The sequence below is a fragment of the Ambystoma mexicanum genome, chromosome 3p (assembly GCF_040938575.1).
Source record: "Ambystoma mexicanum isolate Mex_15411 chromosome 3p, UKY_AmexF1_1, whole genome shotgun sequence".
NCBI classification, from domain to species: Eukaryota; Metazoa; Chordata; class Amphibia; order Caudata; family Ambystomatidae; genus Ambystoma; species Ambystoma mexicanum.
Window position 1 is genome coordinate 556,445,651 of NC_090925.1, and position 72,089 is coordinate 556,517,739.

Sequence of the window (72,089 nt, forward strand, 5' to 3'; positions counted from 1 at the left end):
TTCTTCTGTGCCCTAAACATGCGACCCAGATGTTGGGTTAAATGTTGGACCTGTCGTTCCAGTTGTGAAATTTTTTCTGGTTGGTAGGGAGGTCTGGATTTATACCTTTAGTGCTCCTGGAAAGGGTAGCTGTCCTTTATCCCAGAGTAGCTCGGGTATTGTGAGTTTCCCTGATAACCTTCCATCCTAGGATCGTAGGACTCCCTTCTCACTGATTTGGGAATCTATTGTCCTGAAAGTGGAGAGAGAGGAGGATTGTTCTGGAAATTGGGTTTTGTAGGGTATCTGGGAAAGAAACTTAAGTTGGGGGGAGTATTTCTTCCCTCCTGAGGGAAGTTCTGAGGGATGTTTTGAGGGAGGTTTCCTGGGGCAGAACTTGCCTGATTGCCCCTCCTTGTGACCATTGACTCCATACATACCCCAGGATGGGTCTGTTACTCTTGTATCTTGGACTGATATAGGTGGCAGGGTTAGATAGAGCGTTGGTCTAATACCCTGCCTGGCTACCGCTCGATTGGGTTGGATCTGTGGGTCTCCTCTGCCTCTCCTTCTGCTTGTTAGTGTTAGCTGGAGGAGTATTTTAAGTCCCCCCATTTCCAAGTCCAATAAGGAGTATTTTTCATCTCTGCTAGATTTGCAGCAGCGGACGTGTTTGATGGTTGGGGTTTTTATGGTTGTTTTTGTTTTCAGAGTACTTTTGGACCTCATAAATCTGGGTGGCCTGTTCTATCACCCAATCCAGTGTCCTACACTCATGGAAATCCCTTACTTGTTGGGTCATAATGTATTCGGGAAAAAATGTCAATTTGACAATCTCCATGGAGTTTCTATCATTCTTAATACCAAATGAAGTCATCATTTGATCATAAAGCTCTGGATGCTTCCAAACTGCGTATTTGGTGCTTTTATGGTAGGAAGTTATAAAGCTCTTTATTGCCTTAATCTGCCAAATTGTGCCTTTCACAAGACCTCTCTTCTGTTTGGCAGACTTTCTTTTCCGCTGCACTGAATATTCATCAATGTCCAATATGGGCTGGCCTTCTGGCTCAACTTGACCTTGCCAGGGTGAGTCCAGCTGCCTCATTTTTCACTGTTCTTGAAAACAGGCAGGTATGAAGTCAGCTGCTCCCTGTACATATGAAGTGGAGAGTTGGCCTGAGGTCCTTGGTAGAGAGGTCATCACTCTGCGATCAGAGGTTGCCTTTCCATACCCTGACCAGTCGGGGTACCTCAAAGCCTGTTTGTATTTGGCTATTTCATTTTCCAATCGCTTACATTTGTTTTTCTCAGTCCCTATCTCTTGGTGATATACAGATGCCTGAGATTTCAATTCTGACACCAGTGCTTGCGTGGCTTCTAGCACTTTATTTTGTGCCATTAATCGTTCCCATGGCCCCTTGTTCTCCTCACAATGGGGCTCATTTTCCTTCTCTGTGGCTTGTATTGTCTGTGCATAATCAGACTGCTTCTTATTCAGGAGACTAATCTCCTCCTCTTGTGCAATTTTTGCCTGTACTGCCTGCTCTATGTCAACCTCTGCTTGACTCAGATGTTCCATTAGTTTTGCATTTTCTAGCCTCCTTTCAGTCAGTTCCTGAGAACATAACTCACTTTTTTCCACGTACCTCCTGAAACTGGGCACTTTTCTCTTGACTCAATTTGTTATTCTTTGCCCTCAACTTTTCTCTCTGCTGTTTCAAAGTGTTTAGATCTTGGTGCATCTGATCAAATTGCCCCTGAGAATGAACCTCCCTAATGACTAACTGGCTGTTTTCAGCTTTCAGTTGTTTAACCTGTGCTTGAAATGTAAAAATGTCTGCTAATCAGGCTCTATTGTGAACAACCTGCTCATTTAATTTGTGTTGACTTGCGCTCAGATTTTCAACACATTCTTTATACTCCCCTTGCTGTGCAGAACATTGAGTCTCTCATTCAGCATTTGATTGCTGTTGTGTCACTAACTCATCTATTAGCTGTTGAATAATATTTTCTAATTTTGACTCTGAATTTTGGCTCTGTGGTGCTTTTTCTTCTAATTGTTTCAACTCTTTCTGGGCTTGATTCAAAAGCCCAGCCTGGTTTTGCACAGAAGTCACAAAATCCTGGTATCTTTCTTCTATGATAATCATATGGAAGTGCATATAGAAGTACAAATATGCTGTGAGCTGAGCCATTTTAATGTGGTCATCTTTGCTGGTCTGTGTCATTTAAAGATGTGTTAGTGCCTGATGTAACAGTCCATTATCCTGCCACGTGTTGACATTTGCAGGGTAACCTTCTGCATCATTTTTGATTGCCATTTTTCACCTTCTTGTTCTACCAATTCACCTTTAATAAACAATTTGAATAGGAGGTGCTTCCTGGCCATATTTATTTCTATAGTGCTCATTTTGTAATGTGTTCTGCACCTGATATACTCTCTGTGCAAGGGAAACAATCTTAACCCTGTTCCTGCTTATTGTCCACTCACAATGACAACTCAAAATCAACACTGTTTTGCCTATAAACAGCCCTGTAACCCAGGGTACAGGTCTTTATGGCACCTTCACAATGTAACACAACTTTCCATCCACATCCATCCACTGTAATGCACTACACCCAAATCAATAGTCTGCTGCTACTGTATGCCACAAGTGAAGACTCTCAACCAAAACCCATCCACAAGCCCCCAGCTTTGTTGAAGTTTATTAGGAGGTCACACTCAACTCAGGGAGTTACCTTTGCCCCCAAGCAAGTTGGCACGCACCCAAAGCGTTATTTCAGATGGACTTTGGTGGAGTATCCAACCCATCTGGCACACACCCCAACAAATACCCTGTGTCACCAAAGGATTAGGAAATCAATGAGAAAATGCATTGTTTAGAAATTGTTTAATTTGAAAGGTAAAGTTGGGCAAGGAACTCAAACAGGGAACTCGTTTTTCAACTCTGGCTTAAAGGCAAGGTTGGTAAAAGAAATTCAATGGGAAATCGTTTTTCAGCACACATTCAAATGAGATGTATGGCTTTTAATTCTGATTTTGGAATCACTGGGAATAAATGGGAAGTTGTGTTTTGTACCCTCTACATTCACTGGAAGTTAGCGTTTATGATTACTTATTTTGGGATTATGAACACAGGAGTCCGGGGTTTCAGAAGGACAGTCACCCAAGTATTTATGTTCTATTCTGGCTCTAACACACTGGGCATGAACGTTGTTAGTTTTGACTTCTAAAAACACTCATCCCTTGGTTTTCTATATGGGAATTAATTGATTTAATTTCAATTCAACACACTAAGGATCTACACAGATTCCCTTGACTTCCCCCAATTTAATGGAAATGATTAAGGAAGGCTGTTCCCAACACAATGCAATTTAAATGGATAGGGTGATTTTCTATAGTGGGATTAATTTTAATTGGATTTAATACAATGTGCCATGGGCCTTCCCAGTTTCACCCCCATTACCCACTAATGGAAAGGGATAAGTCAGGTAGCTCCCCACACAATTGATGGCTTTTGGAATGGTCTACTTACATGGGGAGCTTTGGTCAGGGAAAACAGCAGGTCTCCTCTGGGGACAGCGCAGATCGGGTCAAGAATTTTCAGTCAAGGATTTTCTCCCACACCCAGACACCTTCTGCTCCTCTGATGGGGTTTCAGCTAACTTCTAGATTTCCCTGTCACTGTCTCCAATAAAAGGATTAAGGCCCCTCTGCTAGTTGTTCCTCGCAAGAGTCCATCAGCAGTCTACCTCCCGGAATAACATGAAAAAGCCCTGTTCTGATGCAAACATGCCCACTTATAAAGCTGATGACACTACAACATTGTAATAATTCCCACGGTAAGGATTGGCTAGCTCTCTCCCTTCCACTCCCACCAACACTCCTACTGCCTGCTGATAGGACCAGGAGTTGAGAGGTATGGGTTAGAGAGGCTGAGGGAGGAGAAAGATTTGTCATCTCAAAGTGACATGTGGGTTTTACATTTTGATTTTGAAAAATCTCACAATGTGGCAACTACTTGAATTTTTCAGGTAACCACATAAATCTATATATTTTGGTATTCTACACTTTATGGTGAGCTGGAAAATGCTAATTTTATTTCGGCATGCCCTTCCTGGACAGAGCTGCCATTTTTCACCATTTGCTACTGTGCAAGCATAGTTACAACTCTGACACTACATACTTCCAACATTAATTTGACTGTCTATTAATCTATCAATATTTCTAATTCCCCAGATTTATGAAAATGCCGGAATCATAATTTGTATCATAATTTAACCCTTTAAGTGACATGGGTATTTCCCCCCAGTGCCAAGGCCTTTTTTGGTGATTTCGGTATGGGGCCATTCAATGCCTTGTAACTTTTTTGTTACATGAGATATCTTGGCCAAATGTGGCTCCTTTTTTTCCCACATGTAGGCGGTCGTAATGCCACCCAGGAATCCTAGGTTGTTTTAATGCCAATAAAATGATGTACAAAGAAGCCTGTGGTTTTTTTCTTGTAAGAGCTAGGAACACATGGTTTGTTGTGATGAATCCCCAATTTCCTGGCTTTCAAGAACAGGTTGAGTGGAAACAAAAAAAAATTATTTTGATGTGGTTATCAACCATTTTGTGAGAGGTAGGCGATTTTGACCATTTTTGCCAATTGGACATGCATGGACAGAATGGAAGAAAAGGTTAGGAAAGCCGAATTGGAGAACAGAAAGGCATACATTTCTGAAAAGTAGACAAAATTCCAAGTTTAGGAAGCAGTGATTTGCATAGGTCGGGCAACAACTATGTAGGGGAAAATGCCATAGATTGGGGGAAAAGCGGGAAAATGACCGAAAAAAAAGGTACGTGGTGGACATAGTTGACTTGGTACGGCAATGGCTTCTATGAATTTTGAGAAAAGCAATGCTCCACTACATTCCCTCGACTCTTGCAGTTAGGAAAGCACACATTTTTTATAGTGTTTTATAAAACAAGAAATACCACAAGCCAAACACTGAGTCATGGTACACAGGAGTTTTATGCTTATGACCTGAACAGACGTACTTAACATGTGTAAATCAGGAAAACCAATGTGGTGAGGAACAGCAAGCATACATTTTTGAAAGAGCACAGACAGACCTTTTCAAGGGTAGGTGATTTGTACAGTTTACAAAAGTGTATGGTGCCTAAAGCAGCGACTAAATGTAGGGCACATTTGGGAAATGAAAGGGTTGTGTGGCAAAGGACACCAACAGATGGGTCAAAACGTTATGAAAAGTACACAGACACAACAAATGTCATACCTTCCCGCATTCCCACACGTGCACCGATGAAAACGGTACCTCACATGTGTGGGTGCACGTACCTGGGCACCAAGGGGAAAGCCAAAAGACAGCCCTAACCCCAAGTCTTTTCAGAGGGCACCTGTGGGAATCCGCAGAGGTCTGATTTGCGCAAATCGGCCCAGAATGTATTACCCAGACACTCCAGCAAAGTCCGAAATGTGCTAAAATAAATCTATTTTCCGCATATTTCAATCAGCTCACCCATCGAAACACGCTGCCAACAAGACATGGCCTACCGTCCCACGTTCCCACAGGTGTCCCGATGAAAACACTACCTCACATCTGTGGGTGTACCTACTTGGGCTCCAAGGGGAAAGCCTAAAAGACCCTACCACCAAGTCTGTTCTGACAGCTGAATTTCACAATTTTCCAGACGGGCACACCATACAGATATGGGCCTTGGGTGTCCAAGCCACCAAGAAAAACAGAGAACCCCATGCATTTCCGAAAATAGGACAACCGTGGGAATCTGCAGAGGTCTATTTTGCGTGAATTGGCCCAGAATGTTTACCCAAACACCCCGGCAAAGTCCAAAATGTGCCAAAAAAAACACATTTTCCACACATTTCACTCAGCTCACCCATCAAAACATGCCGCCAACAACACATGGCCTACCGTCCCACCTTCCCACAGGTATCCTGATGAAAACGGTACCTCACATGTGTGGGTGCACCTACCAGGGCAGCAAAAGGAAAAGGGTAATCCACTGGTAACCCCAGGCCATTCGGCACAGCACATTCTGTTCATATGGGCAACCTACAAATTTGGGCCTAGGGTGTCGAAGCCAGCAAGGAAAACGGGGAACCCCATGCATTTCCAAAAAGAGGACACCTGTGGCAAAGACCCACATGGGAGAAGGGTGCCCAAGGCCAGGGATATTAACGCTGACTTTGCTGGAGCCCTGGCTGCCCTGCGTTACAGCCTCTCCCCACCAGGGAGTCCCGGCAGTGTGCCAATACCTCCCCGAAGGAAAAAGCTGTAATGCAGCCCAGCCGCAATTCCTGGACGGTTGGAGGTGATGTCCCTGGCCTTGGACATCCATGTACCATGTGGGTGTACCCTCCCCTAAGCACAGCAGCAGCTCCATGGAGCCCCGGCAGGATCCCCATTCCTCCCCGGGGGTGACATGTGTAACATAGCACAGCCAGATGTGGAGCCTGTGCTTGCAGATGGACAACCCATATGGGAGGGATCCGCTCCCAGGGAAACAGCAATGTTCTGCTGGAATGGGGGTCAATTTGTTGTCTGCCCCTGCAAATGTGTCCCAGCACACCAACATATCTGCCCAGATGACCCATTCCCTCCCACACCACCAACAATCCAGCCCCAGTCTCACCCATCCCACTGACAATGGGCCCTAAACATAGAATAATAAAAAACAGTACTTACATAACGTTGCAGCTGCTCGCATAGAAAAAGCTGTACACAAAACAAAAAACATGTGTTACCTACGGTCACAGCAGCAAAAACAAATAAATACTTTGCAAGCATGCCCCCTCATTGCAAGCCATCCCTGGTTTCTACTGAACCTCACCCCCAGTGAATACCTATTTGCCCCTTCCTACGGGCAGATATCTGCCCCCAGGGAGGCCTGCATGAGGTGCCCCCACCACCCATTTGGGGTGAGGGGTAGAGGGCCCCGAAAAATTGTGGGACAGGCCCCCTAGTGGGTGGGGCAGTAAGGTTTGGGCACCCCGGGCCAGATTGGCACACCAATGTGCCCTCTGCACCAAGGCAAGTTTCATAAACAAAGAAAATAATTCAAAATGGCAGGCTGCCCTTTAGCAGGGGCAGAGGGGCACCCTACACCGCCACGTATTTTTCTAATGTCCTGGGGTTGACCCTCTACCCCCATGCCAAATGCAGGAGGGGGGCATCTCAGTCAGCCCTCCCTGGGGGCAGATAAGTGGGGGGTTCTCATGCAGCCCTCCCTGGGATTACATGCCCCTTCCTAAGAGCAGATAACTGCCCCCTGGGAGGGCTGCATGACATGACCCCAAGTCCATTTTGGGTGGGGGGGGGCAACCCCATTCCATAAAAAAAAAATCCCTGATGGTCCAGTGGGGGGGGCACTCCCCCAACACCAGCCATGATATCTGCTTATTATTTCTATTTTGCCCCCATGACTGGGGGCAGATGGTCACCCATCTGCCCCCAGGGGCCTCCATATATGTGGCCCCTTGCTTTAGCACCCCCCCCCCCCCGATACTACAAAGACATCCCTGGTGTCTAGTGGCATTTCTGCCCCCAGTTTGAGCACCCTGCGCCCGATCCAGGAGTAGCAATGCTTACAAAAAGAGTGTTGTTGGAAAGGGGAGAATCTCCCCTTTACAACGACACCCTCCTCCAAAAAATCCCTGGTATCTAAGGGTCCCCACGCCCCTCCCCTTCTCATGCCTCATTTCATTATTTTTTTTTTGCCCCCCTCCCCTGGGGGCAGATGGTCACCCATCCACCCCCAGGGGTTTCCATACATGTGGCCTCATGCTTTGGGGCCACGGGGGCAGGGGGCCGCTTACCTAGTAAGCAGCCCCCCTCCCCCCATACTACAAAGACATCCCTGCTGTCTAGTGGCATTGCTGCCCCCAGTTTGAGCGCCCTGTGCTCGATCCGGGAGCAGCAATGCTTACAAAAAGGGTGTCATTGTAAAGGGGAGAATCACCACTTTCCAACGACACCCTCCCCAAAAAAATCCCTGGTGACCTAGGGGTCCCCAACCCCCTCCCCCTTCCCATAGTATGTTTCTCCTTCGATTTTTTTCATTTTTTTTCCCCCACCCCTGGGGTCAGATGGTCACCCATCCGCCCCCAGGGGTCTCCATACATGTGGCCCCATGCATTGGGGCCACGGGGGAAGGGGGTCTCTTACCTAGTATGCAGCCCCCCTCCCCCGCATCACAAACGGATCCTTGTTGATCCTGTGACATTGCTGCCCAGGGATTGAGCGCCCTGCGCCCGATCCGTGAGCAGCAATGCTACACAAAGGGTTTTGTTGGAAAGGAGAGAATGTCCCCTTTCCAATGATACCTGCCTTGATCTCCGGCTTGAAATACAGCCGGAGATCGAGGCAGAAGGTGAAGGGCACTCACATTCTCTCTTCACCGGTGCAGCCGAATATGGCTGCCGCAGTGAATTTACTTTCAGTTTCACGCCAGCGTGCATTACGCACATCGACGTGACACTGAAGGTAATCCAGCCCACTGGCAGTGAGGAGGGACCTCCCCCGCACATAGCCTGGGGTTTGGATTACAGTTTTGAGCGATCCTTGCTTTGCAGGGATCGCTCAAAACAGAGTGCCAAAAAGAATGAGCTATCTCGTCCTTGGCTTCCTGGAGAGAATGCCAAGGACGAGATACCTCGTCCTTGGCACTGAAGGGGTTAAGTTATGTACATCACAAACATTTCATTTTTACATGGTCCCAACTGGCTTTTTATCCACTTTAAAATGAACCTGGGGTGGGCTAGAGAGGAAACACCATGTTTTATGTATTTAGGAAAAATATGTTCAATGTTCAATCAATGTCACTGCATGCTATGAAAGGTAGTTTAATGTCTTCTCCAAGTGTCCACTTCTCCTTAAGTATGTGACCAGCCACCTGCTCAGGCAAATTTTTTTTCTACCCGATTCTGCTGGGCTTCAAAGTGTCTTTGTTCAAAGCTAATGCAGATTTTATGTGAAACCTGACCTTAAATGTAATTTGTGTTGCTCATGTTATCTGAAAATTCCATATTTTCAAACTACTTCTTTTTATATTTTAGGATTTAAATTGACAGCCAGACCTGTTTGCTTGGAGGGCCCACCCCGAAAGGTCTTGGGATCAAAGTTCCAGCTCCGAGAGAAAAGCAAGTTTCAGTTACAGTTCACAATTATTTACCCACCGTTTACATGCAACTTTAAATACTGCTCCACGGCCTGTTGTTCACAATATAATCTTTCTCTACATAGTGTATAAACAGAAATAAGTTCACTCTTGGTTTTGTTCACAAATATGCTGCAGTTACATAAGAAACCAGTGTTTATTTATGCAAAAATGAAATAGGCCTTTCCTTATAAATGTTGTCATTTTGATTTGCTGAAATTGAGTCTTTATTCCTGAAAACAGTCTTTCATTTGACTTTACTTTCCCAATGTAAGTTATCATTCCTCCTTTGTATCTTCCAGATGCACAGTATTTCAACCGTTTTTATTCTTTCCATGTGCACTGTTACAGTTTTGAATCTCTCAAAGTGGGCATTTGTATGAAGTCAGCATCTAAAGTGCCCCATGTCTTTTGGAATCTCATTTGACACAGTTCACAATATTCCAGTTCGAGGTCTCACTTTCTTCCGCTGACTGCCTTTAGATTGTAACACAATGGAGGGAGACCCATTCTCGCTCATTCACTAGGCCTCATGCTGAAATCACTGTTTTGTTCTGGATTTTATATTTCAATGGAACTCTACACTGAGCCAGCTTCACTCTCTCAATGGGGCCTAGCATGGCCTCTCCATCTCTGTCGCTCTCGGGCTGTCTTTTTCCCCCACACACCGTGGCTCCCTGAAGTGAGAAACGTCAATCCAATATAACAAATTAAAAGCCATTTCAAAGCAGGGAAGGCTGTAATTAGAACATTTTCAGTATTCTTTCTTCAAGGTGAAATTATGGATAGCCATGACCCAGTTAATACATCCTTGCTTTCCTATTTTTATCACTCTGCCAAATCGATCTTTAGGGCAGACTGCCTTAAAAGAGATATAACCAGATTTGGGACCCTGATTTCTTGTCAGGACTTCATGAATTACATCACACAAAGGGCATGAAATGAAATAAGCAGCCTCATTAGAGAAACCCTGAACATGTGCAAGTACAATTTTGCATAGCACTAGGGCAAATACTGCCCTACAGGAAGTGCAGTTGTGCAAAGGGGCAGTGTTTTCTCCTTGCTTCCTCATTCCTGTCTGATGTGTTGAAGCATGGAAGACACATGCCTGGACTCTCTCAGGGATGAAGTATTCAGAATCAGGATAGCAATTAAGGAAATATTTTTTTGTGTAAGTGTGTGTGGGTGGACGTTAGATGTTTATGATGTATATTTTTATGTAGGTATGTGTTCAAACAAGGGTACATTATGTATTTTGTAATCTATATGTGATTGAGCGAGTGTGCATTTCAGTAATCGGTTGAATTGTGTCAGTAAATGAGAGAGTGAATGTTGTGTAAATTTGTGTGCATGTGTGTTTGTGCTGGTCTGGCTGCTGAGAAGCTTATTTTGGTGGGTGTCGGTGAAAGGCGTGGAGGACTCAGGAAGGAGCCCTACTAAGACATATAATTTTCCATCCTTGAAAAATAAAGCATACAAAGTGTTATTATGTGGCTAGAATGGCATTTTGCGGCATCCAGTCTACCCATTTCTTACTGTGCCATGACATTTTTTAATGTACTTTCAACCATTATAAAGCAAGTTTGATAAGTGTTATTATTTGTATTTGTATTTGTTTATTTATAAAGCACCTTACTCCAAAGCGCTGTACATGGAACAACAATACATAAAACATGAACGATATAACAGTGAAGCAATTACAATATGAATCGATCAAGCAATAAAACAGTGTGAAGAGCAATTAACTGAGTGGGATAGGGAGGACGGGGAGAGGGACAGGGTAGGGGGGGAGTGGAAGAAGAGGGAAGGAGGAGGAAGGGGGAGGGTGGAGGAGGGAAGGTAGGAGAAGGGAGGCGGGAAAGTTGGGGATAAGAGTGGGAAAGGGGGGAGGTGGAAGGGGGAGGGATTTCAAGGCAGGGAATGGAGAAGGAGAGATTTAAGGGAAGTGCGGAATGAGGTGAAGGTGGGGGAAGAACGGATATCAAGAGGAAGGGAGTTCCAATGTAGGGGTGCTAAGAGTTGGAAGGAGCGAAAACGGGAGGAGGCACAGGGGGGTGGGGGTGAAGTGAGGAGGAAATGGTCAGCGGAACGAAGGGAAAGGGAGGGGGAGTAGAAGGAGAGAAGGGAGGAGAGATAAGGGGGGGCAAGACCATGGAGAGATTTGAAGACAAGGCATAGGAATTGGAATTTAAGTTGGGAGTGAAAGGGAAGCCAGCCAAGGTAGGAGAGGGAGGTAGAGATAGAGTCATGGGGTGTGAGGAGACAGAGGGTGCGAACAGCAGAGTGGTAGATGGATTTAAGAGGGGCAAGGTGAGAGGTAGGAAGTCCAAAGAGTAAGGAAGAGCAGTAGAAAAGGCGGGAGAAGATAAGGGAGGAGATTAAGAGTTTAGTGGCATGGAAAGTGAGAGAGGGACGGATTTTGCGAATGTTGAAGAGGTGGAAGCGACAGGTGCGAGTAGTGAGGGAGATGTGCTGGGAGAAGGAGAGGGAGGAGTCGAAGAGGACGCCTAAGTTACAAGCTTGAAGAGAGATAGGAAGGTTGGAGGGAGGGAAGTGAATGAAAGGAGGAGGAGAGGGAGGGGGAAGAGAGTTAGAGGGAAAGAATAGCACTTCTGTCTTGTCTGTATTGAGAGAGAGAGAGAAAGAGGGAAGACATCCAGTTCTTAATGGCAGTAAGGCAGGAAGAGAGTTGTAGGTGGAGCTCAGTAGAGAAGGAGGAGAAAGAGAGGAAGAGTTGAGTGTCGTCGGCATAGAAGTGGTGGGAGATGCCAAATGAGGAGATAACAGGAGCAATGAGGGAGGTGTAGAGAGAGAAGAGGAAAGGGCCTAGTACAGAGCCTTGGGGTAGGCCATATTCAAGAGGATAGTTGGGAGAGCACCGGCCACCCCAGGAGACTGTAAAGGAGCGGGAGGAGAGGTAGGAGGAGAACCAGTTGAGAACGGAGCCTTTGAAGCCAAAGGAGGAGAGTGTATGAAGGAGAAGGGGGTGATCAACAGTGTCAAAGGCTGCAGAGAGATCAAGGAGAATGAGGATAGAGGATTGTTTGGCATGGTGAGCAGTAAGAAGGGAGTTAAGAATAGAGGTGAGAGCATTTTCAGTTGAGTGTTTGGGACGAAAGCCTGATTGGAAGGGTGGTAAGAGAGAGGAATTAGTGACAAAGGATGAAAGTTGAGAGTAGGCAAGGCGTTCGAGAAGCTTGGAGAGGAATGGGAGAAGAGAGATAGGTCTGAAATTGGAGGTGAGACGTGGGTCAGCAGAAGGTTTCTTTAGAATGGGGATGATAGTGGCATGTTTAAATGCAGTGGGACAGGTATGTGGTTAGATTGGAAATTTGGTGCAGCCAGTGTAGCCGTTTCTTCCTACAGCAAGTCATTTTTAATAGTCATCTGACAATGATAAAACTAGCATGATGTATGCTATTATATTGTTATATTGGATTTTGGTGCACCCAGTCTAGCCATTTCTTACTGTGGCCTGCCATATTTTACTGGGCAACTATGATAAAGCAAGCATAATGAGTAATGGGTGTTATTGAACAAGTGGGGTTCCCACACTCTTGTTAATTATGTAAAACTTGGAATATCACCCTTAGTCACTGGGGGTAGTCCCGACATGGAGCCCTTGCTCACTCTGCCTTATAGAGGCTCATCATCTCCTCACTGAGGAGGCCTGACTGGGCTGCACAATGTGTCTGGGGTTGCTGATGGTACTCTTGTTCAGAGAAAGATTGCCTACACTTCGGTGCTGGACTGCCTTTGTGGGTGGGACCAGACTGATATGCAAATGGAAATGTTTCCTCTATGAGGGGGCAGGGAACTAAAATGTGGTTCTGAGCAGAAAACATTTCATAGATCAGGTTATTTGAACCTTGTTTGTTCTCAGTAGAGGGAATCCCACACTAATTTTCTAAAACTTGTGGTCTCACCATAATTACTGGGAGTAGTCCAGATCTTTGCTCGCTGTGAAATGAAATGATATTTTATTTATATCGCGCTCGTACATAAGTGTTTCAGAGCGCGACAACACTTGTGCCTTAGAGTGTGCCTTAGAGATGCTTGTCTTCACCTCACTAAGGAGGCTCAGCAAGTAAAAACAAGTGGCTAGGGTTGCTGGTACTCTTGTTCAGAGGAGAATTGCCAATCATTTCAGTGTTAGACTGTCCTTGTGGGTGGGACCAGACCGATATGCAAATTGCTATTTTGTCTCTGTGAACGCTCAGTGAGCCACAACATGGTTTTATACCCTCTTGAGTGGAGGAAATTCCATAGAACACATTATTTGAACCTTGTTCATTCTCAGTACAAGGTCTCCCACACTAGTGTATACAATTATAAGTATTATTACATTGCTAAACTGCCAATTGGGTATAGCCAGTGTTGCAATTTCGTGCTGTTACATGGCTTTTTTTTACTGGGCTTCAAAGATAAAGTAAGCATGATATTTGTTTCTGTATGGCTAGAATCGCATTTTAACGCAGCCAGTCTACCTATTTTCTAGTGTGGCATGGCATTTACTTCTGTCTATGGTAATGTAATCAATGTAAGAATTATTACCTGGATAGATTGACATTTTGGTGCAGTCAGTTTGGTTATGTTTTCTTGTTGTGGCATGGAACTTTTAATGGAAAAGCCAATAGGAGTGTGTCCTTACGTGAGGATGCTGTCATATATTGTCAGAGTCAACATGGACATGTTTGGCATTATGCACAAAGCAAACATGAGTATGTTCTTATATGCGAATACTGGCATATATTGGTGCAGCCATCATGGACATGTATGGGCATAGCTAACTTGAAAGTTGATTTATACTGGTCTATATGGTGTGCAAAGGCATTGTGAAAATGAATTGGGAAATGTTCCCATTCAATATTTTTGGTATAATGCAGTATTAAACCCATTATTGAAAAACGTATCTTGGGGGAGGAACTTGAATGCCCTCTGGTTAGTTTGGGCTCCCTTACTACGCTCGGTCTATGGATATTTGTGGGAAATGCTTACATCCCTCCAATTAAAACTTTCTCCTGCTCCCGCTGGGTGAGGGGCTGGAGGGTGAATGGCTATGCAATATGTGTGCATGGCTAGTGGTCAGGCAAGGGACATTGGAGAATGGAGATTTTCTTACATGTTTTACTGGTATTATAGGAAAAAGCCAACTTGATGAATTTTATTACACAGAGGGGGTTTAGGATGGGGTTTATAGTCCAAAGGGTCAGGCAGAATGGACATTCAAGTCTGGCCTTTTATTTTACTCAAATAAGGGTTATGGCCAGTATGATGCGTTTTTCTTACATGGGAGCACTTGTGAAGTCAGCAAGAAACTGTTTTCTTACTGTGGCATTGATGGTGTTGAGGACAAAGTCAACATGGATGGTTTTCTTATTTGGTTGTGTGGAGTTGGGCAAGCATTGGTGCAGCAAGAACGACATCTTTTTTTTTCCGGAGGCTAGATTTTCCTAGCATTAAGGTCTAGGTCAACGCGAGAATGGTTGTGCATGGGGGTACTAGCATATAATGGCAGAGCCAGCATGAACATGTTTTCTTATGGTATCATTACTGTACTATGTGAAGGATTTCAGGTTTGATTAAAATCAATATTTACAGCGTTCTTTTAGTACAGTGGACAATGTGCCCCTGCAGCAGCATGATCATGATGTGCATTGTGCATGCATGGTGGTCCAGGCCGGCTCATAGTGTTCTGCAGCCCGTGCTTTGTTGCCAAGCTTGTGGGGGCCACCTCAGCATGGCTTGACTGGGGGCCCGCACATTTTACGTTACGCTACTGCCCAAAATGTGAGTATGCTGGCAAGTGTAAAAACAAACACTATTTGAAATACTCCCTGCTTTTACCAGAATCTTGATTAAAAGTAAAATGGTACATACCTTACGCAGGATTCCAGCGGTCTACTGCATGCATGCATACAATACTGCATGATTTACAGGTGAATAAGTACCACACCAAAAGTTGCAGGTAAACGTGCAAAAAACCACCAAGCAATGAGGACATGATTTGTCCTTGAAGTGAAGGGATGTGCTAGTGTATATCAGACCCCCAAATGAGGCTGCAATGTTGGCAATCTCTATTGGCCACCTTCTCACCACCTTTGCTTTCTAAAGCACAAAAGAATCATTACTTACCCTACTCTGCATAATTTTACATGGGTCAGAAGTGGCATGATTTGCTAATTTACAATTTATAGTACCAACCAGAGGAATGGGGATAGTTTTTTTAATACATGAAGCATGGGATGAAATACGAAGCTGAGGCTATTACTACAAAAGGTGACTCGCACATATCGACAAATCATTAATTCAAAGGTTATATGAGCCATATTCGCAAGTCATTTGTGAGAAGACAAGACAGCCCACCTCTAACGTGTTCCCTTCGCACATAGCTCCCCACGGTCCCCAGGCGCAACCCAGGTAGATTAACTATGCCTTTTCTATTTACAGTGCAAGATCACAAGAGTGCATGAAATAGAAAACAAGCACTAGCCATGCCAACAGTTTTGACTTCTGGTTAGGCCTGGGAAAGGTATTTCACAGGCACTGCCTTAATGCTACTAACTGGCCATTAATGGGAGCAGCTAGAAAACGGTGTGAGTACCTGGGCATATAATAGCGGTGCCTGCAAATGGATATTTAATGCATATACACAACCCGAACTGGTGGCTTGGCCATGGTCTGCTTTTTACAGAACTTCAGTGAAGGACATGTGCACTGTTTCTAATTCAAGAAAATTGTTATGACATCAGTAGCACGTTTAAAGCTTCAATTAAGCCATTAACACTTTGAAGACTGCTTTGAAATACCACGGTCAGGCACTTTGAGTGAAATGGTGGCAGTTACTGCTTCATAAGCTACCTCAAAGTGATCCCAGTACAATGTGTTTTGGGTGGAGAGGGGAAGTGGTGGGTGGGAATGACCATAGGACTTAGCATGCTCAAATGCAGGAGGGCTGGGGGGGTAAGTAACCAAACAACACCCACAAGCTTTGTCCTTTGTGTCCCTCCACATTTGCCATCCTCCCCTAGCTGCACTGCAATTAAATAGTTTTAAGCTTATATGTTGTGCTTTCATGCCACCTAATAATCAAAACAAAACAGAAAATGCAATAAATGTGTAATGTGCCCCACTGCACTGCAGGGACCCAACATGCCCAGTGGGGCATTGGGGCTTGTTGTAGGTCCATGCCAGGGAGATTAACCTCCTGCCCTTCCTCAATTGGCCTCAATCGTTACCCTTGGATGAACCTCAACATGTTCCGGGTAAATCTGTGCAAAAGATTAACATTTGCTGGACCAGAAGCCAACTGAAAATGTGGGGGAATTGAGTTATCCCCAAGCTTTTTCAGCCGCACTTCTAGGTCCATGTATTGGGAGAACAAAAGGTGTTCCTTGTTCATTCATACTGCGTTTGTACTTATAAAAGATGTTCATGTGGTACTTGTATTAAAGATGATCAGTTTCCCTGCAGATTGACATTTGATGTCCTCTTTATTGTGCATTTTTAAAGTGCTCATTCAGCCCACAGGCATTAAGGCACTGTTACAGGAATTGTTTGTTTTTTAGTTGCGTAATTGTTTTTTTTTGTCTTAGTTGCGTATTTATTTTATTTTATTTTATTTTTTTAAAGCATTTGAGCAGTAATTTGTCCCTTGATGTTGTATATGTTTTTATTAATAACTGCAAGGACACATGTTATATTATGTTTATGCCAATAGCACTATAGAAATGAAACAAGACAACTAAAACAATAGTGTTTTTTAAACAAAATAAAACAATAAACAGTGATTAAAAAACATACATCTTTGCAAGTGTTGTGCAGAATGGAAAGCCGAAACCCTGCCCATACAGCGTATTCCTGAAATAAATCGTTTCTGTTTATTTGCATTATATTGTATTTTTTGGGTGAAATTATTGCTGAAGGGGGCAGCCGACTTCACTGAGAATTGGGTTTATGTGCCGAGGCGTATGGAATGACAAATGCACATGAGGTCAATTATGTGGTTCAGGGGAAATCCAGGTCACGTTTTTGTGAACAATAGCACCAGAAAGTTAGGGCAGGGAAAGGTTGATGGGGGAGTCTGGAAGAGTTTGGAGTCGAAACGCGGGATTGAGGCCGCAGGTGAAGACAAGGTTTTGAGCGCCATTTTGAATGCCGGAAAAGTGGAAGAGCATCTCAGGCATACAGGAAGATTGTTCCATAGAGGTGTGCCAGAAGAGCAGCCTGGTCTCCTGTATTTTTAATGTGTCTTTGGAATCTTCCATTTCATATTGGTTTTGAAGAAAATGATGTGGGTGGATCGAAGTGTGTGCTTGAGCCACATAACCTAGTTTCTTAGTGTGAGCTGCTTAACAGATAATGCATAGCAGTATTACAAAGTGAATTCGATTAATGCTCAGAGAGAGAGCCAGTGTACATATTCGAGCATAGGCTCATATGTTTAATTTGCACTTTAAGGAGATCAAGAAGTAAAAAGGCTAGGGGAAAGGTTTGGTAAGCCATGGATTTCAAAAAGGAGGGGTCGGAGCAAGTAGGGCACGTGAATGTCTTCGGAGCAAGAGGCATGATTTCCAAATATATCTCTATGGGTCTGCGAGACAGGGACATGAAGTACCTAATAACAGTGTAATAAGAGCAGAAGGGAACTCGATGCCTAGCTTTATGAGGGCGCAGGATTGTAAGACATGTAAACTGGTTGGAAGAACGTTAAAGAAAATGCAATCTTTTCTCCATTAGTGCATTTGCAGAGTACACTTTTTCTCCTCCTCGGATGTCACTGCTTCTTTCAGAAGTCTGAAGCAGATCACAAAATGGGGGTACAGCCCAGGAAAAGCACTTGCACAAAAGATACCATTAAAACAAACGGCAAGAAGGTCTAGTTGGCAGATGGTCAGACATTAAATGTATGGTCAAGAACAATGGGCTGAAGTGAAAGGTCATTCATTTTGGAAAGGGGAAAGAGTGGCACATTTCCACATACATCCGGCCACTTCTACCTGTGCATCTGTGGAATTGCATGGTGGAAATTGCATGGCCTCCAATACTTCCACACACTACAGAATGGTGGTGCTGGAAACTGGAGGGGAGAATTTCAAATGTCCACACTCTTTTGATCATGAGCTCAGAATCGGCCACCCTGTAAGTAAGCACAGCTATCTTTCCAGGACAGATATGTAAACAATCTGATTCCTGTTGTGGGAGTGGAATACAGACAATTACAAAAGTCAATACATAGGTAAACTGTGTATTGTAACTGATGTGCTGTGTGTCAAATGGGGGGTGTAAGGGGTCTCCCAGTCCTTGCTTCCCTGTGTGTGCTATGAACGTTATTAATGATAACCCTTTTTTATCACCCAATACCTTCCAGTGCTGGTTCTGGTCAGAGTTCTTCCTTGTCTTTTATTGGGCCACAAGACCCAGCCAGCATTGCAACAGAAGTTACACAACCATATGAACAGAAAAGCAAACTAGCTACAACTAACACAGACCATAAATCGTCTCCACAACCAGACACCATTCAGCACCCTACAAAGACATTTTACTCAGTTCAGCAAAAGGAAAATGAACGTAAAGACACAGAGCATACTAGCAAACAGCGGGAATTTATCAGAGACTGTTACCACATCCGCACTGAAGCAAGGGGTGGCACTTAGAGTTTTTTTTTTTAAGTGTGGCCTGTGTAGTTTATCCCCTGGAAAAGGAAAGGCCACGACTGGCCCTTAGTTTCAGGTGAGGAATGGAGCTAACGGAAGGGGGAGTAGAGTTGGGAACCCCATAGTATATAAGGGGAGTGATTGAAAGGCAGGCAGAGTGTGGGTTGCAAGCGTGAGATCCGGAGGAGAGGAAGTGGACTGAGTGGTTAGATATTGGTGGAGACAGTGTGGTAAGGTTAGAGCGCAGAGGTGTAAACATAATGTCAGGCCTCCGGAGGACCCATCATGATGAAATACTCTCCCAGCATTCATGCAAATGTAGGGTGGTCCATACATGCTCCTGGCAGTAATGTATGCAAGGCGACTGGCTAGAACAGAAGATTAAAACATTATGTTGGCTGCAAATTGGCTGCAAACTAAGAGTTAATGTTTTTTTTTCTATATTTAATAATTACCCACGTGTAATCCATTAGTCATTTAGACATTTTTCTTTCTATGAGCATTCCTGCCCGGAAAGGACCTGAGCTTCTGACCGATTCCATTAACTTCATACTTTGTCTCCTTTCCCCATGTGCCAGCAGCAAAAGGTCTGACCTCTTCAAGGCAATGTTTACAGATACATTTCATCTGCATATATTGCCATATGCTTAGTCGGAATCGGTCACCCAAATGTCTTTAAAATTCAGCCGAACCTAAACCACCCAAATAGAGTAAACATTCTAGTGATTTTGGTCGCCTGATTTAATTCACCTAGGCTTAGAACCTATGCTGCACACCGCTGCGACTGTCTGTATTGCCTGACCTCGTCTGCACTCTTTTTCGTTCTGTATGTTCGGGGCTCTCAGAGTGTTTTAAGATGGGTAAATGTGGCACCTTAAAATAAATATTGCATTCTCCAGATGTCACCAAGCGCATTCTAATTGTATTGTTCTGTAGACCCACATTAGTCAACAATTAGCATTTGGATTCCACCATAGACCTCTTCTCAGCTAACCAGAAGGTTCTGAATGCAATCTGGAATCTCTGGTATAGATTTAATTCCAAACGTTCTGACTTGAGCATCAACCCAAAATCCTTCACTTTCCTTTTTATCTGCACAACTCCATGTGCTAACAGTCGTATAGACCTTGGAAGGGATCATGACCACTTGACAAAATTACCTTTCTCTAAAACCCTTGAATTTGCCACAAACAATATTTTTGGAGGAGATTCATTATACTATATATTTAGTATAGAAGTCTTAATTCTATTTGCCTTACTAAAAGCCCCAGGCACCGTGCAATTAAATAGAGTGATCCGCTTCTAAGGAAAAGGTAAAGGTTTTTCATGTCTACCTCTTCTAGCTGTTTCGGGCCAGAGGTCTGACATGCAAAGGGAGCCATCTTGTTCTCATTGGCTTTCAGCAAAGGACCTCTATGGGATCTGCGTCAGGGATTTCCAAGTCACTCTCCCCCCATGCCTCATCAAGACACAACATTGTCACCTGTGAAATTTGCACAATATGAGATCAGTGTGCATCTCAAATTAGGCAGATGTTCTCCTTGCTCTGCTGTGGCTCTGTAATACCAACTTCACATTCTGAGGTGGTACCCACATGCTAATGCAACCCAACCGTTCTCTCACCATGAGACCTTTGCCTGTTGCTGAAAACATGGTCAGACACCCACCAGATTTCTTTAATGGGCAGTTGATGGACAGATCAACAGTAGTGCTGGTTACCCGCAGCAGGGCCAGTTATTGCCCTTTAAGTGATATGGTCCATAATATTTCATGTTTGAATACCTAAATCCAGCCTGTGATACAACTTTCAGGATGTACTAGAATTTTAGAATTTACATTTCATTGCTCCACTTAAAACATTAAACGGGAGCAGATGAACTGCATCCAGTAGAAACATGTCAAACTAGCCAGCTCAAAGTTCTATTTACTACTTATTCAAACGTATTTATTAAATGGGGTCATCATAGTTATTGCCTAAGATCACCCTCAAGTGGGAGCCAACAATGTGTGTTTGGATCAGCTTTTTGTTTGTTCTGCAGCCCACTCTCTCACAGGTAGGCAGATGCCATGACAATATATATAACGACGTGCATGTCCCACTCAATCTCACAAGACACAGCAATAGGATGTTGGACTCAGCGCTGTATAGTACACAGGCTTTCCTGGTAGGTGCATCCTGTGGTGTAGAAACATCTACCCTGTTCTAATCATACCAGTGGGGCCCACACAATTTATAATGCCATGAAACTCAAAAGAAGAACATATTGGGCGTCATTACAAGTATGGCGGTAAGGCAACAACAGCACCAGTATCGCTACCGGCACCATTGCCACTGTACCGCCATACTAGAGTTCTGGTCGTTGGTGCCCTTGCAGCCACCAGGTTTCACCTGGTGGCCGTACCAGGACCCTCGAGCAGAACATGATGGTAGCATCGGTACCGTTTTTAACGGTACCGGTGCTACCACCCTCCCCATTCCCATTGAGCCCTATTGGGCTCAAATGGGAATGGGGATGTCCTGGGCCCTGCACCCGCGAAAGGGCAATTACCGGATCTGGCTGGGCCGGAATAGCCTGGTAATTGCCCATTTGCAGGTGCCGGACCCGGATGCGCGTTCGGAGGTAGCCTTGTCGATAAAACTGGCAAGGCTACCTGGCAAGGCTAGCAAGGCTACCTCCAACCTCGTAATGAGGCCCATTGTCTTTGGACATCTTAACGGTGAGAGGCAGAGAGTCCCTTATGGGGATTGTTTATGTTTTGAGGCCTTAGACGAGGTCTTGCTCACTTTTCTCGGATGGCAACTTTGACAAATTCGGTTGTGCCACACTGTTTTTGAAGGTTTTGTTTTAACACAAACAGCTATGTGGTAAGGTGAGGGCAAGGTAGATAATGAGGGTGGGCATGTGAGGGGAGGTGCTGGATGTATCCTGCTGCTGTTTAGTGGTAAACGAAGTCAGAAAAATCAGAAAAGAATATGGGCGAAGTTGGCATTCGGGAAACAAACTCGGCAAACGTTCATAGAACTTTAGAGGACTCCTGAGGGCGAATTTAAGTTAACCAGTCAAGACAAACTAGAGGTGCAGTTTAAGACAATCTCACACCTTTAGATCACCAGTTGTTTGTGGGCAGGCAGGGAGGGCAACACATTTCACCCTTCTGAAATGTACAGTAATGATATTAATACTACCATTACTACTAATACTACTACTAATACTACTACTACTAATAATAATAATAATAATAATAATAATAATAATAATAATAATAATAATAATAATAATAATAATAATGATAATAATAGCACACATTTATTCAGGTGTAAGCTATCTCTTTAAATGTGCACCACATGATGATCACTGCAGACATGGAAGAACCCGACACAAACGTTATAATTGTATATTCTTATTGGTGTGCTGGCAGACTAGACTCGAGCATTCTTCATCTGGCCACTTGAGGTGGTGCAGATGTTATTTCTCATTGCATAGTTTACACACACTGAAGGCAGATGTTCTGAAATGTTCAGTGTCGCCAGCCAGTGCCATGGAAAAGTCTGGGGCCGGGTTTTTACATTGAGAAATTAACTACTGTTTGCATGAGATATGCAAGATCTACAAAGAACAGCCTTGCAGCAAGGACTCCACTGTAAACAAGGCCTTTTCAAAATAAAACATCTCTATCACATGGTTAGCCCAAGACACAGGCCATTTTTTACCTGATATAAAATGAGACAATGGGCCTCATTATGTGGTAGGAGGTAGCCATGGTGTTATTAGCACATTGGCTACCCCGTTACCGCATTCCGGGTCCAGGTTCCCGCAATAGGGATTTACCTGGTCATTCCAACCTTGGAGGACCCAGTAAGTCCCCATTCCGGGAACCATACCCCATTCCCATTCGAGCCCCCATAGGGATTTTGCGGTACCATTATTAGCTGTGAAGTCCCTTAACGGGTCCGTCCTTAACACCTGGTTAACAGCTAGTCAGACCAGGTGTTAAGGATGGGACCCGCTAAGGGACCTCGGAATAGGGTGATAGGGGATTACCGGCACCAGTGCCCTTACCTGTGCCGGTAATCCCTTACCACCTACCGAATAATGAGGCCCATTGTTTCATATCCAGGTCTATCAGTTTGATCGAGACAGATAATGAATAACATGCCTGTTTAATGCCATCCGTAGAGTTTCCCCATACGTGTGTTCATGAATTCTAACAATATTTCATATTCGGAAAGAACCATAAGTACCTTATATGTAGATTATTCCATGCACTATTGCTTGGTATTCATAAAGAACATGTTGCTATGCCTACATTTGTTAGACAACATGTGTTGTGCTATGCCCAATGCATTTAGTAGACATGAATCACTGTATTCAAAGCATATAGCAGGCATGAACAAGTTTAAATAAAAAAAAGTGTACGCTTTTTTCTCCTAGCTTTGATCATTTTTTAATGTCACTTGTCACTTCCCACAGACATTCTGCCAACATTACAATAATCGGTGCACTTTCCTACATTTATTGCACCTATTTTATCTCTAGAAGATAATACTTTGTAAATTGGTTGTAAAGCTAGGTGTATGAAATCTATTTGACAATGTTTTGTTAACCACACTTGAATTGGCGAAACCCAGCCCTTCCATGACAATTCCACTGAAACACTTAATTATTCTAGTTGTAAGTATCATATGCAAACCAAAGGCATTTGTACACTTGTTAAATGGTGTATTTGTATATGTTGGTTTCCTGTTTAGCACCTAAAACTGGCTTCACAGCACTTCAATGCAGTATGAGAAAAGGGAGATAGATAGAGGGGAAGTAAGGAAAAGGGACAGTGAGGTTGGAGAAGTGATCAGGGCTAAGAAAGGAACAAGGGCCTAATGGTGACTTAGACCTTACAGACGAAGTACAATAAGAAAGTGACGGGTTGTACACATCGAGCAGTAGTCTCCCTCTTCTGCTAAAGTGTTTTTGGCAGGGCTTTCCCTTTTCCTGACTCTCCCCTTGATGAATAAAGTCACACGTAGAGCCCAGAGCTAATGTTAAGGCTATGGTTACTTGACTTCCTAAATAGAAGGGCAAAGAGTAAAGGGCAGCCTGGATTATATGCCTTCATGATAGATTCCCTGACAGACTTTGATACAGTAAATAGGAGAAAACTATAGGAGAAAATAAATCAACTAGGCTGCCCACGAGATCTATTGATGGCAACTATAGGCCTACATGAAAACACTTTGGTCCAGGTGAGGCTTGATGGTAGGGGTATGGTAACGGCACCAATACAAACCAACCTGGGAGACAAACAGGGATGCTCATTGGCTCAAGAAGGCTAACAACTGCCCACCCACGATATTGGGAAGAAAGATACACAGCCTCTTATATGCGGACAATCTCATTTTGTGCGACCATACTTTGGCTGGCCTGAAAAGATTCATGGAGACATTGTTAAGCTTTGCCAATGAGCATGACCTAAAATTAAATTATGAAAAAAACAAAGGTCTTGGTCTTCTCCAACACACGGGTCAAGACACCCACTTTACTCATCAACAGGAACATTATAGAGCAAGTTGATAGCTATATATATATGGGTGCTGAATTCCCCACCAAGTATGACTATGACGGATTGGTGGAGGCCAGGAAAGGGAAGGCTGTGATAAAGTTAATCATGCTACACATATGTGAGAAGACATAATCGGGTTTCAGCTTCATGGGATACTGACGCTATATAAGCAATGCTTTTGCACATCCTTACTGTATGGACTTGATGCTATCGATATGAAGGATTTCTCCTGGCTTAATGTTCTAGATGGAATATTTTGGAAGAAAATGCTTGGTCTTGGTCCCGGAGGGCCTGTTGAAATCATTTGATTTGAACTCGGCCTTATGTCTTTGGCATCAATGGCATGGAAAAGAAGAAATCTGCTACTCCTAACGGCCCGTAAGTCACCAATGTGTCCCCTCCTTGCCCTGTTGGTACAGTTGCCAGGTAGTGAGACCTTTGCCTCATTGGCAGCTTTGAGCCTAGCAAGCTTTGATACCATGGGATGGAGACCACATTGGGAAGACAATTAACAGGCCTTGACCGGAAAGTCCAGTATCAAGTTGGCCAACTGGGACCGGTGCGCTAACTATATGCAACTTTCTGAAATTAGCAGTGTCCAGCCTGTTATTAATCTAACAAGGCTAGGGGAAAGGTTTGGTAAGCCATAGATTTAAAAAAGGAGGGATCGGAGCAAGTAGGCCACGTGAATGTCTTCGGAGCAAGAGGCATGATTTCCAAATATATCTCTATGGGTCTGGGAGACAGGGACATAAAGTACCTTATAACAGTGTAAAAAGAGCAGAAGGGAACTCGATGCCTAGCTTTATGAGAGCGCAGGATTGCAAGACATGTAAACTGGTTGGTAGAACGTTAAAGAAAATGCAATCTTTTCTCCATTAGTGCATTTGCAGAGTACACTTGTTCTCCTCCTCGGATGTCACTGCTTCTTTCAGAAGTCTGAAGCAGATGACAAAATGGGGTGCAGCCCAAGAAAAGCACTTGCACAAAAGATACCATTAAAGCAAACGGCAAGAAGGTCTAGTTGGCAGATGGTCAGACATTAAATGTATGGTCAAGAACAATGGGCCACTGCCTGCGTCTGCTGAAGTGAAAGGTCATTCATTTTGGAACAGTGAAAGAGTGGCACATTTCCACATCCATCCGGCCACTTCTACCTGTGCATCTGTGGAATTGCATGGTGGAAATTGCATGGCCTCCAATACTTCCTCCCACTACAGAATGGTGGTGCTGGAAACTGGAGGGGAGAATTTCAAATGTCCACACTCTTTTGATCATGAGCTCAGAATCGGCCACCCTGTAAGTAAGCACAGCTATCTTTCCAGGACAGATATGTAAACAATCTGATTCCTGTTGTGGGAGTGGAATGCCGACAATTACAAAAGTCAATCCATAGGTAAACTGTGTACTGCAACTGATGTGCTGTGTGTCAAATGGAGGGCGCAAGGGGTCTCCCAGTCCTTGCTTGCCTTTGTGTGCTATGAACGTTATTAACGATAACCCTTTTTATCACCCAATACCTTCCAGTGCTGGTTCTGGTCAGAGTTCTTCCTTCTCTTTTATTGGGCCACAAGACCCAGCCAGCATTGCAACACAGGTTACACAACCATTTGAACATAAAAGCAAACTAGCTGCAACTAACACAGACCATAAATCGTCTCCACAACCAGACACCATTCAGCACCCCACAAAGAACTTTAACTCAGTTCAGCAAAAGGAAAATGAACGTAAAGACACAGAGCATACCAGCAAACAGCGGGAATTTATCAGAGACGGTTACCAGATCCACACTGAAGCAAGGGGTGGCACTTAGAGTTTTTTCTTTTTAAGTGTGGCCTGTGTAGTTTATCCCCTGGAAAAGGAAAGGCCACGACTAGTCCTTAGTTTCAGGTGAGGAATGGAGCTAACGGAAGGGGGAGTAGAGTTGGGAACCCCATAGTATATAAGGGGAGTGATTGAACGGCAGGCAGAGTGTGGGTTGCAAGCGTGAGATCCGGAGGAGAGGAAGTGGACTGAGTGGTTAGATATTGGTGGAGACAGTGTGGTAAGGTTAGAGCGCAGAGGTGTAGACATAATGTCAGGCCTCCGGAGGACCCATCATGATGAAATACTCTCCCAGCATTCATGCAAATGTAGGGTGGTCCATACATGCTCCTGGCAGTAATGTATGCAAGGCGACTGGCTAGAACAGAAGATTAAAACATTATGTTAGCTGCAAATTGGCTGCAAACTAAGAGTTAATGTTTTTTTTTCTATATTTAATAATTTCCCACGTGTAATCCATTAGTCATTTAGACATTTTTCTTTCTATGAGCATTCCTGCCCGGAAAGGACCTGAGCTTCTGACCGATTCCATTAACTTCATACTTTGTCTCCTTTCCCCATGTGCCAGCAGCAAAAGGTCTGACCTCTTCAAGGCAATGTTTACAGATACATTTCATCTGCATATATTGCCATGTGCTTAATCGGAATCGGTCACCCAAATGTCTTTAAAATTCAGCCGAACCTAAACTACCCAAATAGAGTAAACATTCTAGTGATTTTGGTCGCCTGATTTAATTCACCTAGGCTTAGAACCTATGCTGCACACCGCTGCGACTGTCTGTATTGCCTGACCTCGTCTGCACTCTTTTTCGTTCTGTATGTTCGGGGCTCTCAGAGTGTTTTAAGATGGGTAAATGTGGCACCTTAAAATAAATATTGCATTCTCCAGATGTCACCAAGCGCATTCTAATTGTATTGTTCTGTAGACCCACATTAGTCAACAACTAGCATTTGGATTCCACCATAGACCTCTTCTCAGCTAACCAGAAGGTTCTGAATGCAATCTGGAATCTCTGGTATAGATTTAATTCCAAACGTTCTGACTTGAGCACCAACCCAAAATCCTTCACTTTCCTTTTTATCTGCACAACTCCATGTGCTAACAGTCGTATAGACCTTGGAAGGGATCATGACCACTTGACAAAATTACCTTTCTCTAAAACCCTTGAATTTGCCACAAACAATATTTTTGGAGGAGATTCATTATACTATATATTTAGTATAGAAGTCTTAATTCTATTTGCCTTACTAAAAGCCCCAGGCACCGTGCAATTAAATAGAGTGATCCGCTTCTAAGGAAAAGGTAAAGGTTTTTCATGTCTACCTCTTCTAGCTGTTTCGGGCCAGAGGTCTGACATGCAAAGGGAGCCATCTTGTTCTCATTGGCTTTCAGCAAAGGACCTGCGTCAGGGATTTCCAAGTCACTCTCCCCCCATGCCTCATCAAGACACATCATTGTCACCTGTGAAATTTGCACAATATGAGATCAGTGTGCATCTCAAATTAGGCAGATGTTCTCCTTGCTCTGCTGTGGCTCTGTAATACCAACTTCACATTCTGAGGTGGTACCCACATGCTAATGCAACCCAACTGTTCTCTCACCATGAGACCTTTGCCTGATGCTGAAAACATGGTCAGACACCCACCAGATTTCTTTAATGGGCAGTTGATGGACAGATCAACAGTAGTGCTGGTTACCCGCAGCAGGGCCAGTTACTGCCCTTTAAGTAATATGGTCCATAATATTTCACGTTTGAATACCTAAATCCAGCCTGTGATACAACTTTCAGGATGTACTAGAATTTTAGAATTTACATTTCATTGCTCCAGTTAAAACATTAAACGAGAGCAGATGAACTGCATCTAGTAGAAACATGTCAAACTAGCCAGCTCAAAGTTCTATTTACTACTTATTCAAACGTATTTATTAAATGGGGTCATCATAGTTATTGCCTAAGATCACCCTCAAGTCGGAGCCAACAATGTGTGTTTGGATCAGCTTTTTGTTTGTTCTGCAGCCCACTCTCTCACAGGTAGGCAGATGCCATGACAATATATATAACGACGTGCATGTCCCACTCAATCTCACAAGACACAGCAATAGGATGTTGGACTCAGCGCTGGATAGTACACCTGGCTTTCCTGGTAGGTGCATCCTGTGGTGTAGAAACATCTACCCTGTTCTAATCATACCAGTGGGGCCCACACAATTTATAATGCCATGAAACTCAAAAGAAGAACACATTGGGCCTCATTACAAGTATGGCGGTAAGGCAACAACAGCACCAGTATCGCTACCGGCACCATTGCCACTGTACCGCCATACTAGAGTTCTGGTCGTTGGTGCCCTTGCAGCCACCAGGTTTCACCTGGTGGCCGTACCAGGACCCTCGAGCAGAACATGATGGTAGCATCGGTACCGTTTTTAACGGTACCGGTGCTACCACCCTCCCCATTCCCATTGAGCCCTATTGGGCTCAAATGGGAATGGGGATGTCCTGGGCCCTGCACCCGCGAAAGGGCAATTACCGGATCTGGCTGGGCCGGAATAGCCTGGTAATTGCCCATTTGCAGGTGCCGGACCCGGATGCGCGTTCGGAGGTAGCCTTGTCGATAAAACTGGCAAGGCTACCTGGCAAGGCTAGCAAGGCTACCTCCAACCTCGTAATGAGGCCCATTGTCTTTGGACATCTTAACGGTGAGAGGCAGAGAGTCCCTTATGGGGATTGTTTATGTTTTGAGGCCTTAGACGAGGTCTTGCTCACTTTTCTCGGATGGCAACTTTGACAAATTCGGTTGTGCCACACTGTTTTTGAAGGTTTTGTTTTAACACAAACAGCTATGTGGTAAGGTGAGGGCAAGGTAGATAATGAGGGTGGGCATGTGAGGGGAGGTGCTGGGTGTATCCTGCTGCTGTTTAGTGGTAAAAGAAATCAGAAAAATCAGAAAAGAATATGGGCGAAGTTGGCATTCGGGAAACAAACTCGGCAAACGTTCATAGAACTTTAGAGGACTCCTGAGGGCGAATTTAAATTAACCAGTCAAGACAAACTAGAGGTGCAGTTTAAGACAATCTCACACCTTTAGATCACCAGTTGTTTGTGGGCAGGCAGGGAGGGCAACACATTTCACCCTTCTGAAATGTACAGTAATGATATTAATACTACCACTACTACTAATACTACTACTTATAATAATAATAATAATAATAATAATAATAATAATAATAATAATAATAATAATAATAAAAATAGCACACATGTATTCAGGTGTAAGCTATCTCTTTAAATGTGCACCTCATGATGATCACTACAGACATGGAAGAACCCCACACAAACGTTATAATTGTACATTCTTATTGGTGTGCTGGCAGACTAGACTCGAGCATTCTTCATCTGGCCACTTGAGGTGGTGCAGATGTTATTTCTCATTGGATAGTTTACACACCCTGAAGGCCGATGTTCTGAAATGTTCAGTGTCGCCAGCCAGTGCCATGTAAAAGTCTGGGGCCGGGTTTGACATTGAGAAATTAACTACTGTTTGCATGAGATATGCAAGAGCTACAAAGAACAGCCTTGCAGCAAGGACTCCACTGTAAACAAGGCCTTTTCAAAATAAAACATCTCTATCACATGGTTAGCCCAAGACACAGGCCATTTTTTACCTGACATAAAATGAGACAATGGGCCTCATTATGTGGTAGGAGGTAGCCATGGTGCTATTAGCACCATGGCTACCCCCTTACCGCATTCCGGGTCCGGGTTCCCGAAATAGGGATTTACCTGGTCATTCCAACCTTGGAGGATCCAGTCAGTCCCCATTCCGGGAACCATACCCCATTCCCATTCGAGCCCCCATAGGGCTCAATGGGAATGGGGATGGAGCTAATAACGGTACCGCAATTTGCGGCATCGTTATTAGCTGTGAAGTCCCTTAACGGGTCCGTCCTTGGTCAGACCAGGTGTTAAGGAAGGGACCCGATAAGGGACCTCGGAATAGGGTGATAGGGGATTACCGGCACCAGTGCCCTTATCTGTGCCAGTAATCCCTTACCACCTACCGCATAATGAGGCCCATTGTTTCATATGCAGGTCTATCAGTTTGATCGACACAGATAATGAATAACATGCCTGTTTAATGCCATCCGCAGAGTTTCCCCATATGTATGTTCATGAATTCAAACAATATTTCATATTCGGAAAGAACCATAAGTACCTTATATGTAGATTATTCCATGCACTATTGCTTGGTATTCATAAAGAACATGTTGCTATGCCTACATTTGTTAGACAACATGTGTTGTGCTATGCCCAATGCATTTAGTAGACATGAATCACTGTATTCAAAGCATATAGCAGGCATGAACAAGTTTGAAAAAAAAAAGTGTACGCTTTTTTCTCCTAGCTTTGCTCATTTTTTAATGTCACTTCCCACACACATTCTGCCAACATTACAATAATTGGTGCACTTTCCTACATTTATTGCACCTATTTTATCTCTAGAAGATAATTCTTTGTAAATTGGTTGGAAAGCTAGGTGTATGAAATCTATTTGACAAAGTTTTTTTAACCAACACTTGAATTGGCGAAACCCAGCACTTCCATGACAATTCCACTGAGACACTTAATTATTCTAGTTGTAAGTATCATATGCAAACCAAAGACATTTGTACACTTGTTAAATGGTGTATTTGTATATGTTGGTTTCCTGTTTAGCACCTAAAACTGGCTTCAGAGCACTTCAATGCAGTATGTGAAAAGGGAGAAGGATAGAGGGGAAGTAAGGAAAAGGGACAGTGAGGTTGGAGAAGTGATCATGCCTAAGAAAGGAACAAGGGCCTAATGGTGACTTAGACATTACAGACGAAGTACAATAAGAAAGTGACGGGTTGTACACATCAAGCAGTAGTCTCCCTCTTCTGCTAAAGTGTTTTTGGCAGGGCTTTCCCTTTTCCTGACTCTCCCCTTGATGAATACAGTCACACGTAGAGCCCAGAGCTAATGTTAAGGCTATGGTTACTTGACTTCCTGAATAGAGGGGCAAAGAGTAAAGGGCAGCCTGGATTATATGTCTTCATGATAGATTTCGTGACAGCCTTTGATACAGTAAATAGGAGAAAACTATAGGAGAAAAATAAATCAACTAGGCTGCCCGCGAGATCTATTGATGGCAACTATAGGCCTACATGAAAACACTTTGGTCCAGGTGAGGCTTGATGGTAGGGGTATGGTAACGGCACCAACACAAACCAACCTGGGAGTCAAACAGGGATGCTCATTGGCTCAAGAAGGCTCACAAATGCCCACCCACGATATTGGGAAGAAAGATACACTGCCTCTTATATGCGGACAATCTCGTTTTGTGCGACCATACTTTTGCTGGCCTGAAAAGATCCATGGAGACATTGTTAAGCTTTGCCAATGAGCATGACCTAAAATTAAATTATGAAAAAAACAAAGGTCTTGTTCTTCTCCAACACACGGGTCAAGACACCCACTTTACTCACCAACAGGAACATCATAGAGCAAGTTGATAGCTATATATATATGGGTGCTGAATTCCCCACCAAGTATGACTATGACAGATTGGTGGAGGCCAGGAAAGGGATGGCTGTGATAAAGTTAATCATGCTACATATATGTGAGAAGGCATAATCGGGTTTCAGCTTCATGGGATACTGACGCTATATAAGCAATGCTTTTGCACATCCTTACTGTATTGGCTTGATGCTATCGCTATGAAGGACTTCTCCTGGCTTAATGTTCCAGATGGAATATTTTGGAAGAAAATGCTGGGTCTTGGTCCCGGAGGGCCTGTTGAAATCATTACTAACCACTGTTGGTTCAGTACTAGGCGTCCCAAAAGAAAAAATAATCTGCCGATCACGTGGTGCTATGGACAAACTTGAGACTGCTTAATATCTTGAAGGCAATCCTTAGGTTGGGAAAAGTTGGGAATAATATCCCAAGCTTAAAAGTAGTTTTGTGATGATTGCTGGTAAATCTCTATCTTGCGCTCTAACATTGCATTATAGCACAATTTACTGTGCCTATGCTTCAGTCTTAAAAGCTAATGTTTCAATGCAAATGTTTGGAACTTGAGATGAACTAGAAATACTTCCTGAAAAATGCTAATGAAATTATACTAATATGATAATATTGTGATATTTGGATGAATAATTGTATCTATTTAATTGTTGATTTAGTTATGTATAACTGAATATGATTGAAATTGAAATGTTGTAGTATTATGATAAAGCTCTTGTGAGCTACAAACAGTACAATAAATACATTGGGCCTCATTCCGACCCTGGCGTTAACCAAGGCGCTGTTATACCTATTTTTCTCTTTAATGATGCAGCCAAAAAGCAATTTGACCGCTTAGTTATTGCAATAGTTCCTGCTTCCTGTCATCGAGTAAAGTAATTGATCTGTTCATATGTATTGATGAAGGGGACGCAAGGGGCACAAGGTGCGAAGGGGGCACAGATGTGACTTTGGTCATTGGGTGGTCCAGGTCCATGTGTTCCTTAGGGATTATGAGAATTGGCACATGGAGTGTAGAGAAACTGTGCACACCTTGCCATGCTGGAGGCAAATGCCTACAGGCATCTGATTCACAGTTCCAAAAAAATCGAGCAGGCCATTCGTCCCTCCAGCCAGATCAGTGATGTGAAGCGTGTGGTTGCAGTTCCCATTTGTGCCAAAACAGGCACCGTGCCATCTCCGTTAAAAAAGAGAGAAACATCAGATGCTGCAGATATCTGTGTCCCACTTTTCCACATCCTTGGTTTATACATGCTACACCTTCTTCTTAGAGGGCCCTCATTCCTTCAGCTATGCAATTCATGACCCCTTGCTTCCATAGATTTTCGGTAAAAATGTCCCCTTCTAAACTCAATTTGGCTCTTTGTGTAAACTGAACATGTTTCTGCTCCTTACAATCTGTAACTGAACATTCTTCATTGATAGGAAAAACAGTTGCTGTAACTGATTGCCCTTTAAACTGCCCTTGGACCCTTCACAATGCTAGGTGCACTAGGCGTAGTGCAGATGCGACCTCTACTTTGTTTGTGATAAACACCCTAGGGATACCAGAAGCATGGGGGATGAGACAGCACCTTTAGCAATATTCTACTGATCTCTCTCTCCCTAATGTCCTCATATCGCTGTACCATATATTATCTATTGCAGAGCCATGTACATTTATTGTGGGATGTATTTCATCATCCCCATTATCCAAGAAATCCACATCAACACTTCTTCTTACTCTTGACAGTACATCTGCAGGTTCTACAAAACGAGATACATTTAGAACTTCTTAATGCACAATTCGAACATGATGACAAAGGAAACACAAAAAACATATAAACACACAATCTAACATGCATCACAACACACATTTTATTATTTCTTCTCTTTCAAAATAAAGATATTCGAGTCCCAAATTTTCGTCCACACCCCCCTTTTCCACTCGAATGAACCGCGGATCCATAGAGCATATTTAACTTTGAACCTGCTCCTCTACCGGTGGAGGGGTACTGGTATCCCTTTCTATGCCATTGATGTGAATCCAGCTTGTGTTACTCTCTACCATCAAAGCCTTCAGAGTCTCTAACTAACTCGGTGCAGCCGATGGAAACACCGCTCATTTCAATGGCGTATGAAGGTCTGCACAAAAACCAGGTCTCTTGGGAGCAGTTGTTGCTTGTGCTGATCGTCAGTTTCCTTGCTGCTTTCTCCTGTAGTCTGTTGGTGAAAAGACACAACCTGTGAAAATATCATTTGAACACTTTTGGTTAAAGTCAAAAGGTACACCCCAAACTCCGCTCCTAGGACTTCCCAAAAGTAAAGTAATTTCTGCGAACAAGGCATTAAAAAAGTGAGTTTTAGTGTCGGATTTTAAGATCTTGCAAATTTCCCACTGTGGAAATACCTCCCTCACCAGAAATCTTGTTGCAGACTTAGCATCAGGTTGCATGCAGGGACAACCTCAAGCCACTCGGAGAAAGGACTCAAAATAACAATGAGGTACAGATAATTGTTGCATCTCGGAGATCATGATAACGTAATCTATATGGAGCTCAATGCATGTCACAGAGAGCCTAGGCAAGACTCCCCTTTGTGACCACATGCTATTTCTGGGATTTAATTATTTGCAAACTACACAGTTTCCTATTAATCTACTTACTTGTTCCTGGAGGTTCAGTATAAACCATTCTTCCTTGTACTCTGCTGCAATTTCTCACTGAGAAGTGTGTTATGGGTAATGTAGTTACTCTAGGGCCACAAGAAGCAGCTCTAGGGGCATTACAACCTTACCCATCAACTCCTGTCTGCACAGCAAAACCGTGGGTGAGAGGACACATCCTCTTTTTTCCAGCATTCCTGTTCTTCTCTAGGGGACTTTCCTAGCATCTCAATGATTTGATGACCCGGGACTGTGGTATATGGGGCTGGCAACTGTACCTGCTGGGACATTGTTGCCTTTTTCTTTGAATCTGTAAATGGTAAGTATGCTGCTTCCTTCGCTGCCTTCTTTGCAGCGTCATTCATGAGGGCTATTGGATTGGTAAGGTTAGTGTGCACAGTGCATTTAACTATGCCTACCTCTGCATACAAGGTTATTGCTTTGATTAGTCTGGATAGCAGCACAGCATGCTGGACATGTGTCCTGTCAGATCTCCTAAACCCTCTTCTCTGCCACCTCGATAGCCCTGAATGCACAGTGGAGGTGACATACGTGGAGTCAGAATAAATAGTGACTGCCTTCCCTTCACTCATTTCTAGAGCTTCTATGAGTGTCACTAGTTCCGCTGCTTGTGTTGAGTATCGTGAAGGCAACCATCTCTTCAGTCTGACCCAGTTTTCCCCATCCACAAAGCATACAACAACTGCACCCGTATCCCTCTCACCAGTGTCCTGATTAATTATTGTAGACCCATCAACAAAAAGTACCTCACCTCTATCTAAGGCATCCTCCTTAACAGTTATCTTCTCTTTCTCTTCTCCCTCATAATTGGCACAATCATGAACAATATCATGAGGTTGCACTGGCTCGGTTACAAATGCTGCAGGATTGACTAGGTGACACTCCATGGGATGTATCGATGCATTTGACAGAATTACCTCATATCCCAAAACTCTTTGGGTCATCAAAGTCGACTTGGATGCTCCACATACAGTGTCACTGGGCAACCCAAGGTAATTTTCGAAGACTTTTGAAATGCAAAAGCCGCTGCTGCTAAAGTTGCGCACAAGGGAACTGTCCCAGCATCACTGGCTAGAGGAGTCCGCTATAGTACGCTAAAGATGTGTGACCTAGCAATGTTTGCGGGGTCAGGACCACTGTCATCACCTGCACATTCTAATGAGAAAACAAATAAAATGGTTTCTTGTAATCTGGGGTAGCCAAGACCAGAGCATTGCTGATCACCATCTTGTTTTCTATCGGACCTTTCACCTTCTGCACTTCCTTAAGCTCATTAAGTAAGGACCTCATTATACTAGAATAGTCAAAGATCCACGATCTACAATAGAAACACAGCCCCAAAAACTGCTGCATTTGATTCACCATGACTGGCTGAGGCGTATTATCAACTGCAGTGGCTCTCTTTGGCATTACCTTCACTCCTGCGTGCGATATCACTTGCTCCAAATAAACTAACTCTGTCTGGCAGTACTGCAATTTTTCTTTGTCCACATTGTACCCGTTCTGCGCAAGGCATTATTGTATCTCCTCGACACTGCTCCTCTGAAGTGCTACAGACTAACACATTGTCTGTCCATGTACTGAATTACGGTACTGGACACATGAAAATTCCCCAAATCCATTTGAACCTCCCTGTTAAAGACACTCAGAGATTCACAGTCCCCTGGGGCAAACTTGTGTGCTCGAATCTCTGACCACCATACAATGAGGTACTGAGAATCGGGGTTTAAGGGTATCAAGACAAATGCATTTTTTAAATCAATCACTGTGAAGTGGGATGACCCATTAAGGATACTACAGAGAGTCAAGCATACTATAGCTCCCTCCATGAAAGCAATAAACATCCACAACTTGCTCAAGAGTCCTCTGCTTCAGAAGATATGCTGTGGTATCTGTACAATGCTACAAAGGAGAAGAAACATTTTGAGTACCTACCTTGATACATAAATCTTCAGTATAAGGAACGCCAGTGTGTCCATCGTTTTGCCTGACAAGGGGAATTTAACTTCGTTAATGCAAGATTTTGTAGCCCCTGTGTCGACCATGAATGAGAATGTTCCAACACCTACCTGCACACCTATCCAGGGTTACTCTTCTGGATCAATGGTAACAGACAGAACCAGACACATCAGAGACCCCTGTGGCTGTCCAACTATGGATACATATTAGGACTGGGGAGCGAAAAAGACTCCCTCTGCAAATGATTGTTCCAGTGTAATGAGTAATCGTTCCTTGGAGGAAAGGATTTTTCTCCCTTATCTTTACTGGTATTTGTACTGGCATGGTCGATGGGATCCCATAGGTCTGTGCAGCCCCAGTTGCTGGGTTCTGTTCAACCCATGCCTGCTGCGAGTGCACAGAGCCTGGGGCATATGGCAGGGGTGGGGTTGCATCTGCTGAGCTCCCATGTTTAAATACTGTGACCTGCCTTGACAATCTCGTCACATGTGTCCCAACCTTCTGCAAGACCAACACTGAATCCCATAGAACCATAATATAATGCAGGGCACCTGAACATTCCCTGATCTATCCAGGTAGACATGTATATATATATATATAATCAAAAAATGAAAAAAACCTCCACAATTATTTCCCATCGCCCTGTTAATCTGGGGACCCATTCCTCCTAGCCCACCAAATGAACTACTTTCGCATGGAAATCCTCCTGTACCCGTCAAAAATGTTATCATTTGCCTTGGATCGGGAGCATGCATGTCCATCCACTCCTGTGTCATACCCGATTCACTATGTTCCTGTTGTCCCAATTGCCCTGCTGCCCCTCCGTAGAGTTAGTAATTAGTGCCCCTTCTAAAAAGATCTTCTGCAATTTTTTCTGAAGAAGCTTAGCGTCTGCCTTTTGATCCTGTTCTATATCCGCGTTTTCTTTGTCCTGCCTCCTTTTACAGAAATGCCCAATGTGTGCTTGAATTTCCGGACACCTCTTGGCCTCCATCCCTACCACCTTATCTAAATCGTGCTGAGCTTCCTTGGGAGTCCCTTCTTCATTATGTGGCAAATGAGCATCCCACGCTTCTCCCATCCCTACCCTCCACATCTGCTGAATTAAATAGATGTGTGCAACAGTGTCATCATAGTTTTTGTTAAGATCAAATTTATATCCGGTGTATCGGGATTCCTAATTTTCAGGGACCTGATACCCGTGCCCTGTAATTTTTAAAATCTGCTCCATCATGGGTATTTGTATTTGTATTCAACTGAACTTCTGGATACCCTGCTCTCCTCCAAAGCTCCTTTGACCAATCCCCCATCAGAAACATGAACATGTTTTTCATATCCCCTCTGGCCAACATGACTCCAATGATATGTTTCTCCAGTGTATAAATCCACTTCCATGCCCCTGAAGTGAGCAAAGTGAATGTCTTTCTCAAGTTATTCCGGTCCATTTGCAACCATGGGACATAATACGCCCTTTCCTGACCCTTCTGAAGTGATGGAACCTGAGTTGCACCCTCTCTTACTGGGGTTTCCCCATCTCTCCCCTGCTAATTGCTATAGCCATGCGAGTACCTTGGCAAGTGCTAAGGCTCCATGGTGTATTCACTGTTGCTGCTCCTGGAGTGTGTATAGGGCAACTACACCCTGCTCTCCCTGCTCGACATTGGATTCCCATTCATCCACGTCTTCTGCTCCTGTTACCACATCCCTTGACACTTCTACAGGCACAGAAGCATACTCAGCATCACCATAGAGTGCCATTTCCCATCTTCCCTGCCCGAACCTTGTACCTGTGGCAGTATCCCTGTTCTCCATGTCTACATTGCTTGCTTTGATAACCAATTTATCTAGCAACACAAGAACTCTCCCATGCCGCCACCTTCTTTCTTCCAAATCCCTTACCCATCAACTCCCTTTTTCCCGCTCTTCATTGCTCTGCTGCTGTAGCAACACTACCTCTTCCACAACTAGCCTTAGTGCTTCTTTCAATTTCTCCTGCTCTTGTATCTCTACCGCTCTTTGCAACCTATCCTAGCTGGAAAGGGCCTAATCTCCTCCTTCTCGCTCATCCTCAATGTTTCATCTACTCTTTTAACTGCTGGCCTCACTCTCTCTCATCCGTACAACCATAATCTGTGTGCTAACCTCGTAAAAAGGGGAGTTATTGCCTTTCGGCTCTCCATTCTCAACCTTCGTAGATGCCTAACCATGGAAGTAGTTACCAATTCAACTTTCCTCGCTATCCCAATATCTAGGAATCTTAGCTGATGGTAGTGTCACCTGGGTCCATCTCGCAACCACTGGAGTGGCCACTTGGGGAAATGGAGGTTTGAACTCATGGTCTGTATGCCCCTCTGTGGGCAATAAAGGATAGCACCCATATGGGGGTGTTGCAGAAAGAATTCCTACACCCTCCTTTCCTGGCCCTTCCCCAATTTGAACACTATGCGGCTTCCCACCATTTTCATACATCCTTCATAACTCTAAGATATTTAACCACTTCTCCAGTTTTGATCCCTTCTGCCTTGTAGTTAAGAAACCTTATGTTCTCCAATATCCCTGTTCATAGGTCCCCTCGATAGGCCAAGAATGGTGCACTTTACCATTAGTTTCCCACAGCCATTCCAATGGTATTTTAAAATGTTCGCCTTATAGCCAGGATGTGACAAAAATGATTCAACAGAGTCTCAATACTCCAACTTAATTTACTAAAACTGATTTCACAAAAAATAGCACAGAAGCCGAAACTGCTGCTCACATTTTATTCCCTTTCCAGTTTCTTACTCATTCCCCGCAATCATTCACCGTACTCCTCTACTCCTCACTCTTATGAACATATAGTCCTTAATCAGTAACCTGTCATGCATGGATGGGATGCAGAGTAACTCTTACACCAAATAATCAGACCGAATCTGAAAGTTGGCAAAAAGTCTCATCCGACTGTTTTAATATCAATTGTCTAAAATAAGGAGTTACAATGGACATCAATGGACATTCGATCGTGCTCTTAGCGCAAATCACATACAATTATACTAAAGTACAAAAAATGTGTCATAAGTGATGTCATACTACGTGGCAAATAAGAAAAGCCTACAGGGGATTGTGGTTGGTGCAAGGGGAACATCTAAGTATACTTTCTGTAAGGGATCGGGTTGTGATAGGACATCTACTATCATGTGGACAACTTAAGCCTTCCTCTAATGCAAGTCATCCTCAACGCTTATTAAGTAGACAGAATACTATTGGCTCTTAAACTTTAAGACCCTTAGTTATACGGCCCTCTTTAACTGGTTGGCAAGCTCGTCCCATGTCTGGAACATTCGGCTCCTTAGCACCATGTAAGCTCATAACCAGGTACCGGAAGGTGGACATGACTTTTGCTTCCCACCCAATTAGGTCCTCATGTCTCATTACCCATGCCTTCTGCCATACAGGCTGTCTTTGAACTTGGCCTTGCAGTAGATTCTCTTCTCTTGGGAATAAAAGGGAGCATAGGCACATGCGTATCACAGTTCTGGTCTACATGCCAAACTCCAATTTCCATCCTTGGCTCAAGTGACAGGAGACCGCAATTCGGCTTATTTTCTAGCATTTAATTGTCTTGAATTAATAAACTTGACACTCATGGTATTACTTCTTTGCACCTTAACGAGAGATAATTCAGCTTCTTACATTCACTGTTCTTCATGGATAGTTAACCAGTCATTGGCTAATTTAGCTTTGATACAGGTCAAATAGCTTCACCCTTCAAGTCCGCGATCTTCAGCTAATTTTTGCTGAGACACACACAGCTCTTGATCCTTCTTTCTCCGTGGGTTTGAACTTACTAAAATTGTGACACTGATGTCCAGACACTATAGAATGGTGGCAGCGCCTTCAGTCTATTCACTACATATAGCTAGCTCCTAAGATTACTTAGTCTACTTGCGTTGCTGCATAGGTACAGTTATTAAACAGCTTGCATTTTCTGCTGTGTTGTTCACATGTACAATCTTCATTTCTGCATAAGGATGTTCACTAGATTCCTTATTTATTTCGTCATCAGTTTCTATCGGGTCCATGCATCCTCTTCTTCAGCCACTCTTCTCAGTGCGTCACACTTATCTCTTGTGACGTCATCAGCTTCTCTTTCTTGTGTCTTCATATTCCTTCGGGGATCTCTTCCAAGAGATTGTCATCTCTACGGGGATACATCAGATGGGGTTTTCTTAGTGGATACCTTTTCTCAAAGATTCTCAGCAGAATAGTCATAGCTACTGGTGTTAAGCACAGTGCAGTTTCAGGCTTCCAACATACAGGCAATAGGGGGTAGGACATCCTGCAGAGGTATTGGGCTGCTCTCTACACTCCCCCCTCTGGTTGTTTCATCTACCACACCTTCACTATTCTCCACATCTTGTGACCTTTTCTTGAAGAAGTGTTTCTTCCGAGTCCAGATCTTCTACACTCTTTTCAGGCTGCTTTGACATGTTCATCTACACTCCAGGTCATATGACTGTATTGTCCATTTGGACTAAATAGATCCATTGTCCCATGTGCTTCTTGTGTTTCTTTAGATATTGTAACTTTGTTCCTTCAGGTGCTAAGATACTGGCCTTTATGTATTCTCTGATTTCTTCATTAGTCAATTCTTTGGGTCCAAATCCTGATTCAACATCAATCATGATTCTTATTCCCACTGCTTTGTTGGTTGTCTTCTTGCACTGTGCAATTATTATCCTGATCACACAGAAACCAAACATCATCATCATCAATATCCACTGTGGGACCCATGAAAAAATTGGCACAAACCATCCATCATCTATGATGTCTTCTGTCTCGTCTTGCATCTTGTTATGCAGGTTCGTTAGCAACGTTATGGCCTCTGTCAAGGTCCCAATCCCGTCATCATGAGAAGGTGTGAATGTGCAACATGATGGCCCGATTTTAGCGTAAACTCCTCCTTCCATCGCTGTAATCATATCTAGGACATATCTGTTGTGGAGGGTCATTAGTCGTATGGCCCTCAACTCCTACTTGTTAGCATTGAATCCCTTTATGGTGGTGTTGATTGTCTGCAGAAGTTCCCATGTGGTAATTTGCAACCATTTGGCATTGGCCATCATCTGGATGCCAGGCATAAAGATAATCGTGAATACTGAAGCAGTCTTGCTGAACAACCTGTACTCATATGGAACAGCATCAAAGGCTTCTATTGATTTCGCTGAGAAATAGTTCTCCCTCTTTGTTCGATTGAGAAACATGAGCGCTCTTCTCCTTCTCAAATGGGCATCCGCTTTTGGAAAGTCACCAATGTTCAGGTCACTCTGTGGAATCACTAATGCTGGAACGTGGACAAGCAGTAAGAAAAATGTTCCTCCCCTATCCTTGGGCAGCTTCATGTAGGCTCTGTACCCACAAGCCCAATAATGATCCATCATGATGGCTGTTCCTTCCTTCATACCTGGTACATCAAAAATTCGGCCACATGGGTGATTTTCTCCAACCTTGTTCGTACCATGATTTCTGAAACATAAGGTCGCATCGTTTAGCAATATTATCTGTAAGGGTCCTCCTTGATCATCAGCCCATGTCAACAATTTTGTAATCTTCCGCCATTGATCTTTGCATTCCTTTTCTGCATTTTCCACAACTGCTTCCCACTGTCCTGTGAATGCTGTTGCTCTGCACACAACCAGTCCATCACCCCATCCTTCGTGAGTAAGCACTAGTCCATTTATGTGTAGTTGTCCTCTTTCCCAACATATCCATATCTCTTTCATTCCCACCTTGGAAATGTAGCATTTTGTTTTCTTCAACCTTGATTCCAGCTTTGCATATTCCAGGCTGCTCATATTTTATTATGTGATTCCTAGTTTCTGGCTTCTCTCTTGTCTTTAAATCATAAACATAATTATCTTCTTTTTGAGATTTCACCTTATTCATCCACACTATGGATGCTGTTCTCTTGTCAGGCAAAGTGCAAGGTGTGTCAGGAAATTGTCTTTTTTCATTGATACCTCTGTGGCTATGAATATTCTGGAGGTCTCTAAAGCATAAGGTATGAGGGAAGCACGTAGCAACCCTCCTTACATGTTCTCTCTCCCTAATTTTTCATGTCCTGATACCACATGTTATTACCCAACTATGCTGTACTATCTAGGTATGTGTTTATCTCGTCCTTATCTTCCTCCACGCTTCTCTTGTGTCTCCCTAACTGAATGGTTGCAATCTATGGAAACAACTCTAGAGTAGCTTTACTATGGGAAGACAACACAAGAGGTTTTGGCTCCTTGGTAATGGGCAAATAAACAGCAGTTCTTGGAGTGGGGAGGATTAAAGGGACATCTGCCTTATTGGGATCAATAAAAATGAAAAGGCAAATCTGGAGAAACAGAAAGACACAAAGCATAATTGTACATATGTATATCTCAAACCAACATATTAATCCCCACCATTTGTGCCATTCTGGTATTGGTTGGGGTTGCTCATTCCCTAGAATTGTACCATCTTCAACATGCATCATATTTTCTTCAATTGTTAAGGAAAAAACACTTTTACTCCGGCAGCTGCAATAAATCTGGCAATTGCAATATTTCCTCTACTATTGCTACAAGAAGTCTTCTGATTACAGGGCCATACTTAGCATCCTGTAAAAAGTGTGAACATCAACGTCTCTTCCGACAAGAGCAGGATAAGCTTGAAGGATAAACACAAAAACAGCAAGGACAAGTCAGTGAGCATCTCTGTTTGTTAAGACCATAGATTCAACCAAATAGAAACTCAGTGAGAAAAGAGTCTGGAAATTGTTTGCTTTTCCAATTGTCAAAATAAAATTCTAGATTAGGCATATTTGTAAAACATCAACAACTTTCTAAAGAAATTTTCAAAAGACTCCTGTGACTCTCGGCATGGACTGCACACCTGCTATAATATCTATAAGGAGTGTCAAAGGTTAGTCACAGTTCAAATGCAAATCTGCATTTATCAGTTAATAGCTTTATCGTCCTTCTTCCTTGTCATTGATCGAGTCTGCACATGCTGACATTCTTCTTCTTGTGTTGCTTCAGGATTGGCAACGGTGGGAAGTACCGTCTCCCCTCTAGATGGTTTAATGTCATTTAAATGATGCCAAGGCCACCTGCCTTGAACTTTTACTGCTGATGGGTAATGTTTTCAACAATAAAGGGGTCATGAAATCATGACTCATGACACTTATGGGTACAATTTCTGATTAATATTGTGTCACCAATGAACAGTTTAGGTGCCGATAATAATTCATTTGATCCGGTTGCTGTATGGTTCTTGTCTGTGTTCTGAGACCAACCCCCTTGTCACTTGAGCTATCTGAAATGAGAGAGATGCTAGACATCATACATGTCAAATATTAATTTAATTAACTTCCTAACATTTTTGCTGTGCTCTGGGCATAACTTCTACTCCTCGATGGAGGTCTAAGAGGCGTTCTCATCCGCCTCCATGTTACTAGTTTGTGGGGGTTGAGGTGATGGTCCGAACCAGGCTGATTCCTTAGGGCATATAAAGATAAGGGCAGGCAGTATAGCCATCCCTATTTCAGTGTCAGTTTTATCTAGGATATCCTTTAAGGAGGCTGTTGATTCTCTCACATATCCCGTTTGCTTGCGGGTGATCAGCAGGAGAAAACGTAGGCTTAATGTTCAATAAAAGCCCTATCTGTTCAAATACTTCATTGACACAATGTGGGCCATTTTTGGATCTCAACACTTCACACACACCCCATCGTGGAATGACTTTGCACACTAGAAATGTCACTGTGCAAGTGGCATCAGGGTGTTTACATGGACCTGCCTCGATCCACTTAGAGAAGGGACACACCACCACTATCGGATACCTGTATCCACTACACCCCTGCAGCATATCAACATAATCAATATGTAAATGCTGAAAATGACCATTCGGTGGAGGAAATACTCCTCTAATCATTCTCAGTGTATGCCCAGTGGTAAACCTTTGACATATTATGCAATTTACTACATAAAATGCAACTTGTTCTAACACATTGGGAATAAACCAGTCTTCTGCAATCGTTGCAGCAAGACTTTCCCTAGTTACATGCCTGGGGTAATGCAGCTATTCAAGCGCAATCTTTAATAATGCTAATGGCATCACTGGATTTTCACTGCTGTCCTGTCGCCATAATGCTTCTGTGGGGGATAAGGAACACCCATTTCACTTCCATATTTCCCGCTCTTCCTGTGGGGCTCTTCCTTGAATCTGCATTAATTGGGTCATCAGTAATTTATTAAACCCTTCTTGCACCACCATAACTGTGACTAATCTCCCTTTGACATTCAGTGTATCAAAACTTGAAATATCTGGAGAATATTCAACCCTCTTGGCTTCTATGTCTGCGGCTTCATTCCTGCAAGAAATAAAGTCTGTTAGCTTAGTGTGAGCAGCATATTTAATGGCCACTATGGCAACTGGGAGATGTAGTGCTTTAATAAGCCTTTCCAATAAAAATGCGTGCTGCACTCAAGTGCTGTCCACACGGAGGTAGTCCCTCCTTTTCCAACGTACTAGCCATGTGTGTACGGATGATGCACATAGGCGCAGTCACTGTACACCGTCACTACCTGCCCTTTGTGATTCTCGAGTGCAACAATGAGCGCTACCAATTCTGCTGCTTGCGCTGAAAAGTGAGATGGTAGTCTTACACTCGCTACAACTTTAAACTCACCATTTGCTATATGCCTCACTACAGCTGTGCCAGAATGCCTTTCTCCACTAGTTTGATCAATTTTCGAAGAACCATCAATAAAGAGAATTTCCTCTCCTGGCAATGCATCACTTTAATACATGGTATATCATCATAAAATTCAACATAATTTGCACAATCATGCACATGGTCACACTCTGTCACTGGCTCCGCTATAAACATAGCAGAATTCACTATTTTACACCTGACAATTTTGATTGTTGGGTTCAAAATTATTACCTCATAGGCAGAGGCTCTATGAGTTGTCAATGTACCTTTGAGTTTCTCTAAAATGACAAACAGAGCATGTTCCACAAAAAGCATCATAGAAAAACCCATTTCAATTGCGAACACGGCGGCTGGCAGTGACTGTTCACAAGGGAAGTGTCATTTCAAAGATGGGTCTAAAATCCTACTGTACTATGCTAGATGCTTGTACCCCAATGTGGTCCTCTGCATAAGCACTGCAGTCATGACTGTCCCATTCGTGATGCAAAAATAAAATTCCTCTGCATAATTGGGAATCCCCAAAACAGGAGCTATACAAATTGCTTTTTTCAACTCCTCAAAACCTTCCTCCATTTCCTCAGTCCATTCTATTGTAACCTTGTCCACTTGTGCCCTTCTTTAAAGCCTGCAAAAGGGGTCTTGTGTATGAACTGTAATCAAACACCCAGGCTCTAACATAATTACATAGTCCCTAAAATTGTTGCATCTGTTTTACTATGTGCGGTTTTGCAGTTTTCATAATTGCCTCAGCCCTTTCAGGTGTCACCTTCTTTCCCTCATGTGAGATGAACTACCCTATGTCTAACACCTCTTCTTGGCAATACAGCAATTTTTCCTTGTCTACCTTGTATCCCTTGTCTGCTAGCATTGTCATTCGCCAAATCGAGTCTTGTCTGCACTCATCTTTTGTAGTGCTACAAATTAAAATGTCATCTACATATTGTATCAATGCACTTTTAAACTCAATCTTGCCCATGTCCATTTGTAGGACTCTGTTAAAGAAAGATGGAGACTCACAGTACCCTTGAGGCGGCCTAGTGTGTTTCAGACGAGTCTGGTGGAAAGTAAATCAAGTCAAGTCTTGTGTGTCCTTGTGCAAACGGATTGAGAAAAACACATTTTTCAAATCAATTACCGTGAAATATCATGCTTCCACCGAGATACTGCATAGTATTGTGGCGGGGTTAGGAACTAAAGGAAACTCTGCCTCTGTAATTTGGTTAATCAGCCTCATGTCCTGTATGAATCTCCCCGACCCTATCTTTGATTTCTTCACAGGATACACTGCAGTGTTGCATGATGATTCTGATGGTACCAGAATACCTTGTTCTATCAGTGGTGAAATGGTTATTGTTAATATTAAAGGATATTTGTACCATGCACTTTCACCACCGGAGTGGTCCCCTGGTGCTCTGGAGGCTTTGAGAAGGTGAGTTAGTGGGAATAGGCAGGAAAAGTGCAAGAGAGCAGTGATGTGCCACTGGCAGCCTCAACCCGTTTAACACTGTTCGCTTGGCTTGGGGTGTTATTTTTGGTCAGAAGCCATCATGTGCTGTTGAGCGAGTCTATGTGTGGTTTCTTTTGTTGTTGCGTTGTAGTGAAGTTTGTGCAGTTTTTTGTGCTATAGGATTGTGGTTGTGTTTGGTTAGAGTTTGAGAGGTGTATACAGAGGGTGACATTGTAAGTGGATTGGTTATTGGCATTGCTGTCTGAGCAGTGTGCTAATTTTCCATGCTCTTTCTCTGTGTGGTGTGTGGACGTCTCTGCATTTCTATCTCTATCTGGCACTAGCTGATATTTACAATCGATTCCATATATGATGCCCACCAATATTCACAGCTGTGTATAAATTCGGCCCCTGCCCACCTTTGAAGCCTTTCTATATGTGAGGCGGGCAAGTGTTCAGGATTCCATCCGAATCTGACTTTGAATGGCATTCCCAATGCCGTACAGACGAGGCAATGGTCAGCGACCGCTACTCTATTTGGATGTGACAATGGTTGACATTCACAATCGTATTCAGCAGTACATGCCAGCTACCACTTACAACCCCAAGGTCCACAACTCTGTACAAATGTGGCAACTGACAACATTCATAATTCCATCTAAGTTCAGCATTGGTAGCGTTCATGGAGTGGGTAAGGTGGTTGGATGGAGTAGGGCGGGGATGCTAATTTCCGTCCTTATGAGGTTGACGCTTGTGTCTTATTCCACCTAGCATCATCTTCCTTGTTATTGTGGTTTCCCTTAGTCAGTTCTGGGTGTTGTCTGTGTTGTCATAAGTTCTGTCATCGTGTTCTTTGTGTTTCCTGTTTGATTGTTTAGTTGTTTCAATTTGATTCTGCAGTGTTGAAGATCCATGTTTTTAGTAGTTTCCTGAATTGTAGGTGGTCTTCAGTGTTTATTATTTCTTTTGGGATGTTGTTCCAGGTTTTTGTGGCCAGGTGGGAGAATCACCAGCTCCCTAGTTTTTTCTTGATGTATGGTTTTAGTTCCATGCGGATTTCATTTCTTGATCTGAGGAGCCTTGTAGGCTTGTAGATTGTTATTTTCTTTTCTAGGAATTCATGGTCTTGAATATACCCTCATCAGCCTCTCGAGACATGGGCTACTGTCTTCCTTGTGGTAACATTTCCCATGGTTTCCGCTTTATTTAACCTTCATTTTTACCCTTTAATACACCTACGTAATAGGGCCCTGTTATCCAAAGGATGCTTGGCACTTTGTTCAAGTCTTCTTCAAAAATGATGGACACTGCTGCATTATTGCCATTCTCTGTGGGACTTCCCTTTTCTCTATCCTTATCCAATATGTCATGCTCATAAAGAAAACCACTTCATCATCTGTTGGGTCATCTCTATTCATGTCATCGTCAGTTACGTCAGTCAGTCTGTACCCTTCTTCAATAGCTATCACTGTGCTCCATGATGTACCCTCGTCATCCGTTCATTCGAGCTTTGCCATTTTCCTTTGTACTATGGTTGCTTCTAGCTCCATAGGGATAGCCTGTCCCCCCTCTTCTTCATCCATAGGTACCTGTGGTCTAAGCAAGAACTTGTCACAGTCTTACTCACTAAGCCAGTTAACCATGTTAATAGAGTGCTCACCCAAGAAAGGAAAACGTATGGCTTCACTGGAACACCTTACAGAGCCACTTGCCCTGTGAACACCAGTATAAATTCGCCCACGTTTAAAAAGTGTATTCCAGGAGTGGAACACACTAGCCCTTTGTCAGTAAATGAAATTGTCATGTTAAGGTTTGTCATTAAATCTCTTTCCAAAATGTTAACTGGTGTCTGCTGTGAACACAACAATAGAACAGACATGTCACACTCGCCTATAGAGACAGGTACTTCATCAGTAAAAGGAACTTGACTTGTAGCTCCAGAGAATTCTTGAGCATTCATGGCAATTACCAACTTTGGATATTTTCCTTCTCGTATACATGAACGAGAAGCTCCAGTGTCTACTGAAAAAGAAAAAGATTTGCCACCTATCTTCCCATCGACCCTTGGTTCCTCTTGGGGGTCTGATGTCCCAGATACATCAAGTCACCATGTGAGCTGTCCTATTGTGGGTATATGCAAACTCCTGTACCTAAACAGATTCCCTCCCACTTCAGTGGAACTTGCTATTCTAGGTATCAATAGTTGTCCTGTGTTTGCATACTGCTGTGTCTGCATGGGGGCGTGTAGCGACTGCCCTTGTGGTGAATTCATTTGTACTTGCTCTAGTTGTGGTATCTGCGCATTTGTCTGGTACACTGTCTGATCTTGGGCAAATCCTTCCCTAGTTTGTGTGCTATATGGTGGAGGATAAGCTGTCCCCCCTCTTGTGAATTTTCCATTCTGTACATTCACTTGGCTCCCACATAAGGGCGCAATGTGCCCTGTCATCCCACAGGTCCAACAGACAGTGGGAGACCATCTGATTAGTCCCCTATTGGGTAAATCCTCCGTGCACATTCTGATTCTCATTTAGCACATTTTGAAACCCACCTTCAGTGCTTTGGAATCCACCCCTTCCTTTATATCCCATACCTCTGCCTCGTGCATGAACCCATTTCCTCCTTGGTCCATCAGGGGCTGATTATTTGCCTGCGATGTGCCCACTGCTTGCTTTATCACCAGCGCGTCTCTGCTTGTCAATAACGCCCCTTCTATGGGATATTCTGATCATTTCTTTGGAACTAATTTAGCTTCCTCAGTTTTCCTAGACTCATCTCTCTTTTTGTTTTTTCCCCTGCAATAGCCGACAGTGATGCACTATTGTCAACTGTATCTGACCCCACAGTTTGGCTTCCATTCCGACCAGTTTCTTCATTTGTCTCTGTACTGGCTCGGTCAGCCCTTGAAATAAAAAGTGGTAAAATAATGCCACTGTTTTTTTCCACAGCTCTTTCGTTTCATGAGTCCAACAGTCTTGAATGTCCTGATTGTAATCAATAGGGTCTTCATCTTCTTTCATTTTACGTGTCATAATTGCACCCATATCTGACGTGTCGGGATACTGCACCCTGAGAGCCCTCCACATGTCTGCCCTACAATTTTTAAATGGCCCTCCATTGTGCGCTGTGTTCTGTGCTGTCACACTTGAATAGCCTGCTTTCCTCCATATGTCATCAGCTCTTTCCCCAGGAATGGCTGCCAAGAGACCCTTAATGTCTCCAATGGCCAACATAGTTTAGGCTGTCATTTTTGTCTATTTCGTAAATCCATTTTCCCTCACCTGATGTCAAACTCGGGAGTTTGGATCTTAAAAAATCCTTGTCCATATGCGGCCATGGAATATACTGCAGTCGTGCTCCCCCTTTTCCAATAAGGAACACTGTGTGAACCCGTGTGAACCCGGTGAACCCATGTGAACCCGCAATCATCTCCATTGTCTGCCTATCCATGGCAGGGACAATGGTCCCTGACCATCTGCTCGCTGATAGCGATCTTAACCTGCTCATATATGGCAGTGATTCTCCCTTCTTACTGTATGCTCATCCTCTGGGATGCTCTGGATATGGCATAAGATCTGGTGTCCTGTCCTTAGGTTGTTCCAGAAACAACCATCTTACTTCATTGTCCGTCTGCAGGCTGCCATCAGGGGCACACGCACCTCTTCCCTCTTCCCCATGGAAGGATTCTCTCTCCTCGTCTGACATGTCTAGTCCCCAACTAGTGTGACTCTCGTCCCCTTCACCCTTATCTAAGTTCAGTCTGCTTAAGGATAAGGCTCTATGTTTGAGGCTGAACAGATTTTCTCCTTTTTTTCATGATTGAAATACTAGGGACTGATTACCCTTCCTTCGGCTTCCCGATTTGCTACTTTACTTTAATTCTTTATAGGCCTCATCAATCCTGTCTCTGATACTTCCTATATCAAATACCTCTTCGTCTAGTGCTACTCTAGATGCCCCTGATGTTGCTCCCCCTTTTCCAATAAGGGAAACTGTGTGAACCTGCAATCGGCTCCCACTGTATGCCTATTCATGGCAGGGACAATAGTCCCTGACTATCTGCTCGCTGGTAGCGATCTTAACCTGCTCACATATGGCAGTGATTCTCCCTTCTTACTAAATAATCGTCCTCTGGGACGCTCTTGATATGGTATGGGATCTGGCGTCCTGTCCTTAGGTTGTTCCAGATACAACCATCTTACTTCCTTGTCCGTCTGCAGACTGCCTTCGGGGGCACATGCACCTCGTCCCCATGGAAGGATTCTCTCTCCTTGTCTGACATTTCTAGTCCCCAACTAGTGTGACTCTCGCCCCCTTCACCCTTATCTTATTTCAGTCTGCTTAAGGATAAGGCTCTATGTTTGAGGCTGAACATATTTTCTCTTTTGTTTCGTAATTGAAATACTAGGGTCTGATCTCCCTTCCTCCGGCTTCACAATTTGCTACTTTACTTTAATTCTTGATATGCCTCATTGATCCTGTCTCTGATACTTCCTATATCAAAGTTCTCTTTGTCATGTGCTACTCCAGATGGCCCTGATGCTGCTTTCTTTAACAGGAGGAACTATTCCATTCTGTCCCATCATATTGCTGGACTCAGTTCCATTAGCTCCTTTTGAATGAGGTTAATATCAAGCTCCCGTTGTCTCCTCTTACATTCTAACTCTTCATCTAATTCCGTTTGTTTTCTTGCATCCCTTCTGATTCTCTCCTCCTCTTTTCTTATCTCTTCTTTCCTCACTCGCACTCTCCTTTCTTCCTCTTCTCTTTGTCTCTGTATCCTTTTGTCCCTTCATTTCTGTGCTTCCTCCTCTTTTCTATTCCATTCTTATCTGTCTCTATCTTCTATTACTCTGTGTCTGTTGTCATACTTCCTTCTCTCCTCGACCCGTTCTTGCTTTTTCTCTTGCTCCTCCTGATACATCTGTTCTCGTCGCTCCTTGTTCTTTATCTTATGCTTGTCTTCCTTCAATCTATTTTCTCATTTCCTACCTTTTCTATCCTGTTCATCCTGATCTTCTCTTTGCCTTACTTCCTCAATTCTTTTGCCATCTAGCTTGAGTAATATCCGTCCTCCCATCTATTCATTCTGCATGAGCGTTATCTCGTCAGCTTTATCTTTCTCTCCTTTCTATCTCTTGAACTCTCATTGTATTTCTGTTGATACATTCGATAGCTCACTTTTAAAAGATCTCCTCTTTTCTCTTAGTCTCCTCTGGACTATCGTCACTGCTATAAGCGGACGTTTCTTATATCGGATTACTATACCCTGCCGCTGCCTTTAGATACTTTAATGGATACAACTGGCATCTTCCATATCAATGCCTTTCACTTCAGGTGAAGCAAGGGGAGCCTAAGGCTCAACACCTTCCTCCTTACACTCCTCAAGTGGCGGATCTTCCCTCTCTTCTTGAGACATCTTCCAAAGCTCTAAAATAGCGAACATTTTCTCCAATTTCTTACCCGTGTATGCAGCATGCAAGTATGTGGTCATGTGTTGCAATACTGCTTGCGGCCATGGCATGAACATATTATCTGCCGTACCTTTCACCATTCCGCACTATACTGCTTGACCTTGGGCATGTGCTTTGGCAATGTTTTACATAACTGCATCAGAGGAGTGATATATCCCATTGTGATGATTCTCAATTTACTGTCATACTTACCAGGCTTTATAAAAGTACATTTACCAAAAACAACAAATATAAGCGTGCTGCAACAATCGCCAATCCAACCTCTTTCTATCTCTGGATTTGTGCCAACCACTTTCCTAGATGAACAATATAACTTCTTGACCTTTATCTCAATTCTTTCACAGCTATTTGTATCACTCTTTGACACATTAATTCAACGCAAATACACAAACAGACAGACTAGTCGATATTTCACATTTTAAACCTTGGTATCACACTTTTTCCTTTGAATCAGTTAGTCTATAACATAGTTTAACTGGTCTTCCTATATGAACCTGTTAATACGTAGCCTAGAGACTCCAACTGGAGTGTAAGATGAGTTATTTTGGAACTCCCTTGAGTCAGGACTCGTTTGGCGCCATCTCCATCTTTTCACAAATATTTCCCCTTACTCCTGTTACTCTCATTACTTTTAAAATGACCACAACCCTGTTCCCTTAGTTTGCCATTCCCAGTAACCTGTCATGCATGGATGGGATACAGAGTAACTCTTACACTAAATAATCAGACCGACTTAGAAAGTTGGCAAAAAGTCTTATCCGACTGTTGTAATATCAATAGGGAGTTACAATGGACATCAACGGATGTTCGATCATGTTCACAGCGCTAATCACATAAAAATACACTTAATTCCAAAAAATCATCCTAAGTGACATACTACGTTGCAAATAAGAAAAACCCTCAGGGGACTGTGGTTGTCTCAAGGGGAACATTTATGTATACTTTATGTAAGTGATCGGGTTGTGATAGGACATCAGGTGGACAGCTTAACCCTGCCTCTAGTGCAAGTCATCCTCAACACTTATTAAATACACAGAATACTATTGTCTCTTAAACTATAAGGCCCTTCATTATACAGCCCTATTTATCTGGTTGGCATGCGTATGCCATGTTTGGAACATTCAGCTCCATAGCAGAATGTAAGCTCATTCCCAGGTGCCGGGAGGTGGAAATGTATTTTGCTTCCCACCCAATTAGGTCCTCATCTCTCATCGCTAATGCCTTCTGCCATGCAGACTGTCTTTGAAATTGTCCTTGCAGTAGATTCTCTTCTCTTGAGAATAAAAGGGAGTATAGGCACATGCTTATCACAATTCTGGTCTGCATGCCCAACTCCTATTTCCATCCTTGGCTCACGTGACAGGAGACCGCAATTCAGCTCATTTTCTAGCATTTAATTGTCTTGAATGAATAAACTTGGCACTCATGGTATTTCTTCTTTGCATCTTAATGAGAGCTAACTTTGCTTCACCCGTTCACTGTTCTTCATGGATAGATAACCAGTTCTTGGCTGCTTCAGCTTTGATACCAGGCCAAACCGCTTCACTCTTCAAGTCTGCGATCTCCAGCTAATTCTTTGCTGTGATGCACAGAGCTCTCAATCCTTCTTTCTCTGTTAGTTTGATCTTACTAAAATTGTGACATCGATGTCCAGACACTATATAATGGTGGCACCATCTGCAGTCTATTCACTACATATAGCTAGTTTCTAAGTCTACTTGCGTTGCTGCATCTGTATAGTTATTACATGGCTTCCATGTTCTGCAGTGCTGTTCACATGGGCAATCTTCATGTTTGCTTACGGATGTGCACTCGATTGCATCCTCTTCTTTAGCCACTCTTCTTAGTGCTTCACGCTCATCTCTTTTGACGTCACCAGCTTCTCTTTCTTTTGTCTTGATATTCCTTAGGGGATCTCTTCCAAGAGATTGTCATCTCGACAGGTTTAAATCAGATAGGGTTTTCTTAGTGGACACCTTTTCTCGAAGGTTCTCCGCAGAATACTTATAACTACTGGTGTTAAGCACTGTGCAGTTTCAGGCTTCCAACATACAGGCATTCAGCTGCTCCACTACCCTTACACAAAAGACAGCATCTTATCAAAAGAACATGCCAGCCAATATCGCCAAGATATTTCCTTCACTCGAGCACAGAAGGGGCACAATGTATTTCACTACAGCATTGCTGCTCTCGCACTCTTCTTCATCACTAGTACCATCTTCTCTACTACAAAACCTTCTTTCCCTTATTACAAGAAGTTTCCTCTTCACTATTTCGACTAACTAAGAAAATGAAGGTGAAGGCTCTACCCGCACAGTCAAGACAAATGAAGAATACTGAGGGTATTCTACAGGAAGATATCTACTGTTGGTCTTAACATAAGATGCCACCCAGGTGGGCCTCAAGCCAAACAGACAAGCAAACTAAAGGGTATCAAGGCACACCTCACAATCGACATGCAGGGAAGGATACCACCTCCCACCTCCAAATTAAACTAGGTAAAAAATACATACAAGGGACTTACATCGTAAAACAGTTTACTCACTCATTCAAAGCATTCACTCTTTCAATCCCTGCAACCTCGACTAACTCCAGGCATGTACTTCAATTGTACCCTTACTAAACCCCTTAAAACAAAGAAACAACCCTCTTTTACCCCTATTTCCCTTCTTGCTTTATCCCCAAAAAGTACACTTACATGAAACTGAAAGGACTCTGATTTGATGCTCAGTCAAGTCATCCTGCACAGCTAGACCACAGCGCCTCGCTTCAGAGTAACCGATGTGCCATTTAAACAATATGGCACTCGCAAACCTCTCTCTTTCATCTAACACGTAAAACTGGTCCCTGCAGAGAGGTGCTGTGCCGATTTGTGTGGCCAGGTTACCCTCAACATCTCGGAAAGACTGGGGTTGCTTCATGGTCAAATTTGTAGGGGCGGGCCGCTAATCACCTGTACCCAGGGTGGGCCCACCACTTAAGGGATGAGTACACGTTTGTACCTAAAGCAGGTTTATTGTACAATCATACAGAGAGGAGTTAGATGGTGCCACAGAGTCAAACTAACCCAAGTCTCATCGGACCACATAAGTTGATACATTATATACATTTTCGCAAAAGTTAAAATGCTCCCATATATTTTATTACAATCAACCCACCACATGTGTTTGGACAAAACCTGCACAGACAAATCAATTGGGATTCATCCGTGGTAGGTCATGACATCATCACAGAGTTAGAATTTGTTGTACACACATAATTTACTACTAATAACAACTGGCCTCAGCCCTTTATCCTTAATTGTTATTGCACATGGTTTGCACAGATAGTTCAGGCAATAAGAGGAAGTCTAAATAAACAAGTTCTCTTTAAACTAACAATAACTGTCTCATCTGCCCCATCTTCCTGGCTCCATTGAAATTCTAATCTAAATGACTGCCATTTCATCACGCACAGCATATATGAGAACACAATTGAAACTCATTGGTTCCAATCACTTTAGCCTCAAGTGTTACTTCTCCCCATATTTATTTTTTGTAAAAACAATTGGCCGGGTCTTTCTGCAAAACTTCAATGTCCTTAAGGAGATTACATATGTCTTCTGCGGAATTACCAAGACATAAACATTGTGCCCTGTTCAACGGCTGGCTATCTGCTGGGTTAATAATTGTTCCTCTCCCAGCTCTCAATCCTACTGAACAAGTTTTTCACAGATGCCTGAAATTCACCGAACAAACTGCTGGCTACAAAGTCTACATGAATTTGTAAAAACATGCTACATGCAGATTTATGAATTCCCTTTGTATGTTCCTCAGTATTCATGCATGTTTAATAAATATTCTGGCTCTCTTAAAATGTGCCTCATAGCGCTCCATGTGTGAATCACATTTATATTTCATTTGGTGTTTTAACATTTTATCTTTCTATACACTGTGAGAAACCTGTCAGTCTCTCCCTAATTAGTGCCTGGGGATCTGTCATCAAGGTGGCCAGGACACGGCCATTGCTATTGGATCCAGTTCCAGGGGGTGGACCAGTGAGGGAGGATCACCTGGATGGGGGGTCCTTTGGGAGTGGGAGTGTGATACTGATGGGTGGGCCACAGTATCCCCCTTATTTTAACCCTTTTTCCCCATCCTTCCCTGTAGGATATTGCAAAAGACTGCCCCCTCTTTTCTGACATGAAAACTTTTGCACAACACGAAAGACAACAGACTAACACCAGAGCCATTTACCTGATATGTCCCAATACAAGGGTCAGACAATCAATCAGAATCACACACACCTGACAGCCATATCCCTTTCCCACAGGGATAAAAGGTAGAGCACAAGAGTACAGGATGAGCAAGGAAGACCGCACAATGTGAGAGCTAACTCTGCACGCAGTTCAAGAGGAGGAAAAAGGGTGACATGGAGAGAAGCAACCTTGCACTTTCCGATCAAGGCCCATCAAGCCTCCGCAGACTGAAGCAGTAGACTGCAAACAGTGGCTAGCGTGTGTTGCAGCCGGTGCCAGTGGTAAGCGAGACCCTCCTCTGCTGAGAACCAAGCCGGGGAGAGACACTTCTTTCAGAGGGACCAACCTTGACTCCAAAGAGAAAGAAGAAAGACAAGCGGTTCATCACAGCTGATGAGTCAAGGGAAGAGTCGATAAGAAACCGAACTGTGTTGAATGAAAAGTAGCCAACAGCTAATTTGAGTTTTGAAAGGTTAAAAGGAACTATTGAGAAAAGAGGTGGAACAGCAACAACAGAGGAGGCCAGCACCATGAGGGTGCTCACGCAGGAAGATCTGGGCGACTACCCAATGGTAGAGACTATCATAACAAGAAGGCCTTGGGAAAAGGCAAGAAGAGAGCAAAGTGGTCATATTGGGGTCTTGTAAAATCCTCTGTAATGTCCAAAGTCTTTGACTGACAGATGATAGTGAAAGAAAGGGAAATTAATCCTGCTTGGTGAATTGAGCACTTCAACCATGTGTTTTGTAAAGGTTGGCAAGAGTGGACCCAGCAGGGATGCTAACAAAAATGGGTGAAATCGAAAATCCAAAAATACAGTGAAGTGTCTGTAAAAGTTGGCGAGAGTGAACCCGACATAGTGAAGCCAACAATTGTGGCATATCCTGAAGAACTCTTTAAAAGGACATTAACATGTATGCATGCAAGAAGTATTGGAAGACCAGGGGAATTTAATTGTCTGCCTTTTCAGTTGGGTCTGAGCCCAGCCGAGGGGGATTCAGGGGTGAAAATGTATCACTGTCGACTCGTGCTGGGAAAGCTCAAGTGTGTGCTGTGCTCAGGAGATCAGCCTTGTCCCATGCTCAAAACATTGGGAAGGGAGACCCCTGGCAATCACATCCTGACTTATTATTTATGAACACTTTGTTCTTTATTGAGAACATTATCTGACACTTTTCGTATTTAGAGTAAAAATTGGCAATAGGCGTTTCTTAGTATAGGCCCTTTTATTTTGAAACAACGCCACAAGGACTGCCTTATTTTCATTTGATGGTTGGAGCTTGCTCCCATCTTAGATTTAGGTATAGATTAGGTGTTTTTACAGCCTGAATTTACAGTTTAATAAACACCCTTGAACTGTGATCACTTGCGTCTGTCTTTACTGTTGCCATCATGATGTCCTTACATACGATGTCCTGAGAGGGATGTGATTCAACTGATAACAATTGAAACCCATGCTAATAATTGTTGTACCACCGGAATGAGAAAATGAAATAGTTGATCTCCTAGATTCTGACCGTGTATCCACCTTAAAAGAGGTGTTGTCCTCTCAGTTACATTTTCCATCTAGTCCACAAGATCTGTTTTTCAAGACTCAAGTCTTACTAGATACCCTACCATTCTCTCATTGTATTTTCAAAAAAGGTAACAGGTGCCCCTCTCCAGAAAGAACATGTCATGATAACCTGTTCTGTGGTTTTTCCCACTTTGAGAGTTTGCAGCCATCACTTTTTGCTCACTGTACCTTTCAGAGATGGGAAATATGCATTTGTATATCAGTCTTCATCCCGCCCACATGGGCAGTCCAGCACCGAAATGCTATGGCAATTCCCTTCTGAACAACAGTACCAAAAGCAACCCCATACACGTGTTTCAGCCTTGTTGGGCCTCATCAGTGAGGTGGAGCTGTGTCTCTCTGAGCACAGTGAGCAGGGAGTCCACATCTGGGTTCCCCCAGGTAACTCAGGGTAACCAACACCAACTTCCTTGCAAACATTTTTCAAGAAAGTTAGCAGGCGCCCCTCTCCAGAAAGAACATGGCATGATAACCTGTTCTCTGTTTTTTTCCCCTCTCATTATAACATACAACTGTGCGAACGAATAATTCAAAAAATCTGACCAGACTTTTCTTTCATCAGACCCAGACTCCCCCCTCTGAATCTTTATTTTCCTCCATGGTATTCAGTTTCCATCGGGGGTGGGACCATCAAGGTTAAAACCTAATCTAACCCAGTCCGCTCCTGCTACAGACTCAGAATCAGATGACTCTGAAGATTTTGAAACCTTATCAGTATCAGAAGCGACCGAGAGTTGTTTTCTTTCTTATTCAGATACGACAGGGTGAACCTCTTAGGAAATATTTCCCCTACATTTATGGACCCACCCAAACGTTTTGCTTTTGTTTGACTATCCTAATAAGACTTTTTCCAGTGGAGCTCAGCCTCCAGCTGACCTCCCCTGAGCTTTTGCTTACTTGTTATGGGTGAACTGACATGTCCTTCAGACAGTCAGTACTAGGAAAAATGATTTCCCATAGTCTTTGACTATGTTGCCACTTCTTGGTAACTTTTTAACAATGTACCTTCCCGGTGCACTGGGGTCCCTTTTTGTTTTATGGCCCTAGGCACCCTCAAAGGATATTATTGGTTATTGTATGAGTGTACTAGCAGACTAAGTGGCACAACCTTAACTCATCAGTATTTTAACACAAAAATAGGCAAAACACATTTGTGTCTAGGTGATCTGGAACAAAAGCTTCTCAGTCACTCAGTGGCCTTTGGAGGATTAGGTTATCAGAAAGACACAAGGATAGAGCGATTTTCTTACTAACGCGGCCTAATTGGTAGATAATTCTAGAACGCGCTGGTGTGCCGCTTATCTAAAATGAGACAGCAAAAGATTGAAAGAAATCTTTTTTATATCCCCCCAACAGTAAGTTGGCCAAGTGGTCAAAGTTCTTAACATATATTCAACCTGGTCTGTCCTAGTCCACTGTCTCCCATGTATGTGAGTACATAAGGAGAAAACAAGTTTAAAAACAGAGAACAGAAAACCCCTATGGCATGTGCCCGTGATCGTGTATCTACCTTAAAAGAGGTGTTGCCCTCTGAGTTACATATTCCATCTAGTCAACAGGATTTGTTTTTTAAGACTCAAGTCTTACTAGATACCCACCCACTCTCTCATCATAACATACTGTGGGACCGAATAATTCAAAAAATCAGACCGGTCTTTCTTTTCATATGACCCAGTGCTCTAAATCCTCCTTCCTCTGATCCTTTTTTTTCTCCATGGTATTCAGTCTCCATCAGCGGCGGGACCTTCAGTGTTAAACCCTAATCTATCCCAGTCTGCTCCTGTTACAGACCCAGAATCAGAGAACTCCGAAGATTTTGAAACCTTATTCGAAGGGGTCGAGAGTTGTTTTTTTTTCTGATTCAGACACCACACGGGGAACTCTTACAGCCCCCAGAAGAAATGGCTGATCTAGCCAATATCATTGCCCAATTGGCAGCCCATCAGATACAAGCCAAAAACCGACTCCAGAAAAATCTAACTAGACTAACTGAATTGCAAGGAAGGCCGTTACTACCACATGGCGAACTTCAACCATATCTCAAATGCGAGGATTTGGGAAATGTTTCAAAACGTCGGGAAGGGAGAACTCTAGCAATCACATCCTGACTTATTATTTGTGAACACGTCTTTATTTATTGAGAACATTATCCCCTACTTTGTTTTCTATTTAGAGTAAGGATTGCAATATGTATTTCTTAGTATAGGCCCTTTTATTTTGACACAACGCCACAAGGACTGGCTTATTGTCATTTGATGGGTGAAGCTTGCTCCATATTAGATTTATTTTGAGATTAGGCATTTTCCACCCAGATTTTACAGTTTAATGAAAACCCTTGAACTGTGATCACTTGTGACTGTCTTTACTATTACTACCATGAGTTCCTTACAGCACGTGCACATCTAATATGTATTCATTTAAACAAAATGAAACACTAAAGTAACACTTACAATTAACTACACTGGATATATATGAAATTGCAACATCGCGCCCAATTCACTGCACCCCTGTCAAAAATTTGGCATGCGTGACATGAACCCCTCATCATCGTGGGGACCTTATCTGACCACCACAACAGAGGCTATACTAGAGATGTGACTATGCACGGAGAGGGCAGGGTCGCTTTTGGTAAATTTATTGAAAAGTGTGAAAAGCAGGGTGCCGAAATGTTTCACTACAGTTTATGGTTCTTGAAATTAGATATATATCATAGTACGAATTGGGGTTATTATGTCACAGACCATCATTCCACAACCCCTTTTTCTGCTCCCATTCCCCTGTTACCCCCTTAACTGTTTGGGAGTGGTTGGTTGTCAACCCTCGCTCCCATTGCATGAAGGATACCCCATGACTTTCATTTTTTTAAAAAAACATTTATTTATTTATTTTTATTTTTAAACGGTATCCTAAATCCTTTACAGCAGAGACATTTTTTTCGGTAAAGTGACTAGCTCCCCCTATTACGAGAGCTGGGGCAATTACGACACATATTCATTAACATATTACGTGACAGTAGTTAAAAAACAGTTTTAAATCAACACATTGGTCATTTGTGATTTGGGTTTAGGAGCAAATGTGTTCCCTAAGATCTACCCATATGTATTTAGTCCTTTTCGCTATCAGTGAGTTCACACTATGACCTTTCCTGGTCACTTCAGTGTACTAAGTCACTTAACCAGTCATCATGGCTGGAGACTGTGTCCCTTATACCTTGCTACTACAACCCTGCCTCTGGCTATTGGAGCGACTTTATATTATTATTTTTCTTTTTAAAGAAACTTAAGGGTCTTTCTTCTTCAGGTGGCTGTGCATTTTGTCTACCACCATTAGGCACATAGCGTCACAGAAAGATAACTAATACGCCATATACCATCAGGAATTCCCCTGATAAGTGGCTGTAATTTTACCTAAGAAGGCGAGACTTAAGTTAAGTATGAATGATATCAGTTGAGATGTGCAATCGTTCAGGGGTATGATGGATTTGCTATAGGAATTTAAAGTGTAAACATGTGTGCCAGTAAGTCTCCCATTTGGCTCTGACAGGTACAATAAAAGTTGATTGGTACCTTCAGTGAGCCTATACAGTGAGGAGGCCATTTTTCAGATTATCAAAACATTTTTGGTGCAAGTGATGAGATGCACAGGTCACATTTGCAAATAAGGTAACATGTGCATATTTGAAATGAAAGAAAAAGAAAAAAACACATCCCCTGTACATTTTCCATTTGTGTTATTTTTTGAGAATCTTCCCCATTTGTATTTAGCTACTGGTGAGAGAGGTTGATGTACTGTGACAACAGTGGTGCCGAGGTACCCTAGTGACCTTTTTCAGACAGTTCTGACTGATAGTTTTGCGACAACAATTTTTATTTATTTATATGTCTTCAGATTTGAGTTGGGTGGTAGTTTTTTTAACTCATTTTGGCTTGGCTTGACACTTTAGAACGCAGTTCCTGCTCTGAATATCGAGCGTGCAGCCTGTTGTGTTTCTGGACCTGGTCTCGCCCTTGTCCTGCCCTTTGGATCCGCGATTGTCCCTCCCTAGAGGACACTTGACCAAATAATATCTTCATTACACCAGAGCGTTAAAAACCTTTTCAGAGCAAAAAGCTCCATTTGCCTTGACTATTGAGATGGGTAGGTGCGTTTTAACCTATTTTGGCTTGATTTGATGCATTTTGAACTCTGTTGCTGCTGTGAATATCGAGCATGCAGGCTATTGTGTTTCCAGGCCTGTCCTCTCCCTTGTCCCACCTTTGGGAGCCACAATTGGCCCTCCTTAGAGGACACATGACCATTAGCACCCTTTTTCAAGGGCTCAACCAGGGCATTCTTGCCCGGAAAGCCAGGCAAGGGCCACAGATAAGGGAAGCTCCTCTGTTTGCAGCTCTTGTACCCTGTTTGCCCCTGTTAGCCCATGGACGTCCACAGATAGACCCAACAGTGACAAGTAAGGTGGTACAGGAAGGGAGCACAGCCAGTAATGGACTGCAGAAAACATCACCACTATTACATTAGTACCAAACTAATATTTTGTAGACAGTGGGCCATTAGGAGGTAGGCGGACACGGAATGAATGGTGCCGGTAAGGGACCGGCACCATTCATTCCGGGCCACCACATTACGAGGTCTGTAGTGGGTCCCGCTCTGGATGCCTGGCCAGACCAGACGTGCAGAGCAGGACCCGCTAGCAGACCAGGATGCTCACAACAGGCCCGTCATTAACAGGCCTGTTGTTAGCATCCTCCCCCATTCCCATTGAGCCCCATGGGGGATCAAATGGGAATGGGGATGTACCGGGTCCTGAGAATAGGAATTATCGGGCCTGCTAAAGTCGGCATGGCCCGGTAATTGCCTATTTCTGGAACCCAGACCCGGTACCCTGTTTGGGGGTAGCCATGCCGCTAAAAACCGCATGGCTACCTCCAAACTTCTAATGAGGCCCAGTGTGTATCTTTTAAATATACATTAAACACAAACACAGTGTACATTCTGAATCCAGGTCTACTTTGCTTACAGTACATCTTCTGAATCTAGGTGTACTTCGCTCAAAATATATGTTCTTAATTTAGGTACACTTTGCTCACAGTACATGTTTTGAAGCGAGCTGTACTTCGCTCACAGTATGTGTATATATATATATATATATATATATATATATATATATATATATATATATATAGCCAGTTATGGTAAGATAAGCAACCATAACTCTGCGCCACCACTGTGCACTGCTAAGACTAACACCCAGGACATCAAAGATGACATCACAAATGTCATTGATGATGTCAGTGATGACATCACATGTCTGGCTCCCTCTTTTTTCCTTTACTGACATATCTAGGCCAGTAAAAGTCAGGAACTAAAAATTCAAAATTTACTATATTTGTAGACGTATACTTCAAATATGTTCTTACAGTAATTCACTTGGGGTTCACTCAAAACATATGAAACATATACATAGGGGAAAACACAGATTTGGAAGACAGCAATGCTTTCTATATATGAAGATGATCAGTAAGGTTATCAACACTTTCTTATAGTTCTGCTTTTTTTAAATTACTTTACTTTTCCTTGATATGCTCATATTTGTATACATTGTATACACACTACTTTCCTTAAGGTCTAGTCACATTCTATGATAGTTATACATAATGAAGTAGTAGGTTTGAAGCAGAGCAATCATTTCTGTGCATAAAGTTAATCATTTAGGGTATGAAGATTGACTGGTAATACTGTTGTTTTCTTTACTTCATTTTCCCTGTATATGCTCATATTTGTATGTGTTGTTGTCTATTTGTGTTTGGTTTCCAATAATGCATTCATGTAGTAAGTGGGTTTTATTAGCTAGTTATTAAATGTTTCACAGTAGGCAAAACTGTAATAAGAAAGCATTTATCATTTTACGATTCAACATGGTAAGATTATTAATATTGCACCTCCATCATGTATGTTGCACACAATGCCTATGTTTCTACATGAGTAGCTTAGTATACTGCAAGCAACTTGATAATAGAATGGTATTTGTATGAATGCATTACTTAATGCACAAAGTACCTCATGATATTTATTCCTATAATACTTCACACTGTTTTATCAACATTACTGTAAGAATCCCTTGTACAAACTTTTCATGAAAAGTAAATGCACATGTGATATCATCAGTGATGTCATCAATGACATTTGTGATGTCATCTTTGATGTCCTGGGTGTTAGTCTTAGCAGTGCACAGTGGTGGTGTGAGTTATAGTTGCTTAGCTTATGATAACTGGTAAATTTCAAGGGTTTTTCGGTTTTACTTGGAACCATAACATCCCTTTAACAAAGTTTTTTTCACTGAATTTTATAGGTTTTTAGTCGAGCAACTTAACCATAAAGTTCCTTTTTGGTAGCTAAATCTAACCATAATACCCCTTCAACAAAGTTTTCTCACTGAATATAGATATAGATAATATCAATTTGATAAATGTTTACTAGGATTCCCTTAGCTTACATACATATAACATAGAAAATACTGAACCCCCTGTCCCTGCTATTGATTTTGATGTCCACGGACAGTGCACATGTCCGCGGATGGACGTGGTCACCATCAACACTAGCCAAAAACTCAGGGGGTATTTTACATTATTATATGATACAATAAAAACACTGAACATGTTCAGAAAGCACCACATAAATACATTACATTTAATAATAAATAAGTGGAAGCTGCATATGTAAGACACCAACCATCCACCGAAATAGCGTTTGCAATATAATGGAATATACCAAAACAAAATAAATATGCCTCCAACAGAATTACCTAAGAGAAACTGCACAGCAAAAAGCAAGGGCATGCCTATACAGCAGTAACACCAAAAGTTTGTAAGAAACTTTTAAGTACACTACATGTATTTCATATATTTATAAACTTTCTGTATTAGGTACACTAAAACTAATATATTTTTTTTTACACAGAAATGTCCAGTACTTTGGAATGGCTGGAAGAAAATTTCCCACAAGATGAAATGAGTGAAGACAGTGATACTAATGGTAGACACAACATTTCTCTATATAAGTCAAGTAATAACCATTATTTTATGTGTATTTAACAATTTATTTTTAACAGACCATACAGAAACTACAAATAATATACCAAGAGAGACATTAGAAAATACACTGCAATAAATGGAACTAAAAATGGATATGTTAATGAAAAATGTAATTCTTATAAAACAGTTTGTGAAGGACTACATTAAAGAAAACATTAAATATGACTGTCCCACATGTACCTGTTCTCCCTCTCCATGACCGAGCCAACTATCCCCAAACCCTCCTCAGCAAGAAAAACATTATGATGAGACTTCCATCCCTTCCTCCCTTCCCATACATCATGTCCAAATCCCTAATTCCCCTGTATTTGTTTCAGTCTCTGCTTCCCCCTCTCTTTCATCATTTGTATACTGTTATACAATAATACAATTTTCAGTGTGCTCTTACTATATGCCTGTGTCTTATTTGTTTTAAAAAGGCAGTTAGGGTGTCCGCGGACAGCATGGGTGTCCGGGATGTCTGCAATGAACCACAATGGGGGTTTCTTAAGGACACTATAGCTGTTTGTACTGTTAGTAATTAAAATGGCGGTGTCCTTAGAACACACAAGATGTCCGCCTGTCCGCAATTAACTAAAATGGGGGTGTGCTAAGGACAATATACCTGTTCATACCGTTCGTAATTAATATGGCGGTTTCCTTAGAACAGACAAGATGTCCGCCTGTCTGTCATTAACCAAAATGGGGATGTCCTAAGGACATTATACTGTTCGTACCATTTATAATTAAAATTGCGGTGTCCTTAGAACACACAAGATGTCCGCCTGTCCGCAATTAACCAAAATGGGTGTGTCCTAAGAACACTATACCTGTTTGCACTGTCCGTAGTTAAAAAGAGGGTGTCCGCAGGACACCAAATCCATCTGCATGTCCGTAACTATTCAAATTAGGGTGCCTTAAGAACACCCCACTGTTTGTAATGTCCACAACCAGAATGAATATATCTGTAGAACACATATCTCGTCCACCTATCTGCAAAGTTTTGACGCACATTTATTTTATTAAGGGACTTCAACCCTGTTCGTAGAACACCAGCGCACACGCATACCACACCCTTGGGTCCTATGAACATCGTGCCTGTCCATAACTGTTCACCGCATGTGTGTCGCACTTTTAATTATTTCGGGGACCCAAACACTGTCCGTAGAACACCTACACGCATGCGCACAACCAACCCAATGCATTTGGTGTCGTACGGAGAGCTGTCCCATTTGCGAATGTGTCTGCCACGTCATCATGTGACCACACCCATGCTGTGCATGTGTCCTTATTTGCGGACACTGTCTGGGCCCCCGAGCATTTAAAGAGTGATTTTTTGAGCAATCCAAGGTATTTTCCAGTAAATGTTCATCATTGCACATGTCCCAGACAATGTCCCTGGCGATCTACATACTCTTTGGAACATTTGAGCCTTTTCTTGGTGTTTGATCTGTCCATGGTCAGTGCAGGTGTCTGCAGAGCATGCAACTGCACCCCTATAAAAGGCCACACCCCAGGGCTCATCCTCACTCTGTTTTTCTGCTACTGCAGATTGACCCGCTTTTGCTGCTTTTGCTGCTCTTGCTGCTCTTGCTGCTTTTGCTTCAGCTAACCTGGTGGCATCCATGGCTGCTTCTGGTACTACTGCTGTCTCAGCAATACCCCCAACCCCTCCACCACCACCACCTCCCCAAGGGCCTGCCGAGGGGAGCAGGCATAAGGATGCAGAGGAGGATGAAGAGGATGTCGTAGTGGAAGTCCCTACTATTAGCACTCATTGTGAGTCTTGGGTGTGGTGGTTATTTACCACTTTTGATGGAAAGCCAAAAGCTTGTGCAAACAAGGAGATCTGCACTCAGTGCTGCAGGGTGCTGAGTCGTGGCAAGCCTGGTTTGTATGGCTATGGTACTACATCAATGAAGCAACACCTAAAGTCGTTCCACGCTAGGGCTATTTTAAGGTTGTACCTTGCGATAAACCTAGTAGGTTGAGATCCTCTGCAGCATCCTCCGTTTCCGCTCCTGCCACCACAAGAGACACTCCTGTGGGACAGTGCATCCCTCCAGCTGCCTCGCAAGCCATTCATGATGCTGTTGACTCTTACCTTTTGAGGATCACAATATTATTCATGTGCTGCAACTCAGTACTCTTCAGGCGGGAGAACCTTCAGAGTGCTTTCGAGACTGCGGTCAAGGAGCATGACAAGGACTGCCCACTACCTTAATAAGGCCCACCCTACATCTTCCTCTCTCCACCTGCCCTTTCTTATCCCTGTGGTTGGTGTCCCTTCCTTACCCTCCTTTCCCCTCCTTTCCTTGTGTGTCGTGTTTAAAAAAACAAAAAAATATAAAATAACACAAACCAAAAAAAAAGGCTCTTTTCAGAGCCGCCTTTCACAGTTCAAAAATAGAAGTGACAAATAACTAGTGCAGGGCCCTGTGCATTTTTTAGAAGTCCGCGGACAGTCCGCGGACATTTACATTATTTGGGGTTACTGCCCTATAAGAACCATTGCACTTTTCTATGGGAGGAAGTGGTGGCTCTGGAAAGAGCTTTTTTGTGCTTATTTTTGTGTTTCAAAAACTTCAAATGGTGAACACCTACTGCAAAATGGATTGCTGTAATTCCAAAAAAGGTCGCAATGCATTTTGGATATTTCGCAGAAAAATCTGATTGCCAGCATAAGTAAGATGTACTCCATCTCTGCTAAAAACATAGTGTTTTCATTCTGAAAAGAGGGCATACCAACATCTCTCAAAAAGGCACAGACAGCCTTGTTAACATTGCGCCTTGCTTTCTCCATTTGTGAACCAAATGAAAAATAATGCAGCCACATTTGTCTCTGCGCAATACAGGAAAAAATTACTCTGGAGCTTGGATACATGTCCATGACTTTCCCAAGTCTTTCTTTCATTACAAATTGCAAAGAGATTCCAAGCACATGTCCTACACTGTTCCTTCCACAATGAATGATAATGATGTCTGGATGACGCTGTGTCACAAAAGTAGCACAGAGAGCGACCAAATCCAGCCACTTCATTTCACTCACTCCATGCCAGTGCACTTCCACATGAGGGAATCCAAGATGTGCAGCCACTTCACAGCGATCTGCATGCACCTCCAACCAATTTATCCATGAATCTCCCAAAATCCATACAATATGCTTTCTGAAACACACAGCCATAGCAATCTGCTCTCCTCTCAGGAAAAAGACTTTCTGACAAACTCTCTGCTTACACAACACACCCAGTGAACCTTATTGACCGATCTCTTGCTCTGCTCAGTCTCATTTGCATGCCTCTCAACCCCAAAATCCCTGTATGTAAAACGCGATATCCGCGGACAACTGCGGTGACCGCGGACAAATCGTAAAATCTGAGAGTGGGGAATGAAATATTAAATAGTGTGCCCCATTTCCCCTTTGAGGTTGGCTCTGAAAAGAACATTTTTTGTTTGTTTTAAGATGCTTCAGAAACACTGTTTATTTTGTACTTTTTTTGTTTTTTATTCCTTATTTTCCTCCAAAAATCTTCTCCAAAGCAATCCTTATGTTCCAAAAGAGCATGGCATTTCCCATAAAAGATAAAGACATGCCATCTTCTTTAAAATAAACAACATTACCAGAATCAATGTTCTCATTATTAGAAAAGAACATGCCAGCACTAAGCATGAAAGAAAACATGGCTCAGTTGATTGCACACCTAGAAATAATTTGCTGAGGAGAAAAAACAGAACTATTGTCCCATATTGCCCTAGGTACTAAACCAGAAAAAATAACCTTGGAATTTGGAAGTATTTTCATTACTGCCTGAACCAAGTGTTCCAGATCTTCTACATGGTTCAGCCAAACAACTACTCAAAGAAATAGAGCATATACAGAGAAAATATTTTGGAAGTGAAAGCAACTTACAAAATGCAATAGCTTCACAACAAATTACCAACTACTGTACAAATGGCAACCTTCTATTACACACATACAAAAAAAAATACTTAAGTTTAAAACTACATCGTTGAAGTACCAAACTGTGTGTGTGTGTGTTTGCTGCAGGACTTTCTATAAAAGTAACACGAAAACTGTAGACATAATGTACAAAATAGAACACAATGAAGATTCCAAATGGTTCCAATTAGCTCTCTACCTTATAGCAGAAAATAAATATGAAATTACTGATCCCTTAATACTTTGCAGTTACTGCACTGCAAAACTTGACAACAACCAAAATCCTTCACATGCTATCACAAATAATTAAATACATTATTTTTACTATAAAAACCCCTGCAACAACTCAATTTATATGAGAGCATCATAATTCAAACAGTGTACCCATTTCAAGCAATAATATGCCTTCAACCAAAAACAGCAAAATTACCTCCCTCTGAATTAGTGAAAGGCATTTGTGGCAAAGCAGTTTATTTACCATTACATCTTAAAGAAATGTAACACACTCTAGGAGTGCACCAGCCAATTGAACAATCTTTAATTGTCTTAGTAAATGGCATACCTACAAAAGACAAAAAAATGTGGCAACAACTCGTGCACTTATAAAAAGTTAGACAAGCCCTGCAATATCTAAAAAAAAAAAATGAATACTGCAAATAAATTAATATTGAAGAAAACCTGAGAGAAACCATTGAAATAATTCAAGAGTCACCAGAAACTGGTCAACTTCAACTTCTAAATCCTGCTGCAGAATCCTATATTTTAGACCAATATTCAACACATCCTTTACACTCTACAGACACTATAGATGATGCACTGGAAATGTAACAAATGTGACAAGCCAAAGGTTCTCCAATCAGCATATGAGAAAAAAGTATAGAAGCATGGGCCTTTCCTCTACTCTTTCCTACTGGAAAAGGAGGAAGGTACAATGATAGACCCACACAGATAACAGCATCAGAATATTGCTCTTTACGAATGTATTCTGATGACCACAGATTCAGACAAAACTTGGAATACATATTCCACCTTCTCTTTGAAAGTGAACTAGCAACTCTAGGCTACAGACTTGCACAACATTAAAATCAGGTACCTATTTTCAAAATATGTCAGCTACACAATTATTACAAAAAGTGCAAGAAAAAGATGAGGTTTTACAGTCAAATCTTTTAGCAGACATGCGTGGTACAAAAGAATACTGGTTTTGACGTCATGGATATGTACGCTGTATGATAAGAAACCTTGGCCCACTCACTTGGTTTGTTACATTAACTTTTACAGAATATGCATGGGAAGATTTACATGATTTCCTACATTAGCAAACAAAAACAAAACAAACATAGATATAAAAACACCAGGAGAACTCTGCTCTCTAGATCATGTAAATGTATCACGATATTTCCATCATCACTTCATTACTATGCTACACTTTATTTGTAATACGACTGTTCCTCCCCTCAGAGAAGTTCAACATTTCTTTTTGAGAAAAGAATACCAAGCCAGAGGAGCACCACACATCCACATGCTATTATGGATTAAATATGCTCCTAAATTTGGTCAAGACAGTGATGCCACTGTTTTGCAGTTCATCCAAAATATGTCACTAGTGGAATCCCTTCACAAACAACACATAGTGACCTTCATGCACAAATTTTACAATTTCAGAGACACAAATGTGGGAAATATTGTCGTCAGAAATATAAAAACAAAGGGAAATACTACACCAAATGCCCAGTTGGTTTCCCTAGACCAGTTTCAACAACAGGTCAAGTAAACAACTTCATGTCTTCGGTCAGACATAGTGTCAAAGGTAAATCACCTAAGAACACATATTATATAAAAAGAACAGAAGAATCAAAATACATCAATGATTACAATGCAATTATTGCCCTCCTATGGAATGCAAACAGAGATGTGCAGTACATTGCAGACAATTCCACTGCAGTTGCACAATATATCACAGCCTACTTAAGCAAAGCAGAGAAAACGGAGCTTCAGGACCACTGGAATGATATATCATCTGACAAAACACCATAACAGAAATTGTACAGGTTAGGCATAAAAATGCTCTCTCATAGATAATGTGGCTGCTATGAAGCTGCAGACCGTTTAACCGGTACTGCCTTGTATGGAAAATCTGACAATATAGTATGGCTAAGTCTTGGTCCTGCTAAATCTAGAAAAATAGTTCTCAAATCATATGAGGACACAGAAACAATAGCCATAAAATGATCCCAACAGCCAAGACATTTAGAAAAACTATTTACTAGACACATACTACCCAAGCAGGAGCACCACTTTGGAAACCATATGTCTCTACCACGTAGCCCAAAACTTCACATACAAAATAATATTAAACCAGATGAAAAGAAAGGTAAATACAGAGTAGCAAATTTCGAAGGCAGCATAGTGAAACTTACCAAACACAGCTTAATTAATCATATCAAATTGTCAATAAACACTCCTCAACATAAAGAACTGTATTAGATGTCCCTGCTACAACCTTTTAAACCATGAAGAAAAGAAGAAGAGTTACTGGATACATATGACTCCTAGGAAGACGCTTTCAAAGCAAATGAAAGCACTATAACAGGCGTAAACTTTACAAAGTACCAAACAATGTTGCACAATGAACAGCAACACGAAAAAGAACTCCAGGCCCAACTAGAAGTGGACACTCCCAACAGTAGTCAACCTTCTGTAACAGGAAGCTAAGAACCTCTTGGACAGCCATTAATAGCAAATGAGGCAGAATTAGCCATGGCAAAAGTAGAAAACACCATGTGTCAGTATGAATATGCTACAGAAGACTTTGCTGTACTGAAATCACAACTGAACAATGAACAGCATAGCATTTTCCAAGAAGTAACAAAAAAAATTAAACATGGTGTGCAACATGAAAATAAAAACTGTACCTGCCAAGACTACAAACCTATACGGCTATACGTGAGTGGTCAAGCTGGTTCAGACAAAACATTCTTAATCAAAATCATCAGCACGTTCCTCCAACAGTTGACAAACAACAAACTGTCAGCTGTTGTAACTGCCCCCACAGGTTTAGCTGCCTACAGCATAGGTGGTGTCACTTTACACTGATTACTACTCCTTCCTGTAGAACACCAAAACAAATTAGACTATTACAAACTTTGTACAGAAGCTGCAATGGAATTATGCAGAGTTTTGAAACAAATGAAAATGCTACTAATAAATGAGTTGAGCATGGTCTCCAACCTAATGTTGGCTTTGATTCA